The following is a 53509-nucleotide window of genomic DNA, read 5'->3' as shown; positions in this document are numbered from 1 at the left end:
ATTAATGAGAAAGTTCTGAGGAAGCATGGGCCTCAGGGTGGGTTGGATCCAGGAGCTCTGCAAGGTCACCAAGGACCCAGGTCCTAGCCATCTCCGTTTTATCCTAAGCCTAGATCTCTTTGTGGTCACAGGATGGCCGCTTGCTCTCCCCAGTGCACCAAGCTTCCCCATCTAGATTGGGGGAGAGAAAAGGACAGAGCAGGATGTTTCCTTCCAAAAACTTCCAGGCAAAGTCCAGCTCATCCTATGGACTGGAGCGTTCTGAACTGCTCCCTGGGGCCAGACAATGGCCTGCATCGCTGGCCTAGACCCAGTTACCCCTGGGACACGAACCAGTTGCCGTAGCAGAGGGGTGATGTTACAGTGGCCCCTGCCATCAGATTCCCCCCTCTGGAAATGGGGAGGGGTCAGGACACGAGGTTGTCTTGGCTGCTGTACACTGGCCACTGGGGGCTACAGAGCCCACTGCACGTGACCCCAGAGTTGCTAACAGCCATGCAAGGCAGCCCGGGGTTGGGGAACTGCTCTTCCCCCCCACCCCCTCCCCCAGAGCAGGAGGGAGAGGAGCGGGAGGGACATTTGAACAGAGGCAGGGCGGGATCGCAGGGCTGCCGTGTTGATGCAGATGGAAGGGGACCAGCACAGCACAGAAGCAAGGAGGTGGGTTAGAAGGCTGCCGTGTTGCCATGAACCACACGATGCTGGTGGCCTGGACACGTGGGCCAAAGTGGGTGGAGAGAAGCAGTGGTCCAGTGACATATTTCAAAGGAAGAGCCCTGGAGGCTTTGCCCAGGGACCACACATGGGGTGTGAGAGAATGATGGGAACCAAGGATCGCCCCACGGGCTCGGGTGGCCTGGTGGTCTGAGCGATGGGAAGCCTGGGAGAGGAGCCCCCGGAGTTGGTGGTCTGAGCTGCCGGCTAGTTCTCCAAGCAGAGATGTCAGGGGAACAGCCAGGGGCAGGGGTCTGCAGTCAGGAGTTATTAGTTGGGGATTGGAGGGGTATAGGCTGGACTGAAAGGAGGCTGGGAGCCCCTGTCGTGGATCAGCAGCAAAGGAACCCCGCTAGTGTCCATGAGGATGCCGGTTCAATCCCTGGCCTTGCTCAGTGGGTTAAGGATGGGGCATGACCAGTGAGCTGCAGTGTAGGTCACAGACACAGCTTGGATCCCGTGACGCTGTCTGTGGCTGTGGTGTAGGCTGGCAGCTGCAGCTCCGATTGGACCCCTAGTTTCCATATGTGGGTGTGGAAGGTCAAGAAAAAAAAAAACAAAACTGGAGGCTGGGAGGCTGGCGGGGTAGATAAAGGGAGGTGCAGGCCCAGCCCTGGGGTGATGGGGGGGCGGCAGAGATTTGAGAGCTGCAGCCAGCAAGGGGGGCGACAGACAAGGCCTGATAGATCTCCACTCGGAGCTGCTCTGGGGTTGGAATGCGATTCTATCAGGACGGGTCACCCTCTGGCCTGGCGCCAGCGCAGTCCATGGCACCCCCAGGGGTATCCGGGCCCCAGCCCGCGCCTTCCGGTGTTTATGACCCCCGCCCCGGGGCTGGGACAGTGACTTTGCCCATGCGCAGAAGTGCGGCCCGGGCCCTGAACGACCCTGGGTCACTCAGGTCCGGAGGGGGGAGCGCGCGGGGCGGGGCGGGGGCGGGGCCTGCGCGGGAACCACGTCCGGGGCGGGGCCAGGGGATTCGCGGGCCGGGCCGAGCCCAGGTGAGGCGCCGGCGGGGCTGTAGCCAGGTAAGGCCCGGTGGCCGCGGGAGGGAGCCGGTCTGGGCCCACAGGGGGATGCCGCGCGGGTTCTGAGGCTGGGCCCATTGCTCAGGCGGGGACGCCGAGGCCGGAAGCGGAGCCGGGTGCTCGCCGGGGTCCCCGGGGCCCGCTCGCCGCCACCCCCCGATCTCCGGCCCCGAGCCCCCCCCACCCCTCCGACCCCACCCCGGTTTTCCACTGGCGCGCGCTCCTCCTTCCCCCCTCTTGCCCCCCGCCTCTTCTCCCCCCCGCCCCTCGTCTCCTCTCTGCTCCCTCGCTTCTCTCCGGCGTTTCCGTGCTTTGGTTTGGTGGATCTGGCTCGTTTCAGTCCAAACGTTCGTCGGCCCCCCATTTTCCTCCCCCAACTCGGGGTCTCTGATCCTGCCGGGCAGTCATGCTGGGCGGGCACATTAGCTCCCTGAGTGGCGGGAGGCATCGTTCCGTTTCACAGATGAGAACACTGCGGCCGAGCAGGTACTGCGCGGATGCAAACTCTGGCAGGGGCTGCGCGCTCGTTTGTCACGGGGGATGGACCCCCAAGCCTTCAGGTGCCCAAACTTAAATGGGGCGGCTAATCCGCCTCCTCGATCGCCAGCCAGCTAGGGGAGAGGCCCCGGCTGCTTTCACTTTTCCCAAACCCTGGCTCGGGGCTTTCCCCAGGGCCTGGCAGGTGCAGTCCCTGGAGAAGGAAGCAGGGTGGGAGCTGAGAAATTCCTGAGGCCTGGTTGGGCAGGGTGGGGACCCGGCCTCCGGCTGTCTGGAGGGCTTTCCTGTCTGGAAGGCTGTCTGAGGCCACAGACTTTGAGGTTTTGTGACAGAGGCTGTGTTGGACTCCAGAGAGCTTGGTGCTGCTTGTCTGTGACATGCTGCCTTGACATTTGTCAGGGTGAGAAGGCAACATCTAAGCCTCACCGGTAAATAGCTTTGGTCCGTCTCTGTTGGCGGTTTTAGGGTCTTATCTGTGAGTTTCTTTTTCATGCAGAGACGTTTGACCATTTCTCAAAGCAACAGCCAGGCAGGGGCTGAGGGGTGAAGAGGGACATGGGGCAGCAGGAGAGGAGGGAGGGCTCTAGAAGGAGTCAGAGACCTAGTTTTTTTGGGGGGTTTTTTGGTCTTTTTTTTGCTATTTCTTGGGCTGTTCCTGCGGCATATGGAGGTTCCCAGGTTAGGGGTTGAATCGGAGCTGCAGCCATCGGCCTACGCCAGAGCCACAGCAACGCGAGATCCGAGCCGCATCTGCAACCTACACCACAGCTCACGGCAACACCGGATCGTTAACCCACTGAGCAAGGGCAGGGATCGAACCCGCAACCTCATGGTTCCTAGTCGGATTCGTTAACCACTGCGCCGCGATGGGAACTCCAGAGACCAAGTTTTTGAGCAGGTCACTTTCCCTCTTGGGGACTGAGCTTCCTGACTTGTAAAGTGACCCTCCTCCTATGCTTCCCCAAAAAGGTCACCTTTGCCGATGGCTCTCGGGCCCTAACTGCATGCTCCATTGCCTCATTCCTCACCCACACCAGCCTCAGGAGGCAGGGACGGTTACTGTCCCCTTTTAAGGATGAGCAAACTGAGGCAGGGAGGTAGAGGTGGCTTGCCACGGTTCTGCAGCCAGTGAGGGAAGAGCCAGACCTGGATGGGTCCATGCCCTCCCCATCAGGCTGAGGGAGGCGTCCAGGGGCACTGTATCTGCCTTCTGGGTGGGGACATTCCAAGCCTGCCAGGGAGTGATTGCCTTCAGTGAGAACAGCTTGGGCCAGAAAAAGGATGCTTTCAGTTTCTTTTCAGACAAATTACTTAACTTTTCCCTCAATCCTTTGATTAAAATTAATGGGAGTTCCCTGGTGGCTCAACAGGTTAAGGATCACGGGATAAGCAGTGTTGTTACGGCTGTGGCATGGGTTTGATCCCTGGCCCAGAACTTCTACATCCAAAAAATAAATAAATTAATTAAAAAAAATTTTTAAAAATACATTAAAAAAATTAATGTGTGCAGTTCCTGTTGTGGCTCAGTGGTAACGAACCCAACTAGCATCCATGAGGACACGGGTTCGCTCCCTGGCATTGCTTTTTGGTTTAGGTATCCTGCAAGCTGTGAGCTGTAGTGTAGATCGCAGGCGTGGCTCAGATCTGGTGTAGGCCGGCAGCTGCAGCTCCCATTCGACCCCTAGCCCGGGAACTTCCGTATGAGACAGCTTCAACCCCTAAAAAGACCAAAAAAGGAGTTCCCGTCGTGGCTCCGTGGTGAACGAATCCGACTAGGAACCATGAGGTTGCGGGTTCGATCCCTGGCCTGCTCAGTGGGTTAAGGATCCAGCGTTGCTGTGAGCTGTGTACGTTGCAGACACTGCTCAGATCTGGCATTGCTGTGGCTGTGGTGTGGGCCGTCAGCTACAGCTCCGATTCGACCCCTAACCTGGGAACCTCCATATGCTGCGGGAGCGGCCCTGGAAAAGACAAAAGACGAAAAAAAAAAAAAAAAAAAAAGAGTTAATGTGCACGGAAGATGTGCCCTGTGTATCCAGAGGCTTCTGGGCCTCCCGGGGTACAAGGGAGGGTCCCCTTCTTGCCTAGTAAGGTGGGAGTGGGCGTGGCCTCAGATGCCCAAGTGGGGCTCGGCTGCAGGTGAGCAGCAGGTGAGCGTGTCACTCCAGCCGTCCTCCCCTGGAGGCTCCTGGATTTGCTGGCAGCTGGGTCTGGCCACCGTCCAGGTTTCTGGGTCCCTGGAAGGCAGGAGGCCTGGCTGAGCCGCGTCCCCAATGTCTCACGTCTCCCAAGGGCATCAGAAGCAGCAGGGAATCCGAGGCTCAGAGGGGATAATGCGGGCATCAGTGAGGGCAGGGTGGGGCGCTGGTTACCGCTGGCACCTGCCGTCCCTGCCTCCCTGCCGTGGGACTGTGACTTGCTAACCAGAGGGGCTCGCCGCTCCGAGGAGAATTAGGAGGAAAAAAAAAAAGAGTTCATTTGCGTAAAGCGCCTGAAACAGGGCGTGGCCCCTCTGTAGGTGTTTACAGTTGTTAGTGGTAGGTGCTCCCCCCAAGCCTCTCAGGAACTTGTTCTGGCTGGGGCCGCGGCCAAGTGGCTCTTTCTTCAGTGACCCTGGACGGAGCCAGAAGTTTGTTTCAGTGGAGCCAGAGACCGGCCATCGGAGGAACTGGTTTGGCAGGTTGGGAGTCTGGAAACTCCTGGCAGCTCCCTTCCCCCACCTGGTCATAAAGCCAAAGCAAGCACAGGAAGCAGCGGGCAGGAGGCCACCTGCACGGGGACATTGGTCATCTGGGTGGATGAAGCCAGAGGGCAGCGGATTGGAGCACGGGGCATATGTGGGGGCTCCTGGAAAGCACCTCCTCTCTGGGCTCTGATCTCCATCAAGTTCCAGGGGCCTCTGAGACCCCTGCTGTGAGGGTCTCTGCTCCTACCGTGTCCCGAAAGCTCCCAGGACCACATTTGGTTCTGTGCTGTTGTAACACATCGTGTGTTAGGTAGGAGGGCTTATGAATGTACTTTTTCTTTATAGAGAATTTCAGCTACTCAGAAGTAGGCAGGACATCATAGCAGCAACCACGGCCATGCCTGGCCTGGGCTCAGCCCCAGCTGCATCCCCCCCCCCACCATCTGCTCACCCCCGTACCGCCCCCACTCTCGTGGTACTTTATTTTATTTTATTTTTATTTTTGGCTGAACCCATGGTACGTGGAAGTTCCCCAGCCAGGAATCAAACCCACACCACAGCCACAACCTCAGCCACAGCAGTGGCAATTCCAGGTCCTTAACCTGCTGAGCCACCAGGGAACTCCTGCCATGCTACTTTAATACTTGTGCTACATAAATACTGCTGTGTGCCTCCCCTTTTATAAGTTGACCACATGCTATTACTACACTGAAAACAATGAATGAAAATCCCTTACAATCCAGTTCCCAGTTATTCTGATTCCCTGGTGCCTCCAATATGTAAATTTCTTCTTTTATCAGGATCCAAATCAGGTTAATCTGTCTTCTTCTTTTTTTTTGTCTATTTTAGGGCCACACCCGAGGCATATGGAGGTTCCCAGGCTAGGAGTCGAACCTGGGCTGTAGCCGTCAGCCGATACCACAGCCCCAGCAACGTGGGACCTGAGCCCTGTCTGCAGCCTGCATCATAGCTCACGGCAACGCCTGGATCCTTAACCCACTGAGTGAGGCCAGGGATTGAACCCATGGGTACTAGTCAGATTCGTTACCCTCTGAGCCTCAAGGGGAGCCTTGTAGGGTTTTGGATTTTATTCCAAGAACCACGGGACACTGTTGGCACTTGCGGGTGTCGTGGGAGGTGTGGGGTAGGCCCTTGGGGCATTGAGTGCAGAGCTGGGGGAGTTTAGGATGGAGAGTGTGGGCTCTAGTGTCGCTTAGGGAGGAGAGGAGAGGCCCTCCCACCCCACAGGTCTGGGTCTGGCTGGGGGAGGCTATGGCAGAGGCCCCAGCTGTGTCCTCTCCCACGACAGAGCAGCTTGGAGGGCAGACAGTGGAGCCAGCGAGTTGGGAGTGATGGTGAGACGGGGCAGGAAGGTTTTGAATGCTGGGCTCTGTTGTGTGGACTTTGCTTGTTCTCTTAGGGAACAGACCCCCCCACCCCCACCCCACCCCCCGCCCTGGGTTCCTTTCACATCTTGGGCTGGATGAGTGCTGGGACTCCAGCATGAATCAGAAGTGGTCCCGGCTGTCAGTGAACACACAGTAATAAGTCAAGAGAACACGTATGGGATTTCTTGTTGTGGCTCAGTAGGTTAAGAACCTGGCATAGTGTCCATGAGGATGCAGGTTCGATCCCTGGCCTCACTCAGTGGGTTAAGGATCCGGCATTGCCGCAAAGTGCAGTGTAGTTTGCAGACATGGCTTAGATCTGGTGTTGCTGTGGCTGTGGTGCTGGTTGGCAGCTGCAGCTCCAATTCAACCCCAAGCCTGGGAGCATCCGTATGCCATGGGTATGGCCCTAAAAATAATAAATAAATAAAAGAGGACACATGGACACATGGTGTAGGCTGTTGAGGGCTGCCAGAGTCTAGAGGAAACTCTGGGAGCCCTGGATCTGGGGGCTTCTAAGGCTTTTTGACTGTAACAGCAGAAAACCCAACTCTGAACTAGCCCAAAAGTCAAGGGGGACATATTGGCCCATGTAGCTAAAATGGTTTGTGGATGCTTTGGAGATCAGGTACGGCTTGATCAAGGGTTAGCAATTTCCTGCCTTTTTGTAGATTGCTAGGTCTTCAGGGTGGTAGTGAATTGGCTGTAGCCATTCCAGTCCACATCTTTATGCACAGCTGGGTGGAGAGAAACTCCTCCAATAGGCATCTCTTGAGAGCAAATGATCTTTCCCAGAAGCACCTGGAAAGATTTTCCTGGTACCTCATCAGCCTGAATGAGCCCATCCCTGTGGTCAGGAAAAGTGCCATGTGCTGGTTGGCTCAACTTGGCTTCCCCAGCAAACCTTTGAAAAGGGAGCCAGGCGTGCTCAGGTAACCAGGCAGGCCCGGGGAGGTGCTGTGACTCAGCTCCCTCCTTGCGGCCGGAGGGCTGTGCAGGTGAGAGGTGCACACCTGAGGGAGCACCTGGTACAGGGGCCGGGGCCACAGGGAGGCTGGGAGGAGTGTTGAGACTGGTGTCTACAGAACCACGGGAGGGGGCTGGGTGGCCCCAGCAGCTCTTTACAGACCCCTTCGTCCTTTCCCAGCGCCAAGCGGGGCAGGTCACGGCACATTGGGTCTTGCTGCTGACCCCTTTGGGTGTCTCACCCAGGGGAGACACATGATGGGCAGGTGCCTTCTCGCCGGCGTCCGGGTCCCAGTGGTGTTTGGTTTTTTTGTTTGTTTGTTTTGGTTTTTTTCTCCAGTGGTGTTTGTGATGGAGGGTAGGTAGTGGGGTCGGTCTCCATACATTTGTGACAGAGCTGAGATAAAAGGGTAAACAAAAAAGCAAACCAAAATATTTACATTGGTCTTTATGGGCTGCAGCCTAGAGACCCTAGAATCCCAACTCGGAGGGGCCCCCTTCCCAGCCCTCAGACCTGGACTCTGCGCCCCTCACCCCAGCTGGGACCCTGTGCCAGCCCCTTTCTCTCCAGGTCTCAGTGCCCTCCCTGGGTGGCCCCAGGCCTGCCCCTCCTCCCCACAGACCCCTTTACCAGACGCCTCGTCCACAGCTGAGCCCCGGGTCAGGCACATACGGCCGCGACCTCTTGCTCACGCACCTTGCACGTCAGCCGTGCCACTCAAATTAAATTAGGTGCTAACTTGCCCGAGGTGAGTAGGTGATAATTTGTAGCTACAGCATTAAGATAATTGCTGTGAGGGTCTATTTGTGTAACGTGCAAACATTTTAATAGCAACAAACCACTTTGCCATGAATTAGTTTCAATTTGCTATGAATTCTATTTAGAACCGTCGGGGGATTTAAAACCTCTTTTGCGTGACGGCCACGTCTCCAGCTGGCGTGGCCTCATGATGCTGGGGGCTCCTTGGTGCCCATGTCCCCATCCTCGGGCTCAGAGGGAAAGGGCTTGGCAGCGGGAGGTTCAGGAAGGGCTCGAGGTGCGTGAGGGCGAGGGCAGGTCGGGGGGATGGAGCTGGTGGGCTGAAGCCCGCTGCCCAGGAAAAAGGGTCCACTCATAATGTCTGGTTGATTTTCATTTGATCTCGGCATTTGTGGGGGTGCCTGCACACGCCGGGCCGGGTGCTCGGGACCCTGTTTGTTTGAGCAAGTCCAGGCGGAAGCCCAGACCCTGCCTCTGAAGGATCGCAGAACTAGGTAGAGCTCAGACCTGCCCGGGATGGCACAGATGCTAGCAGAGTGTGGGAGGCCCTGCCTCTCTGGTGGGGAAGGAGAATTCGCTCTCTTTCTTTCTCTGTTTTGTTTTGGTTTTTTTTCTGTCTTTTTAGTGCTGCACCTGCGGCACATGGAGGTTCCCAGGCTAGGGGTCCAATCGGAGCTGCAACTGCCAGCCTACACCAGAGCCACAGCAACACGGGATCCGAACCGCATCTGCCACCTACACCGCAGCTCAGGGCAACACCAGATCCTTCACCCACTGAGCGAGGCCAAGAATCTGTCGCCTGAAAAAATGTGCTCCCTGAAAGTTGAGAGTTAAGTTTTATTTGGGGTGAAATTAGGACTTAAGCCGGGCGACAGCATCTCAGACAGTAGCCTTGAGAATCCGCTCCGAGGAGGTGAGGGGGAAGCTAGGATACAGGAGTTTTTGCAAAAGGGAAGGTCTAGGAACCAAAGGTTTGCAGATCCCCAGATGTACAGAAAAAGAGGTACAGTAAAACCAGTTTCTGTGGGAAGATGCCAAGGTCTGGGCTTTCTGGAATCACTTCTTTGAGGTGCCTCTCAGCGGGATGGGGGCGGGGGCGTCGTCTTTGTGTCTTTCCCTCCGGGCTCCCGGGCCCAGCCTTGGGCGTGGCTCTTCTCACGTGGACGGTGACATCTTTCGTCCACTTCACTGAATTCCTGCCCCGCAGAGGAAAGGGGGAATCTCGATCTAAGTCTTAAAGGGCGGGGGCGGTGCCCGCAGCAGGGCACACATTTTACGCAAGGTTCCCCCCACCCCACCCCGCCGCTGGTCTCGGGAAGGTCGCCACTCGTCACAGACTCACCAGTCATCATGGACGGGTTCTGGTGTTTTTCTAGATATGAGGAGATGCAAGAATGGGGTCCATAAAATCTAAAATGTATCTTTCCGTCGGCAGATCTGCTCTTCCAGTTTTCCCAAAGCACAGAGTGCCCCCTCCTGGTCTCCCCCCCGAGCACCCATTGGGGGAGGGTTGGGGGGTGCTGCGGGTCGGCAGCTGCTGGGGCTCCTGGTTTGCCCCAGGGAGAGGCCGATGGCAAGGGCCAAACCTCAGTTCACAGACCAAACCCGAACGCTCATGGATGCTAGTCGGGTTGTTCCCCCTGAGCCACGATGGGAACTCTCTCTCCCTCTCTCTCTCTTTTTTGGGGGGCCTTGGCCATGGCACCCAGATGTTCCTGGGCTAGGGATTGAACCCCGAGCCACAGCAGTGACAATACCAGCTTTCTAACCGCTGGGCCATCAGGGAACTCCAGGAGAATTCTCTTAACAGAGATCAGAAGGATGAACGGGAGCTGCCCTGCAGTGGGGACAGTGCTGTAGCACAGATGTAGGTTTTGGGTCCTCGTGCTCGGAGTTCCTAAAACCCTGGGAATTTCCTGCCGGATGGGAGTGAATTTTGTTATTCTCAGTGAACCCTTTTGACCTTCCCTGAGGCTGTGCTAATGTGGTGACTCAAGGTGAGGCCCTAGAGAGTCAGAAAGGGGCTGGTCCCCCGAGGACCCACCCTCCTGATTAGAGGCTTAGAATTATCAGCCCCACCCCTCAACCTCCTGGAAGGTGAGGGGGGCTGGAGAGGGCGCATAGTCAATGGCAAGGATCTCGTCACTTCTGCCCCTGTAATGAAATTTGGGTACAAACTCTGGAATCCAGAGGCAAAGGGACACATCCCATGCTGGAGGCTGGTACCCGGCGAGGGCCCAGAAGCTACGGGCACAGCCCACCCCCATCCCTGCCCTGTGCATCTCCTCTGCTCCGCACTTCCTGAGTGGTGTCCCTTATTTTATTTTATTTTTTTCTGGGCTGGACCTGCAGCATATGGACGTTCCCAGGCTAGGGGTCCAATCAGAGCTGCAGCTACTGGCCTACACCACAGCTCATGGCAACGCCGGATCCTTAACCCACTGAGCAAGGCCAGGGATCAAACCCACAACCTCATGGATACTAGTTGGGTTCATTACCGCTGGGCCACCAAGGAACCCCCGAATTGTGTCCTTGAAAATAAACCAGTGATCACAAGTAAAGCACTTTCCTGAGCTCTGGGCATCATCCTGACAATTTACTGAATCAGTTAGGGGATCATGGAATCCCCTGAATTTGCAGCCAAGTTGAACAGAAGTGCAGCTTGCGGGGGGACGGGGCCCTTGAACTGGTGTCTTGGAGTTCCCCGATGGCGTAGTGGTTAAGGATCTGGCGTTGGCACTGCCGTGGCTCAGGTCACTGCTATGGCACAGCTTCTACCCCTGGCCCAGAAACTTTCACGTGTAGCGGGCATGCCCCCCCCAAAAAAGATATTGAAATGAAGTTAGGGAACTAGGTCCTTAACCTCTAGGTCGCTGCTAACTCCGCGTAGTTTATGTCAGAGGGGGAGGGTTGCAGGACACTGACCTGGGGTCAGAGAATCCGAGAATTGGTATTAGAAGAAACACCCCTGGGGGGAAAGAACAAAGCCCCAGGAACAGGCTGTGCAAAGGCCCTGGGGGAGTGGGACCAGTGCGGGGGTCCTGGGAGGGGCTCAGGTGGGCAGGTTCGTGGCTGGAGCCACAGGAGCAAAAGGGCAGAACGTCCAGGATGTGGGAGTGTGGGTTGGGGATGAGGCTGGACTGAACACCCGGGCTTCTGAGCCCGCTTTCCTGTCGCTAAGCTGCGGAGGGAGAGACCTTTCCTTCATCAGAGATTGCTCGCTGCAGGGGGCTGGGTCCCCAGAGCCAAGTCGAATTCAAAGATACCTGGGAGGCAGATGCCGCTCTAGGTCAGGGATATTGGAAGTGGCAGTGTGCGTGGGGCCAGATTCAGGTATTTTAGGTCGGGGGGGAGGGGAGGGAATCATTAGAACTTCTACCCCACAGCACAGAATTTGTGTGTCTGCAGACATGAATTATTCTCTGTTGCTGTCGCTTACCTACCACTCGCAGAGTCGTGAACTAGCTCCAGATGACTACCAAGGGCCCACAGGTCCTCTGCTCCCGGCCAGGCAGTTTCCCATCGAGGCTCGGCTGCCCCCAGTTAAGGGGGAGGCCCCCGCGGGACTGGTAGTAAGTGCTGGGAAATTGATGAGTGAGATGAAATAACCCTTCAAGATAGCTGATGTTGGGGGGGCCCCACTGCAAAGACGGGGCTTGGAGTCACAGCCACACCTGGGTGCAGTGTGAGATGCAAAGATGTGACAAAATCAACCTGGTTGGCGCCAGTGGTGGAATGTCCCTGTCGTTACTTTCCTCCTGGCATTAAAAAAAAAAAAAAAAAAAAAAAAAAAATTGACATTTCTATATATTTGGCATTTCCTACCATATCTGGAGCCATTTTGGTTCTAGGCTGGATGTGGGAGTCCTGGTCTCAAGATCCAGCACCACTGACTTGCTGTGTGGCTTTGGACAAGTCCCTTTCCCTCTCTGGGCCTCCATTTTCCTGCTGTACGGTGAGAGTTGAGGGCATAAGATATTCTCCGTGACCCTTTCTGGTGCACCGTTTTATGATTCTGATATTTCTTGGGAAGGCGGAATCAGCATATGAGAGACCTGTATCCGTCAGGTTCTCCAGAGAAACAGAAGCAGCAGGGGGGTCTTTATATATAAAGAGATTTATTTTAAGGCGTCAGGCTGTGCAATTGTGGGCACCAGTGAGTCTAAAACATGCAGGGCAGGTCAGCAGGCTGGCAGGTCAGCAGGCTGGAACCTCAGCAGGAATTCTGTGTTGTCAAGGGAGCCTTCCTTCTCTGAAATACCCTGGGGTTTGCGCTTAAAGCCTTCAACTGATTAGACAAAGCCCACCCACGCCTTGCAGGGAAATCTGCTTTATTCAGAGTCAACCGATTGTAAATGTTACTCGCATCCACAAATACCTTCACGGCAAGATCTAGACTGGTGTTAGAGCAAACAATTGGGCACCATGGCCCAGCCACGTTGACACATAAAATCAGTCATCATGGGGAGTTCCCATTGTGGTTCAGTGGGTTAAGGACCCAACAGTCTCCCGAGGATGTGGGTTTGATCCCTGGCCTCCTTCAGTCGGTTAAGGATCTGGCGTTGCCGTGAGCTGTGGTGTAGGTCGCAGACATGACTCAGATCCCGAGTTGCTGTGGCTGTGGTGTAGGCCAGCAGCTGCAGCTCCTATTGGACCCCTAGCCTGGGAACCTCCATATGCCGTGGGCCCGGCCCTAAAAAAAAGAAAAAAAAAAAATCAATCATCCCAAGGCTGGTGGGACCAGCATACTGGATACAGGAGCTCTCTGTTCCATGGGTACCTCCCAGCGGGTCAGAGCTGCTTGGGGCCCCTGGACCTGGAGTGGACACACAGCCGTGTGGTGCCTGGTGGCAGCAGGACGCGGGCCTCCCCGAGGAAAGCCCAGGCAGCGGGGGTGGGCTTCCTTCCCCTGCGCTGGCCACATGTCCATCCTGCAAGGGGTGGGGTCCCACTGACCACGCACCGCAGGGGCTCTGATCCAAGCCCGTGGAGGAGCCAGGATGGTGGGAGAGCCTTATCTGACCCTCCACTGTGAGCCTGCGGGGCGGGGGCTCCCAGGACTCCTCCCGACAGTTACCCTCACCCCCCTGCCAACCGTTCGCTGCCACAACAAAGCACGGATTTTGTGTGACATGCTCAGGCGTGGGTGTGCAAACTTTAAAACCGATCACGCTGCTTGTGCTCTTTGAGATGGGCGGTCGGGGTCAGGGTTTTGAGCTTGCAGAGCAAGAGGAGGAGGAGCAAAAAATCACTGTTTGGTTACAGCAGAGTCTGGAGGAAAAACAAAGCCTTCTTGGCTTCAGCGGCTCTGTGACCTCAGGCTGTGCCACCTGGCCCAGTGTGGCCGCAGTCCAGCCCCTGGGGGCCGTCCAGCCCGCCTGGGTTGTTCACCCTGGTGGTTGGTGCCTCCTGCCAGCTTTGAAGCAAGAACATTCCAGATGTGTTTCCTCCACTGGGCGGGCGAGTCCCCCAGGAGGTGCCCCGTGTGGCAGGTCAGGGGCCCTGGCACCTCAGAAGCCTTATTCCGGGCTAGCCCAGAGGGGGCATGCGGGTCTGGAAGCTGGGTGTGTGGGGGTGACGCTGGCGTGGGGACAGTGGCCTCCTTCCTTCCTTCAGACTTAGGGAGCCCCTCCCACCTGTCATGAGAGTGTTGACAGCCCTTGCACCCCTTGCCTGGCCGTCAGGCTGGTTGGTGACCAGGAACAGACAACCAACGCGCCCTGGGCTCCCAGCTCCCCGGGCTCCCGGCCAATGCTCCTGGCAGACCTGCTGCCTGGGCGGGGCCAGGGCTGGGGGTGTGGCCAGTGGAGTTTCTTTCCTCGCTGTCACTGTGAACAGAGGGTGGCTCTCTGCCTGGCCTAGGTGTCACCCCACTGCCCTCCTGAGTCCCCAGTGAGTGGCTCCCAGCTTGGGGAAGGCTGGATTTGGAAGCGTGGAGAAGGTGGGAGGTGGGGCCAGGTGGGCCCTGCAGCCCAGCCCCTCCGCCACCACATCTGCCTCTCCTGCAGGAACACAGGGAAGGGGAGGTGGGCCCCGGCTGGGGGCAGGGCGCTGTGGGCTGGGGTGGTGGAAGCTGGTGGTTGAGGGGTGGTCTAGAACCTTCGTCTGTTGGAGTAGGAAGGGGTGTCATGGGTGTTGTGGAGGGCTTGCTGGAAGTGATGGCCCAGAACTGCGGGCACAGGAGAGCCAGGGCTCGTGTGTGTATGTGTGTGCGTGCGTGCGTTTGTGTGTGTGTGTGTGTCTCCTTTCTGAATTCCTTCTGCCATGAGACAAGAACCTTTCCGCTGGCACACAAGCGACTCCTGAGACCTTGCCTGTGGCTCCTGGGGTCTCCCTCTCCAGGGGTCTCTGCCCCTCCTTCCCTTCCCTCCCCCTGTGCTGGGCTCCCCCTCCTGCCTGGCCTGGGTCTTCCACCAGCAACCAGCTGGGCTCTTCCTCCGTCTCGGCCCAGAGAGGGCACAGCCCTTGGCAAGGCCACACAGCCATCCGCGGTAGCAGAGTCCACCTGATGAGAGGTGGCCTGGGCTGCAAGGAGCACTGAGGGGCTGGGGTACAGTAGGGGGTAGAGGGAGGAGGCTGGTTGGCACAAGCCAGAACATGGTCCCTGGGGACAGCAGAGAGCTGTCAGAAGAGTCACTCGAAAAACCCAGGTTTAGGAGTTCCCTGGTGGCCCAGTGGTTAAAGATCTGGTGTTGTCACTGCTGGGCTCCAGTTCCATTCCTGTCCTGGGAACTTCTGCATGTCACGGGCACGGCCAACCCCCCGCCCCCAACAAACCAGGTTTGCTGTGCCAAGGGAAGGGAATCTGTAAAAAGATAGGAGTCCCAGGAGGGGCCTGGGCCTGACGCACGTGCTGTGTGACTGTGGGCCGGTGTCTGCACCTCACTGGCCTCAGTTTTGTTCTCTGATCAATGGGAGGCGGGCTGCCTCGGATGATGGAGCTGGGCTGGGCTGGTCCCTCCTTCCTTCCTCCAGCCATTTTTATGGAAATTGTTCAGAGTACAGAAATGTGGGAGAAAACACACGTTTTGCCTTGATTTGGAAATTGGTCCTATTCCCCATGGGCTTTCTTGGTCTCTGCCTCCCTCTTAGCTGAGCTCTTGGCAGGTAAGTGGCAGACTCCCCGCTCTTCCCTGCTGGCTGTTTTAGCATCTGAGGGGAAAGACATTCTCCTGGATAACCTGGTACCTTTCTCAGATCTAAGGCAATTAGCCATAATTCCTTTAATATCATCAACCGTTCAGGGCACGTTCAGATTTCCTCAGTCGTCCCAGAGGTGTTTTCACTGCTCGGAGTTCCCACTGTGGCACAGTGGCTTGGGAGTCTGACTGCAGTGGCTCAGGGCGCGGGCTCGATCCCCGCCTGGCTCAGTGGGTTAAGGATCTGGTGTTGCGGCTCAGCCCGGGAACCGCCATAGGCAGTGGGTACAGCCCAAACAAACAACAGATGCTTTCATTGCTGCTCTAGAAGCCAGATTTCCATCACTGCAGTCGACTTTAGGGCAGTTGCTTCACCTCAAAAAGAGCCCATGCTGGGAATGCCCTGGTGGCTCAGTGGGCTGAGGACCGGGCGTTGTCACTGTCGTGGCTGCAGATTGATCCCTGGCTGGGGACTTCTGGCTTCTTTCACTTGGCGTAGTATTTTCCAGTTCTTCCAGGTGGCAGTGCTTCATTCTCTCTCTCTCTCTCTCTTTTTTTTTTTTCTTTTTTAGGGCCACACCCGTGGCACATGGAGGTTCCCAGGCCAGGGGTTGAATCGGAGCGACAGCTGCTGGTCTATACCACAGCTGCAGCAATGCAGGATCCAAGCTGCGTCTGGAACCTACACCACAGCTCACAGCAACGCCAGATCCTTAACCTACTGAACGAGGCCAGTTCAGTAGGTTAACCTGCAACATCATGTTTCCTAGTTGGATTCGTTTCTGCTGCACCACGACGGGAACTCCTTCATTCGATTTTTTTTTTTTTTTTTTTTTTTTGTCTTTTTGCCATTTCTTGGGCTGTTCCCGCGGCATATGGAGGTTCCCAGGCTAGGAGTCGAATCGGAGCTGTAGCCACCGGCCTACGCCAGAGCCACAGCAACACGGGATCTGAGCCGCATTTGTGACCGACACCACAGCTCATGGCAACGCCGGATCCTTAACCCACTGAGCGAGGCCAGGGATCGAACCCGCAACCTCATGGTCCCTAGTTGGATTCGTTAACCACTGCGCCACGACAGGAACTCCCTTCATTCGATGTGATGACGAATAATACTCCGTTGTTGGGATACCAACAGGGAGTTGTGTGTAACGATTTCTGCAGGTTTTGAAGCAGCCTCCTGAGTACCGAACAACCAGGTGGTAACTCTCGCTGTGCGGCCGTGACCAGCTCTGATTCATCCTCGCTGGCCTCAGCTACCCCTCCGCAAAGTGGGACCAGTGAGTGCAGACTGCTGAGGGGGGCGGCGAGGCAGGAATGAACGAACAAGGCTGTCCTTGAAGTGCGAGGGCCCTGGAAGCGTGTCCCCTTTCCACGTGCCCCCTGACCACCTCCTTCCACCCGGCTCTCCCGGGACCTGGGGCTGGTGGGTGAGGGGGAGCCCAGTCCAGGTGCCCCTGTGGGTGGGCAGGGCCTGCAGAGGAGGAGGTGACACACAGGGGCCCACGCATGCCGTGGATGCTGCATCCAGGGCTCCGGCTCCAGGGACCGCGAGTCGTACCTGGAGGGTGATTCTCCCACGAGCGGGGGGCGGGGCTGGGCAGGTCGAACACACAGGGGGTCCGAGGTGCTTTTCTTCTGATCAAGGGGGGCCGCGTGACAGGCCGTCCTTTGTTCCTCAAGCCCGGTGCACGTGTGTTAAATGTCCCCGGCTTCCGTGTGCTTCTCCCAGGGCATCAGAGAGACCCCATGCCCGGATCCTCGGGAGCTGACATCCGGACCCTGCGCCCGGGCAGTCCTGCCCCCCAGCAGAGCGTGTCCGGGCTGGCCTTGGAGGAGCTGGCCGAAATAGGTAAACTGTGTCCCTTTCCAGTCTCATCCCGGGAGAAGGACAGCACCGATGCACATTTATTTGTTTTTTTAACAGGGAAAATACTTAGATGGCTTAAAAAAACCTAACCCTCTAACAAGTGCTCCGTCCTTCGTCCTTCCGCCCATCCTGGGTCCCCCCCCCCTCACCCCAGCGAAGCATCAGGGACTATAGTCTTTCCAGAGTTGTTTTACGCAGATTCAGATGAGCCCCCGTGGATGGTGAGACCCCCCTTCCTGGGTCGTGAGGCCCACATGGAGGGGTATCATTCACTGCTTACTGCTGCCCTCCAGAGTGCCAGGCTCTGTACCCCCATTTCACAGTCGAGCAAACTGAGAGTGGCTGGAAAACACGCCTGAGGGCGCCTGGTGACAGGGGCCAGGGTAGGAGGTCAGAGAGACCCCCTTCACGGCGTCCCCTCTTAGACTCGGTTAAGGTCACGCCTGTACACGGGTGAGTGAGGCTGGGACTATGGCTGCGTGGGGCCAGGCTGGTTTGCTCATTTCCCTAGAGGGCAGATTTCTCCTCGCAGTTTGCAGTAGCCAGGGCAGATCTTAGGAACCTGCCGAAGACCTGGAGCCAGAAATAACGCTTTTCCGCCTGCATCGGCGCCAGCGTTTCCTACCCGCGTGCAGGAAGCCCTGGGTGTTGCTTCGGCTGCCTGACCTGCTCCCGGGAACCTGTGGTTTTGCCCACCGGTGTCCGCTCCTCACTGCTCCAGGCACGCGGCAGGTTGAAGTTCCTTCTCGGTCCAGCGGATTTGGTAGTGTGGCGGTGATGCCAAGTTTAGGGGCTTGAAGTAGCTCTGAGACGCAGACCGACCTGTGCCAGGAAGGGCGCCCTGTCTCCTTCCTCCTCCGCCTCCTTAAGACGGTCCAGGGGTCATCCCTTACGGTGGTGGCCCGAGTGCTGTAGCAGTTTATTCTTTTCTTTTAATTGAAGTATGGTTGATTGATAGTATTATATCAGTGAGTCAATATTTTAGTAGATTATACTCTATGTAAAGTTATTCTAAAATAGTGGCTCTATTCCCTGCGCTGCACAATATATCCTGGTAGCTTATTTATTTGTTTATTTATTTTTTTCTTTTTAGGGCTGCACCCGCGGCATATGGAGTTTCCTAGGCTAGGAGTCAAATCGGAGCTACAGTTGCCAGCCTACACCACAGCCACAGCCATGCAGGATCTGAGCTGCCTTTGAGAACTATACCACAGCTTGCAGCAACGCTGGAGCCCAAACCCATTGAGGGAGGCCAGGGATTGAACCCACATCCTCACAGACACTATGTCAGGTTCTTTTTGTGTGTGTGTTTGTAGGCATATGGAGGTTTCCAGGCTAGGGGTCCATTTGGAGCTATAACTGCTGGCTTATGCCACAGCCACAGCAACATGGGATCCGAGCCATGTCTGTGACCTACACCACAGCTCAGAGCAACACTGGATCCTTAACCTGCTGAGCGAGGCCAGGGATCAAACCTGAGATGCCTTTGCGCACAGGTCCTTCCACCTGCATTTCCCTTCCAGCAGAGCCCAGCGCCCTGCCCTCCACCCCCTCCTCCACACTTTGCTCCGATGTCACCTGCTTACTCAGACTTGACACGCTCCCCCAACTCTGCGTCCCCCTCGCAAGGCCCCATCCTCCACTGGCATTGGCCCTAATGCCTGGCACTTCTCCGTTGTCTGTTTCCTGATGCCGCCAAAGGCCAGCCCTGGAGGACAGACTGCATGTGTTCCCTGGGTTTGCTGTATAAAGTCCCACCGAGTTAGTGGCTTCAAAAAGCATTGTCTAGAATCCCCGTGGTGGCTCAGCAGGTTAAGAACCCGACATAGTGTCCGTGGTCCATGAGGATGCGGGTTCGATCCCTGGCCTCATGAAACAGATGAAGGATCTGGCATTGCCAAGAGCCTCGGTGTAGGTCACAGAGGCGCCTTGGATCAGGCGTTGCTGTGGCTGTGTCATAAGTCAGCAGCTGCAGCTCCAATTCCACCCCTAGCCCAGGGACTTCCATATTGCCATGGGTGTGGCCCTAAAAAGGAAAAACAAAACCCCAAAAAGAACACAGCACTGTCCAAAATGCACTTCACCGGCTGGGTCCGTACTCCCTCTTGGGCTCCAGGGGAGAATCTGTTCCCTGGCCTTTCCCCCAGCCCGTGGCCCGTCCCACACCCAATGGCCCAACCTCCCAGCATCCTCCCTTTGGCCTTTCAGCTTCTGTCCTCACATCTCCTCTGCCTCTGACCCTCCTGCCTCCGACGTATAAAGACACTTGTGATGACATTGGTCCCGCCTGGATAATCAGCTCTCACCTCAGCTGTTACCTTCGTCCCACGTGGGGGCACAGCTAAGGCAAGGTGCCTGTCCTACAAAGACTTCAGCAGCCTCCCTCCCTCCCTCTCCTCCGGGAATACAGCTGATTCTGCTAATCCTTTGCCGTAGAGCTGCAGAGAGATGAGGAGGCGGCTGCTGCCCTGGGCACAGTGAGAAGGCCCTTGGTGGCGCCCTCGGCTGGCCTGGACCCTGCTCTGAGCATGAATCACCCCTTCTACGACGTGGCCAGACACGGCATCTTGCAGGTGGCAGGTGAGTTCCAGCTGGGTGGTCCCCAGGTACATCACGGTGCCAGCCTTCCTGTGGGCCCAATGACATGCGACGGCGTATTAGGGCTGCCTCGATCTGGCTTAGCTGTGCCTATGGCGTGCAAACCACACAAGAACAAAAGTACCTGCCAGAGTTTTGAAAACACAAAAGACACAGCTGTCTGAGCATCGCCCAGGGGCTCTGGGAAGCCACTGGGCAGCATCTTGCCACTGTGTAAAGAGTGGAGGCCAGAATTAAATGGGTTGCTTTATTAAGCAAGGATGCCGTTACGCTACATTTCATCAAAAGCAACAAACAAGTTCCCTGGTGGCCTCATGATTAAGGATCCGAGGTTGTGACTCCTGTGGCTGGGTCACTGCTGTAGTGCAGGGTTTGATCCCTGGCCTGGGAATGTCTGCCTGCCGCAGGGCCTAGTCAAAAAAAAAAAAAAAAAAAGAAGAAGAAGCAACAAACTCACACCAAACTCAGATGGTGAGCTGCCCCGCACCCAGCAGTTGGCCAGAAGGGAGGGAGTCCGTTGCATCGTTTAAATGACCGGAGGAATCAGGGCCACTCAGTGTGTGTTTCTCATGTGGGCACCATATCTGTTGGGGTCCCCAAAACACAACCAGTAAGATACACAGAGATATTGCATCAGGAGATTTCTCATAAGAATTGGCTCTCACACAATTATGGAGGCTGAGAAGCCCCATGGGCTGCCCTCTGCAAGCTGGATGCCCAGGAAGGCCGATGGTATAGGTCCTGGTCCAAGTCCTGGAGAACAGGGGCCCGATGCCCACCTGTGCCCAAGGGCAGAGAAGGTGATGGCCCAGCTGGAGCAGAGAGCAGACCGCCCTCCCATCCCTGTGGTCCATCTGGGCCCTTGTTGGATTGGGCGATGCCCGCCATGTGGTGAGGCGTCTTCTCTACCCTGGGCTCCCACTCAGGCTCATCTCTCGCGGACACACCCTCGCAGACCCAGCCAGGAACAGTTACCAGCCGTCTGGGCTCCCCTCCGCCCAGGCACGTTGGCCTGTGGCAACAGCCATCACGGGTGGCACACCCACTTCTCAGCCCCCTGCACGTGAGGGGTCTCCTGTCCCTAAGAAGCCAGGGTCATGTTGAGGCGATGAGCAAATGGGGAACCGTTCTCAGTAGCCGGAGGTCCCAGAGCCACGCCGAGTGCAGGAGGAACAGGGAGAGGCCTGGGGTTCAACACGCTCATGGCCATTCCGCGCCCCCAGTGACCTTATCAGAAAACCTTTACAGTTTCGGTAGAGAGGGATGCAGGACTGGATGTGGGGGACATGCACCCACAGGTTAGATACCCACAAAGGAAGGCGGGAGGAGGTCCTGCTGTGGCACACTGGGTTAAGAGTCTGCTGCAGTGGCTCAGGTCACTGCGGAGATGCAGGTTCGATCCCTGGCTTGGCACAGCGGGTTAAAGGACCTGGCGTTGTCGCAGCTGTGGTGCAGGTCGAAGTTGTGGCTTGGATTCAGTCCCTGGCGCTGGAACCTCCACATACCGTGGGTGCAGCCATTAAAAAAAAAAAGGACAACAGGAAATACAGTTCTTTTTCGTAAGACATAAAAAATACATTACATTGGAGTTCCCGTCGTGGCACAGCAGAAACATATCTAACTAGGAACCATGAGGTTGCAGGTTCCATCCCTGGCTTCACTCAGTGGATTGAGAGCCCAGCGTTGCCATGAGCTGTGGTGTAGGTCACAGACAGGGCTCGGATCTGGCGTTGCTCTGGCTGTGGTGTAGGCTGGCCGCTGTAGCTCTGATTCGACCCCTAACCTGGGAACCCCCCATGTGCCGCGGGTGCTGCCCTAAAAAAAAAAAAGGCAAAAAAAAAAAAAAACCATTATATTAATATGCAATAGATTTTTATTTAATGACTGAATAAGTATTTTCAAATTTCATTTTAGGTTTCTAAATGTCTGTTTTTGTGTTTTTGGCTCTTTAGGGCCACACCCGAGGCATGATGAAAGTTCCCAGGCTAGGGATCGAAGTGGAGCCACTGTTTGTTTTAATTGAAGAGCGCTTCCTCGGGGCCCCAGTCGTTTTTAAGAGCGTTAATGGGCTCTGAGACCAGAAAGCTGGGGAGCCAGTGGGGAGACCCTCCAGGCACATGCACCTGTGCCCTTGAAGAGAATGGACGGGGGCTCCGAAGTTCAGTTGGGTCGGCTGGTTGGTAGTGTCCCGATCGTCCACCGCCTTAGCCACTTTTGCGCCTGTTTCCATCAGCTGTGGAAGGAATAGTCAGAGCGCCCATGACTGGGATTTGTTTATTTTTCCCTTTGGTTCTGTCCACTTTTATTAGTATATATTAACATTGTATATAATAAATATGATATTCATTATCTTAACAAATATCAATAAACACAATATGTATTATAGTAATAAATATTTAATAATTAATAGTATTGATAGTATTAATACATATGCTACAATACAATATATTTTATATAATGTAATATATTTAATAATAGCATGTATTATTATATTTTGTTAATATATATTTTGTTTGCTTGTTTATATATATATATATATATATAGGCTGCACCTGTAGCATACAGAAATTCCCAGGCCAGGGACTGAACCTGTGCCACATCAGTGACCTGAGCTGCTGCTTGACAATGTCAGATTCCTAACCACTAGGCCACCAGGGAACTCCTTATTCTGATTTGATGCTTTGTTTTAGGGGCATATACAGTTTGTATCGTCATGTCTTCTCTCTCTCTCTTTTTTTTTTTTTTTTTTGCCTTTTGGCTTTTTGCCATTTCTTGAGCCACTCCCTCTGCAGATGGAGGTTCCCAGGCTGGGGTTGAATCAGAGCTGTAGCCACTGGCCTACACCAGAGCCACAGCAACGTGGGATCTGAGCCACGTCTGCAACTTATACCACAGCTCACGGCAATGCCGGATCCTTAACCCGCTGAGCAAGGCCAGGGATCGAACCTGCAACCTCATGGTTCCTAGTTGGATTTGCTAACCACTGCGCCACGACGGGAACGCCTTGTCATGTCTTCTTGATGTGCTGACCTTTTTGTCCCTGTGGAGTGGCCTTCCTTACATGGGAGAGACTCCCTTCTTGCATGATTTGTCTGGTGTTAAAATAGGCGCCACCGCCACCCCTGGCTTCTGCATCCATTCCTTTCAGCCTGTCTTGGTCTCCGCCCAGGAAGTGCATCTCTTAGAAACAGCTTTTCATTGGGTCTTTTTGACTTTGATTGCGAGGGGGCTGCAGAGCAGGTGCCACGTTTTCCACACCTCGCAGGCCACACTGGAGAGTTTGTGTTTGGTCACGACGGCATCAGAGAACCTCGAATGGGATCCGTGTCATTGGGTCTGATTTAGACCCATCCTTCTTGCCAAGTGGAGGATGCTGATGGCGGGCAGCCGGGCACCTGTAGGGGCTGGGCGGGTGCTCTGAGCTCAGGCACAGAGAGGAAGGGATGGATCTGGGAGGTTGCAATGTTCTAGGACCACCAGCTGAGACCTCCCTGCAGATGGGGGGCTTCCGGGGTGCAGAAGGAAAAGTGGAATTGAGAGCTCGGGGTCTCCGGGCTGTGACTCGGGCTGGCTCTTCTTCTCTGTGCCTGGTCTTTTGCTGCGCTGGGGGCCTGGGGTCTTGGGCTGGGCTCCTTCCCCCATCCAGGGGGCCAGGTGTTGTCGGGTCCCTGAGGGGTTTTGTTTTCCTTTTTTTGGCTTTTAAGGGCCACGCCCGAGGCATAGGAAAGTTCCCAGGCTAGGGATCAAATTGGAGCTGCCGCTGCCAGCCTACGTCACAGCCACAGCAACGTGGGATCCGAGTCACATCTGCAACCTACACCACCGATGGAGGCCAGGGATTGAACTTGTGTCCTCGTGGATAACTAGTTGGGTGCATTACCGCTGAGGCACGACAGGAACTCCCCCAGGTCCCTGCGGTTCACTGGGGGTCCTTCAGTGCTCTTAGGGGACCGGGGCTGTCTCAGGCCTGTGCTCAGACTCCACCTGCAGGCTGTGCATGAAGCGATCACAGTTGAACCCCTGAGCCTGTGTCCCTCCTGCCACAGTCTCTGTGGGGGATCGTGGCTCGGCAGCAGTCTTTGGATTCATGGCCAGAAACCAAAGAATCTTTTCAAAAATAATGCTGAGCAATCTCTTATCTTGAGGGAATATAGATATTTGGTCGAATGGGAGCTTTGTCGAATTTTAACTCTGAAGATAGCGTTCTGTGCAAAACAACCGATTCGAAGCTGATTTAAATATCTTAAGGCGTGGTGGTCTCCTGAAGCTCCGGCCTGGGTCTGGGGCTGCGCGCTCAGAGGCAAGACCAGATGTTGGAAAGCAGGGTGGGTGGGCGGGCAGAGGGCAGGTCCTGCCCGAGGATCAGAGGAGGCGGATCTGAGGTGTCCTCTCATAGGCGGGCGGCAGAGAAAAGCCGGACCTGGTCCTGCTGGGTGACAAATCGCCCCCCCACATCCAGAACCTTCCTCACCACCCACTCAGACCCCAGCAGGGCTTTCCTGCAGGATGCAGACGACATGAGTCTTCAGATCATTCACTTCTGCAAAAAAAAAAAAAAAAAAAAGGTTAGCAACCTAAAACCCAAAACCCAAACAGTCAGCCTCTGGCCTCGGTCCCGAGGACACTGGCTTCCTGGCGCATCTTAATCGCCCTTCACTCTCCGGGCCATGGTGGATCGTGGCAGGTGTATCATGGGGTCTCGGCTCGGGGAACCATGTATTTATTCATAAACGGGGCTTCTCCCGTCTCGGAGACAGTGAGCGATGTGCTGTAAACACAGCGAGGGGCGAGCAAGGGGTCATGAATTAAACCGAAGCCTTGTAGAATTTGCATTTTATTGACAGTTCTCATTTCTTCTCATATTATATCATTTTGAAGCCCGTTTTCCATACGCTGGCCTGTGTGCCGGAGAGCAGCCAGAGGCAGTCACTCATAATGACGGATGGCGTCAACGCAGACGCCCAGTGACGGCTTCATAAGCCGGCCAGCTGCCTGGGGTCCCGGGGATTCCTCACGGCTGCAGAGGAGGCCTGGACCCCGGTGGCTGCAAGGACACAGAAGGCCTCCCTGCTGGGGACGTGGGGGACACGGCCGGGCTGGGGGTGCCACCGCCCTTGGAGTCAGCGGCTGGGGGTGTGGGCCAGCTGTGACACTCACTTGACCTCTCTGGCCTCACTTTCCTCCCTTGCAAATGAAGCAGCCCACCAGGAAGCACCCCCATCCTGCCGGGCACGTGGTGACAGGTCACATTTATTGAGCACCTGCTGTGTGCCAGCTCGGCAAGACTTTATTCCAGCTGTTGGTTTAGACTCTCCTGTACCCCCTAAAGTCAGCTCTGTTACCTGCATGTCGCAGATGGGCAAAGAGGCCGGCCCAGCCCTGCCCTGCCCTGCTGCTGCTCAGGGAAGGGGTTCTGACCCTGTGGGCTGAGCCCCCAGCCCCAGCCCTTCTTCTTCTTTTTCACTTGCTATGGAGATTTTCAAACGCATCAGATGTAGAGAGAATAGGTGTGAAAAACTCAGTTTACCTGTCACACCTGTTTTTAGTTCATAGAAGTTCGTCAAATCCGAATAAGCCTGTGGTTAGTTCGGCAGGATATTTAGAAATCTGTGGATACAGGAGTTCCCGTCGTGGCTCAGTGGTTAATGAATCCGACTAGGAACCATGAGGTTGCAGGTTCGATCCCTGGCTTTGCTCCGTGGGTTGGGGATCCAGCGTTGCCATGAGCTGTGGTGTAGGTTGCAGATGTGGCTTGGATCTGGCGTTGCGGTGGCTGTGGTGTAGACTGGAAGCTGTAGCTCCGATTAGACCCCTAGCCTGAGAACCTCTGTATGCCGCGGGTGCAGCCCTTAAAGGACAAAAGGCCAAAAAAAAAAAAAAAAAAAAAGCCCTTTTTTATGCTTTCACCGTTGTGGGAGTAAAAAGCCCTCACAGGTGGCTGACCTTCCCAGCTCAGCCTCGTGCAAGTGGACGGGCCCTGCAGACTGTGCGTCTCCTAAGTGTTTATCCAATGGTGTCAGTGCTTTTTGTGGACAAGAGGCTCGTGGCCGCAGAGCCGGGGCTCCATCCCATCTCCGAGTCTCTGCCTTGGAGCCTGCCGTCTGTCCTGCACTCTGCCCGGGGGGCCGCCTTCCGTTGTTGGCAGAAGCAGGGCGGGAGGGGCTCCCGGACGGCTCAGTGCCCGTCCTCCCCCACGTGGCTGAGTCCAGTCGCCTCAGGGGGGACTTCAGCATCCTGACCCTTGTTCTGGCGATTTGCCTCCACACCCCCTCGACCCTCTGGGCAGGAGCACAGGGCCCCTGGGCAGCGTGGGGTCAGAGGTGCAGGGACAGGCCGTGTGACCCCCACCATTGGCAAACCCGAAGCTGTGCTGGGAGACGAGCGGGGCCGAGCGTGTAGGGAGGGCGCTGGCCTCTTCAGAAGCCCGGCTGTGTCCTCAGCTTGCGTCTCATGCTGGGACTCAGGTTCCCCAGGTTTTCTGGGAACCTGACATGAGCCTGCTGGTCAGCAATTGCCCCCTGACCACTCTGGACCCCAGGGTGGCCGTGCTGCCCTCTCTGGTGACAGCATCCTGGCCTCCTCCCGTCCATGAAGCATTCCACGCCTCCCAAGTCCCCGGTGTCCCTTGGGCACTGAGCTGCTCTGTCCCTGCCCATCTCACACCGTCGGGTGTGGAGCCCCTGCGTCCTGCTTCTCAGCCACGATGGTGCCTGGCCCCTGGCCCAGCAGGATGCTGGGCGGGTGCAGGCTGCATGTGCTGAGCACACGGTGAGCCTTCAGCAAGCGGGGCGAGCGTGTGGGGACTGGATCTTCCGTCCACCAAGTTGCTTCAGTGGGTCTCATTCCGATGCTAATGCGCCTTGAGTCCTGACCTTTCACCGGGGATGTTGACCTTCTCTTTCAGCCCCAGAGGCATTTAATTCCTTGGTAGCCACACAAACAATTCACTTCTCCAGGAGCAAAGCTGGCCTTTTCCCTCCCACTCGCAGGTGAGCACAGGCTCAGGTGAGCCGCCGAGCCCTGGCTTCCGAGACGGTGCAAACAGCATTTGGAAAATTCTTTGTACGTCCCGGCATAGTCAGAGAAGGTTTTGTGTCCGAAACGTGCCCACCTGGCAAGACAAGCAGAGAAACGGGTTCCAGGGCAGGCCTTAGACCAGAAGCTTTCTTGCCAAACAGAAACCATGAGCAGAATTCTCAAGGAACCTGTGAAAAGGCCGCTGTGTTTGGAAACAAATGTCCTGCAAATTCTGAATGCCAGACTGGCTTGCCGGCTCCTGGGAGACGCGGACGTGACCGAAATAACACATTGTCCTGGCCTGGGGGGCGGGTGGGGACGTGATGTGTGCGTGTCTGCGTGTGTGAGTGTGTGCACAAGTATGCGGTCTCGACTCATTGCCTTTTAGAGCTGGGCCAGGGGCCAGGGGCCAGGGTTGGGGGGGACGCTTTCTGTCGTCCTCTCTCTCTCTCTCTCTCTCTCCCTCTCTCTCTTTTTTTGGCCCCTCCCACAGCATGTGGAAGTTCTCAGGCCACGGATCAAACCTCAGCCACAACAGTGACAATGCTGGATTCTTAACCCACTGAGCCACCAGGGAGCTCCCTCATTCTTGTTTTAAGTAAATGTCTGAAAACAGTGGTTAAGTACTTGTTGACAGTGAGTTAAAGTGAGTTCAGACTCACATACACCTGGGCAGGGGCACCCTCTAGCTCTTCAGGATCCCGAAAAGCCTCCTATAATCCGTCCTCTGTCAATCGGTAAACGATTGTTGGACGTGGTTTGAGCCGCAGGCACGGGCAGCAAGCGTGAGCCCCCGGGCTGCCGGTGGTGGTGAAGGTGACCTTGGCTCGGGTACACAGAGTGCCAGGTAGTGGGTGCCCCCCCGGCAGGTGCTGCCTCCGCCTCACCCCGGCCGCCTGTGCCTCTCGGCCCGGGCGGGAGAAGGCGGCCGAGGGTGTTGGCATCGTGACCAGGGTTCACGCCCATCTGTCCCCAGGGGAGGACCGCCTTGGAAGACGAGTCGTCACGTTCAGCTGCTGCCGGATGCCTCCGTCCCACGAGCTCAACCACAGGCGGCTGCTGGAGTAAGTCCCATCCAGCACCCCCACCACGCACCCCCGCCTCCCCGTGCGCATCCCTCCCTCTGTGGGCCACCCTCCCCGTGTGTGTGTGTGTGTGTGTGTGTGTGTGTGTGTGACTCCCCGTGCATGTGCCTCTCCATCCCTCTCTGCACAGAATGGCGTTCAAGGTGCTAAGGTAATGGGTTGACTAGCGGGTCCCCAGGTGAATGTCACATCAGCTGCCAGGTCACCAGCTCTACCCGCAGGGCTGATGGCGTCTCCAGCCCAGCGTGGCTTTGGGTCCACAGCCTTTCAGCAGCCTTTGCTGTTGGTCATGCCTGCATCATGTGGAATGTCCCAGGCCAGGGTTTGAACCGGTGCCACTGCAGTGAGAACATTGGATCCTTATCCTGCTGAGCCACCAGGGAACTCCTGGTCCACAGTCTTGAGCTCTGGACTTAGAGCCCTTTTAGGCCTCCCACCTCCCTCCCTTCTGGCCTCCCTGCCTCCCTCTCAAAGCCACACAGGCCACCTCTGCGTGTGCTTAGTTTCCTGCCTGTGGCCTTGGCTGCCATCGCCCCTCCTCCTGCTGCCTCTCGGGGCTCAGTCTGGCTGCTCCGTGTGTGGCCGCGCTGCTTCCAGCGCCCCTGCCTGGCCGGATCCCAAGAGCATCATGAAGGCTGGTGCCAGGAGAGCCCACAGAGGCCTCACTGCAGGTCCTGACTGGCCTGGGTGAGCAGGTGACCATGGGTCTGGTGAGAAGCTCGGTCTGGGCAGGGTGACTTCCGCTCCGCTCCCCACCGAGGCCTCTGTTCCAAGCTGAGTGTCCTCCTGCCCAGGAGGTCGTGCTGGGGGGTCACGTCCCCACCCAGGTGACCTGCCGTGGGCCAGAAGATCTCTGTGCCTTGACCTTGAGCCCCACGATGAAGGCATTTCTTGCCCCGTGGGGCTCGTGTGGGTGCCCCAGGCCTTGGGCTCTGCTCTCGGATGACTTCTGATTGCGTTTCACCCCCACGGCCAAAGCCTGGCCCGTCTGGCCAACCCTGGCCATGTTGGTGTCCCCTCGTGAGGGACAGAGAGGAACAAAGACTGGTCTGGGAGGGACCCGCTCACTGCTGGGATGGCTCACACACCACGGTGGGGTCCAGATCCGCTTCCCTCTTGGTGGTGCCAGAGCGGCTGTGGCCTGGAGCCGGCAACTTGAAATGAACAAAGGCGCAATTGGCTCATAGAAGCACCTGGAAGCCCTGGGGCTGGTTGTCTCATGAAAATCCCCTGACTCAGGCATCCAACCTCGTTTGTTCGAGAATCTTTCAGCAGCTGCTGGAGATACAAGGGCAATGGCCAGAACCTTGCAGGTGCCGGCGCCCAGAGTCTTCAGCCAGTTCTATGGCCAAGGGGTGGGGTCGGCTGTGGAATTCACAGGCAGGCAGCATCCCCGGCAGCGGCAGGTTACCCCGGACAGCGAGTTGGTCCCCAGGAGGTGCTGGCCTCCCTGAGGAGCTGATGCCGCTCTCTGTTCCTTGGTTACGGGGACCCCGGGGAGAGAGGGTGTAGGATCCCTGAGAGCTCGCATCCTGTGGTCCTCTGAGATGAGGTGCAGTCTCTCACCGGCTTCTTCATTCTGTGGCATGGAATGATCTGTGACCTGGGGCTCCGCGTACTCCGAGGGAACCACTGACAGGCAGGAGTGAGTTCTGGATTTGTTTTCTTAGAAAGATAAAGTTACCCCCTATAGGTCGGTGGTGGCTAGGGGTAGGGGGCAGAAGAAGGACGAATGACTACTCAGTGGGTGTGGGCTTTCTTTGGGGGTGCTGGGAAGGTTTTGGAATGGAATGGAGGGCGTGATGGCACAACGTGATGATGCACTAAACGTCACTCAATTGTTCACTTTAAGACAGTTCGTGTTACGAATTTCACCTCAATCCCCGCCTGCAAAACACCTCTGATAACAGTGGGTACATTGTGTTCCTGTCGCAAAACTGCCTCAGAACACTTAGCTACCCGGGGGAAGTGGTCGGCATGGCTTCTGTAGACAGTTGTGCAGGTTGTTCACTGCACCAGAGCCTTGCTATGAAGAGTTGCCATTTGGCCGCCGCTTTTCTCACCCAGTGGTGGCAGGTGTCTGCCTGGAGGAAGAAGCACCTTTTTCTAATTGACTCGAACGTGCTCTACAAGCTTCTGGGCTTTGATGGGATGAGCCCTAACGCCTGGTCTTTTCCATGGCTTTTCGGGAAAAACTGATACCATGTGCATCCTCCTCCGTCTCTATCCAAGTGGGCAGCTTTCCTGTGTCCAGACGTGTGCTCCTGTTTTGAAATGCATGAAGAAATAAACCCATGTCTTTGAAGCTCAGCCAGTGGTTTCGTTAACGACATCGGGTGCCGAGCACACGTGCAGATGTGTGGAGGCACCGAGAGGAACTCGACGTGTTATGGAGAGAACCGGGGGGCACATGGGGCCGGGGGAGGCTCCTGCTTTCCCTGCAGGTGTCCGCTGAGGATAAGGGGGCCGAGCAAGGACAGCCTCCTGATTCCTCCTTTCCTGAGAACATTGAGAAATGCAAGAGCGACCGTCCTTACAGGAAAAAGTCGGTGTTCTCATGGCTCAGGGAAAGTCAGAGAGGTCCGCCTGGCTGCTGTCCCAGGCAGGATGGGCTACATGAATTATGCCCTGAGGGGAGACGATGCCCTAGAGAGTGAGCGCTGAGGTTGCTTCCACAACCGCTGAGCCCAAACCACGCATGAGATCGGCTTTGCTTCATTTTTCCGTCAAAGTGGATGTCGGCCGGGGCACATGGCTTCCTGGCGGCAGAACAGGGTGGGTCAGAGAGTGGACTCCGGAGCTGGGCCACTCCGTTCGTTGCTTTGTTCTTTTTTTTTTTCCCTGTCTTTTTAAGGCCACACCTGCAGCAGGGGGTTGAATTAGAACTCCAGCCTCGGGTTCCTCCGCGGTTTCCCAGCAGTGCAGGGGGCTGAATGCTTGTGGACGGCAGAGACCAGTGGGGTCTCCTCCAGCGGTTCTGGGGGCACTTGTCCACCCGAGTGTCCAGCTCACGCTGTGGACCCCAGAGCCCTGGTGGTCTGTGTTTGCATGGCTCACAGGGAAGGCAGCTGTGGTCCCACCACAACCTCAGAGAAGCTGGGCCTGGATTCCTGGAGCGCTGAGCCGACTTAACTCCAGGTTGTGCTTCTAGGAACTGAATGACTCAGGCAATCTGATGTGTGAGCACTTGGCCCCAACAGCTGGGTGTCAGGAGCCAGAGTGCCAGCGGGGTCAGGATGGTCCTTGGACAGCTCGTCTACAGGTGGCCGGGCAAGGCCTTTTTAAGTGGGTCACATAGGTGTGGCGGGGAAGGAGCCCCACAGCTCTGAGAAGCTGTCTTGGGGGGTTCGTAGAGCTTAGCCTGTGGGGTGTGGTCAGGTGACAAGCCAGGGTCTGCTTCATTGTGAAAAGAAACGATGTTAGGAGCGAGTCTGGAGAGGAGCTGCTTGCTTCTAGAAATGCAGCAGAACAGCCGGGAGGTGGAGACCAGGGGCCCCGTTAGTTAGTCCCGGGGTTGAATCCCAGTTCACTCTGTGTTACTTGCACGGCTGTTAGAACCAAGCACCGAACAGCGGCTGGCGTGAGACAACGAATTTGTTTCTTAACGTTCCTGGGGGCCAGGAGGCTGAGAGCAGGGTGTCTGCCGAGCTGCATCCCCCTCCCCTCCTGAAGGCCCCCACCCCCACCCCTGCCAGGATAGGCTCCTTCCTGGCTTCTTCTCACTTCTGGTGGCAGTTTGCAACCCTTCACCCTCCTGGGCTGGTGACGGCATCACTGCGCTCTGCCTCCAGCTTCACGTGGTCGCATGGCTGTCCCTGTCTGTGACCTGCCCTCTTCATAGCCATCTTTTCAGGATACCAGCGACTGCCTTTAGCTCTGTCCTGGATAATCCAGGATAAACGCCTCCTCGCAGCGTCTTTTTTTTTTTTTTTTTTTTTTGTCTTTTTTTTTTTTTGTTGTTGTTGTTGTTGTTGCTATTTCTTGGGCCTCTCCCGCGGCATATGGAGGTTCCCAGGCAAGGGGTCGAATCGGAGCTGTAGCCACCAGCCTACGCCAGAGCCACAGCAACGCGGGATCCGAGCCGCGTCTGCAACCTACACCACAGCTCACGGCAACGCCGGATCGTTAACCCACTGAGCAAGGGCAGGGATCGAACCCGCAACCTCATGGTTCCTAGTTGGATTCGTTAACCACTGCGCCACGACGGGAACTCCTCGCAGCATCTTTATCTGAATCACATGTGCTAAGACCCTCTCTCAAAGAGGCCACATTCCTGGGTCCTGGGGATTTGACATGGATGCCTTTGGGGGGCCATTTTCAGGCTACCACATCACCTGCTGCTGTGCGACCTGAGGTAAGTTACTTGATGTCTCTGAGCCGCAGGTGTCATTTAGGAAAGGAGGACCAGGCCCCCTGCGTGTGGATCCTCAGAGTTGCCCTGGATGGGCCCCCGCCTGGCACGCTGCTGGCAGCCACTGGGGGACCATATGCATGGCAAGAGCATGCTTGGTTCCAGGGTGGTGGGAGGCAGCTGTTTCTAACCGGGCCCGTGCTTTGTGCTCAGGTATTTGAAGTACACGCTGGACCAGTACGTGGAGAGCGACTACATCATCGTCTATTTCCACCACGGGCTGAACAGCCGGAACAAGCCGTCGCTGGGCTGGCTCCAAAGCGCCTACAAGGAGTTTGACAGGAGGTGGGTGCCCTCCAGCCTTCGGGTGGATCCCAGGCTGCGGGCTGGGTGAGGGGGAGGCTCGGGCGACACCAGGGATCACGGCTGTGCACGGGGGAGGGTGGGGGAGGGCGGGACACCGGGGCCCAGGCGGGGTCTTAGGGCGACCAGGCCCTCTGTCCAGCATCACCATCTCAGGCTGGGTGGGCCCACGTGTTCTGGAGGGACCAGACCGTCCACATTTTGGCTTTGGGGACCATCACGTCTCTGTCACCAACTCTCCACTCTGCTGAGGGCAGAAGACAATACATATGTAGGTGGGACTATTTACTTATGGGCCCTGAAATGTGGGTTTCATGTCATTTTTCATGTATCATGGACTCTTCTTCTTCTTCTTTTTTTTTTTTTTTTGTCTGTCCCTGGGGCATACAGAAATTCCCAGGCCAGGGATTGAACCCATGCCACAGCAGTGACCTGAGTTGCAGCAGTGCTGGATCCTTAACCGCTAGGCCACCAGGGAGCTCCTTATTTTTAAAAAATGTTCAAGCATTAGAAATGTCAAGCTGGCAGTTCCCATTGTGGCTCCAGCAGGTTAAGAACCTGACAGAGTGTCCGTGAGGTTGCGGGTCCGACCCCAGGCCTCGCTCAATGGGTTCCCATGGGGAGCCATGGAGGAGGTGGCAAAGGGTAGGGGGTGCCGGGCCTTGTCCAGGAGGCAGTGGGGAGCCATGCATGGTTCTTGAGGAAACACAGATGACATGTTCAGAGCTGGCCCTTTCCAGAAGCTCAGGCTGACAGCAGAAGATGTTTGTCTATCTTGCCCTGTCTTGAGCTGAAACAGATCAATTGTCAGACGGAAGGAGGCAAACTTGTCCTTTGTCCCTCCAGTCCTCTCCAAGGTGGGTGGGGGGCAGGGATGGGGTTACAGACCCTGGCTGGATGGAAGCCAAAAGATGGGCCGTCCTAGGCTTCAAAACAGTTCAATGGTGGAGTGTCTGCTGGGGATAGTGAGTTCCCCGTCAATGGAGGTAAGCAAGTGAAGCTCCAGATGTGAGATTTATACAGCAAGGATTTACATCTCCAATCATTGCACCCAAGCGAGTTTCTCGCTTTCTTTTTTGTCTTTTTTTTTTTTTTTTTAAGGGCTGCACTCACAGCATATGGAGGTTCCCAGGCTAGAGGTTGAATTAGAGCTGTAGCCGCCGGCCTACGCCACAGTCACAGCAACGTGGGATCCAAGCCACATGGGTGACCTACACCACAGCTCACGGCAATGCTGGATCCTTAACCCACTGAGCGAGGGCAGGGATTGAACCTGCATCCTCATAGTTACTAGTTGGGTTCATTACCACTGAGCCATGACGGGAACTCCAGTTTCCTGCAGTCTCTTCTGTTCTTTCTGCTCTTGGCTTGTCATCTTCTAGACTCTTCTTCCCGGTTGCTCCTTTAAGGGAGAACCATCGACACAGGACCGTATGTGATTCCTTTCCAGGGGTGCCCGCCTCTGCCAAGGAGCTCTTGCTAATGGGTGGCACCCAATGGAAGTCACTTTCATGTAGGGGTGGACTTTGTGGCAGCTGGACCACCCGAAAGTCACGGCAACCTCCCCCTCGGAATCACGAGCCTTTCTTTCTGTCATTAATTAGGATTCCTTTGGGAGGTACTTTGGGGCTATATAAATATCCTGCTCCTCATCAAAGTTCGTTTGCTTGTCTTTTAGGGCCACACTCTTGGCATACGAGGTTCCCAGGCTAGGGGTCCAATTGCCGCTGTAGCTGCTGGCTGCCACCACAGCCACAGCAACGCCGGATCCTTAACCCACTGAGCAAGGCAGGGATCGAACCCGCAACCTCATGGTTCCTAGTCGGATTCATTAACCACTGCGCCACGACGGGAACTCCTCAGCGTTCCATTTGAAATCCTCTCCATCTCCCCCCTCAGGTACAAAAAGAACTTGAAGGCGCTCTATGTCGTGCACCCCACCAACTTCATCAAGGTCCTGTGGAACATCCTCAGACCCCTCATCAGGTGCGGGGTGCGGGGTGGTCTCCGCGGGCATCTCGCTGGGGTGGGCACCGGTGTGTGTGTGGGGGGGTCCTATCTCGGTGGCGTCCGTGTCTTGGGTCCCCGCCCACCCCGTGGCTCTGATGGGTCATGGAGCTGGCGGTCATAAACAGGAGCCTGGCCCGTGCCCCTGGTGAGATTGGCAGCTGGTATTTTAAATCCCTCGTCGGCCCGAGCACCCGCGTCATGCACCCATGTCGGGGTCCTGAGACTCCGGTTCAGTGACTCCCCACAAGGACTCGCAGAGCTCAGGCGAGCTGTCACGGTCACAGAGGAAGGACCCAGGTCGAGTCTGGGAAAGGCACGCAGTGGCCTGGGGGCAGCTGAGCCAGCCTCCCGCTGCCCTCTCCAGGGGAGGCATGTGACCGTGCTTGGTCTTCTGGCCACGCCAGGCGGCGGGAGCGGTGGTGCTCGCCCTGGAAGCTCCGCCAAGCCTGGTGTCGGTCACTTGGGCGGCCCTGCCTTAGGTCACGTCGTTGGCACATGGGGTGACCCCAGACCCAGACACAGAGACCTGTCATCAGCAGGACGTCCCAAGAGCACCAGGGCCACCTCCCGGGAGCCGGGCAGGGGTCGTCCTCTCTTTGGGATGAGCAAGGCTGGGCAGCCCCCAGGTGCCCAGCAGAAGGCCTGACAGTGCAGCCAAAGAGCCACAGCTCGCGTCTGCCTCCCCCATCCTGCCTCTTCCCGAGGGACAATTTCTGCCTCGGCCTCACCGGGACGCAGCGCCGGGGGTGGCAGGCCACACAGCACCTGCTCTTTCCCTCCGTTATGACCGTGTGTGCGCGGCACAAACTGTGCACAGTGCCACGCGACGGGGTGGACAGCAAAGAGACCCACAGACGTGGGTTTGCACAGCGGCTCCAGCCCCAGTGGCCTGTGACGGGGAGAGGCTCCCTGTGCAGGAGCCCCGGCGGGGGGCGGGGGACGCTCGCGTGAGACCGGTGTAGGACTTCTGACCCGGGCCCTGGAGGACCAGTGCGTGTCATTTTAAGCCCTTTGTGATCATCTGTTACGGCGGCCACACGGCCCTCAAGCGCCTTGGCCCCCGAAGGCCACTTGCACTGCATTCGTACCGTGACCCCTCTTAGGACAGAGCCCCGCCGGATCCCAGATGGATCCACCTTCTGAGCCACCCTTCCCCCCCACCGCTCTCAGGGCCAAGTCTGGGACTTGAGAAGGACCCTCCTCCCGTGTCTGGAGGTGACAGCCCCTCTGGGAGGGACCCTGGGCCCCCCTGGCCCCCCTTCAACACGCCAAGTCCTGAGCCCTGCAGATGCAAAAGCAGGTGTGTGTTTTCCAAGCTACACAGAATCAGCACCCTGAGGTGGCTTCTCTGCGATGCCCTTCCTGGGAATTAATCGTGCTGCGACCCTCGGGCCAGCTGGAGAAGCCGTGGAAGGCTTAGGTGTGAACTGCTGCTGGAACTGAGGCTCCCGAGGAGGTGGTGCAGTCGAGGTCTGAGGGCTGCCCTGCCAGGACCTGAGCCCTTCCTTCCTGCCAGCTGCCCGCCTCAGCCCAGAGGGCCTGGCCGTGTGGCCCTGAGGGCTGCTCCCGAGATTCTCAGACCTGCAGGATCCGCTTGGAGAATTCCTGCAACAGCGGACCTGAGTCAGCTCCTGTTTATCACGGCGACTGATGGCTGTGGCCAGGGGGCTCATTTCCTTTCGTTTGCAGTCCCTGCCAGCTTTCCCACCTGGGTGCCAGCGCCGGGGACAGGCACCCCCGGGGAGGTGCAGTTCCGTTCTTCTGCTGTGTGGCTGAACCAGGACCAACACGCTGGTGCCGCAGCAGACAAAGCCAGAAAGCCAGCCCTGGCCACCCTCCTGCGAAAGGGCATAATTCAGATGTTCGTCAGGTTTCCTGGTGCTGGCGTTCCCCTGACAAGCTCTTAAGCTCTAAGAGTTCTAGAAACTCTCAAGTTCTTTCTGGAAAAACCCCACCTGCTCTTGCTGTGTTGCAGTGTGGCCGTCCCAGTGCTGCGGTGGATCTGGAGCCACACCTCCCGGGCTTGCCTGTGGGCTGCCCTTAACCATCCATCATCACCCTGGGCAATAGATGCCACCTCGGTCTGCCTCGGTTTCCCCTTGTGACTAACGAGGCCACTTCAGTCGTTCTGTCGCTCTAACAACCACTGACTTAATACCTGTGGGGTGTTTAGAGCAGGGTCTGCCTGGCACTAGCAAATGCTAGTGTTGTTTAAAATTTTTATTATTTCGTGATTGATGAATTGCAGTATCTTATATACCAGGCACCCCTAAAACAATCCTATGAAGGCAGCTGTATTTTCCCTCTTCCAAAAGAGAGGAGGTTCATGCTCAGAGAGGTTAAGGAGCTTGTCTGAGGTCGCACAGCACGTCGAGGTTTGCCTGGGATTCCTGGCAAACTCAAGCCTGTATGGTTCTGCCCCTTGTCCTGCCTCCGGCATAAATTTAAGCAGGTGCCACGAGAGGACTGCGGGGATCAGAGTTGGGGGTCTTGGGGCTTCCTCGCCTCTCAGCTGGCATGTGGCTGCCCACCTGAGCCCTGGAGTCCTCAGCTGACAGTGGGGGAAATGGACAAGCCCAGTGGCTCTCCACTGGCCACGCACTGCCCGAGTCCAGCCCTCTGGAGGTGGAGCCTGGCAATTCCACCCCACAGCCTCACTGGGGTCCCCTGAATGGGCTACCTAGAGGCCCATTCCTGCATCTGCAGAGTCTGGCGTCTGCCAAATGCCTGGCCGGCTGGAGGGGGACAGAGAGGCGCACAGAGAGGAAATTGAAGGGGGCTCTGTGTGGGCAGGAGTTGGCTCCACGGGTCTCCCTTTAGCTCTGGAAATGACCCCACTGTCCCCGCAGTGCAGGTGGCTGGGGACTCGGTCTGACCCCCCCCCTCAACCACTAGGGGGAGCCGGTGCCCGCGGCTCGACCTCCTGTGGGCTCTGGGCTCAAGCCTGGGCTCTGACGAAACAGCTGTTCTGGGATTACAGGGTGAGGAAGTTCTAGAACCTGCAGGCAGCTGACAATACTGTGTCGTGCTGGAGCAGTCTTGGTGCATCTCGCGTTAGGTGTTCTTAACACACACACACACAAAGGGACACAGGGAAGCCTTCGAGGCGATGGCTCTGCCTGTTACCTGACTGCAGTGTACACGCTTAGGTCCAAGCGCATCCAGTTGTGCACGTGAAATGCGTCCAGCTGCGTGTGCATCACAGAGACCTCAATGAAGCTATAAACAACGGAGCACTCGGGGTGGGCATGTATGGGGAGCAGGCCAGGCCCTGGCATTGAACTTCTGCCCCCGCCGGGTCTCCCGTTCTTCTCCCCACGGTGGGGAAACTGAGGCTGTGAAGGCTACCAGGTGTCAGGCCGTGGCCCAGCGTCTGTAAATAGCCTCGCTCTGCGTAGAGGAGCCCAGCGACCAAGGGACCTGCACCCTGCTCGCTCCATCGTGACCGTCCGGAGGGAGACCGGAGGCTGTCTTGCGCGGTCCCTGCAGTAACAAGGCGTTAGACGTGTCCCCATCCCACAGAGAGAGGGACAGGCACGTTCAGAAGGGAAGCCACCACCGACCCCTGAACCCAGGCCCCTCCGCGTGCCCCTCCCTGCCCCCTGGGCGCCAGGCTCCCAGCCCTGCCCTGCTCCATCTGTGCGAATTCACGGCAGATATTTATTTTTATGCAAATGAGACGCTCTGGAGGGTTTGGTGCCTCCGAGATTGTATGAAAGCAGAACATCTGCAGACGTGCGTGGCTTCAATTATGTTCTGGGGTTTAGGTTGTGTCAGCATTTACATTTTCTTAATACGAGAAACGCCAGCATTGTTCCTGCCGCCGGCCCCTCCCCCACCCCCGGCCCCGCAGCCTCTCTCTTGCCACCTAATCGTGGTTTGTATTTTTTTTTTAATTCTCTTGCATCTGCTTTGTCAGTCACAAGTTTGGGAAAAAGGTCACCTATTTCAACTATCTGAGCGAGCTCCACGAACACCTCAAATTCGACCAGCTGATCGTCCCCCCAGAAGTTCAGCGGTGAGTGAGCCTGTCCCAGGGTTGGGGTGGGGGCGGACTCCGCCCTCCTGCTTCTGCTAGCCTCGTCCCATCCCCTTAAGGCCGAAGGCTTCATCTCCAGATGTGTGCCTGGCCAGATCCAGTTCCAAAATCTGCAGCCCCGACAGAGATTCTCAGGGAATAGGGCTGACCGCTCACTCTGAGCATCAAGCTGCGTTTCTCCCCCACCCTTGCAGAACTGGTTAGAAGAAATAAGCCACGGTGGCCACTGCGTTTGCTGCCTGGCTGTTTACTGGTTTTGCTTTTGAGCAGAGAATTAGGGGGATTCTCGGGTGTGTGGATGACGCCGTGTCTGGCATGAAGTGTTTCCAACCCATTGCAGGTGTTCTGGGGAGCGGCCCACCTGGTGCTTTAGGCTGAAAACTCAGATGTCTGCTGCCCTGTGGTCTTTTCTTTCTTTTCTTTTCTTTCTTTCCTTCCTTCCTTCCTTCCTTCCTTCTTTCTTTCTTTCTTTCTTTCTTTCTTTCTTTCTTTGCTTATTTTTGGGCCGCACCCCCGACATATGGAAGTTCCCAGGCTAGGGGTTGAATCAGAGCTGTCGCTGCCGGCTGACACCACAGCCACAGCCACACCAGATCCAAACTACAGGTGCAACCTACACCACAGCTCACGGCAACGCCAGATCCTTAACCCACTGAGGGAGGCCAGGGATTGAACCTGCATCCTCATGGATCTAGTCGGCATCATTACCACTGGGCCACAATGGGAACTCTCAGCTGCCCTGTTTTCTATGGCAGTAGCGCCCTCCTTGGATGGGCTCTCAGGTCAGGCCAGCTGGGCAGAGGGGGCCCTGGATGGTATGGGGTCGGTCCTGGCGCCACAGCTCCGGGGGGGCCCTGGCTGAGTGCTCTCTGCCCTTTGCATTTCCCTCTCTGGGGGGCTCCTCTGAGGGAGGAGTGGACGCCTTGAGCTCCCTCTGGGCACCAAGTCACATGCCAGGTGCTCGGGGTCGAGAGCTGTGTAGGGAGTGTCGGTAGTGGAGACATGAGTCAGTGACAACAGGAGCCCAAAGAGATGCTGAGCCCAGTGGGGGAAGGGGTATCAGAGAAGGCTTCCTGGAAGAGGTGATTCCTGAAGTGAGCTTCAGAGGGCCGGTTGGCTAGATGGAGAAGCTGTTTCTAGCAGCGGGAAGCTCCCCATTGGCATGTGGGTAAAAGATTGGCCAGGGGTTGGCAGGAGAGCCTGGACGTTTGACAGAGGTTGGCTTACTCTTGCTGAGCCCCCCACGGCTACAGGGGATCGTGAGGCGGGGTGTGTCTGTGCGTGCATGTGGAGACTGCGGTGTGGCCCAGGGGCCCGGAAGGATGCCCTCGGGGGTCCCGCAGATCTTTGCAGAACTTGGACCCTGGCAGTGCCTGGAGGCAGCCGCTTGGGGCCCAAGGCTACCCCCCTGCGAGGTGACATCTGTGCTTCCACTGTGTCCACAGGCATGACGAGAAGCTTCGGGACCTGCATGCGGGCAGGCTGCCCCCTCCTGCCAAGACGCCACCGCCGCGGCCCCCTCTGCCCACCCAGCAGTTTGGCGTCAGCCTGCAGTAGTAAGTGAGCTGGCGTGCAGTCTGCCCTTGTTCCCGGGGACCGCGGGCCGCCTCCGTGTGCCAGGGTGTTTAACCCCACGGGAGGACCAGTGTGAGCTTGTCACCAAGGCCGCCATGCGTGTGTGTGTCTGTGCGCCTGTGTGCACAAGACCCACCAGCGGGCAGAGAGGGGCTCAGGGGCCTGGGGCCCTCCCCCAGCTTTCGTCACCACCGCTCACTGGACGCTTCTGGCCCCCGACCCTCCAGGCACAGCCGGGACCCCTCCCAACACCTTCCAGGTGAGGGGTGGCCCCTGCTCTGCACTGCAGGTCACACCCTTCAGGGGCCAGTGACAGAGGTGAGGTGGAGATGGCACTTCGCCAGTCTGCGTCCCTGAGTGACCACAGAGTGTCCCCTGCTGACACCCACACCAGTGCAGCCAGCCAACTTCCGTGGGCTCAGCTGCCAGGATTGGGGACTGTTGTTACCGCAATATAACCCCCTTCCCGACTGACCCCACCTGTCTCAGCCACTTGACCTTGAACTCGCTCCCCCTCCCAGCTTGTTTCCTCCTTCCTAAAATCCATGCGTTGGATGACGTGATATTTAGTTTGGAACTACTCCTTGTCAAAATTCCTGGGCCACCCGTCCAGGCCAACTTGGTCTCTTAAGACTCATCTTAGCGTTGCCTCTTCCAGGAAGCCTTCCGTGATGCTCTAGACTGCATACAGGGCCACCTGCCCTGCAGCCCCCATCTGAGTGGGCTGCTGTGGAGTGTCCCTCAGCTGTTTCCCCTGCTCAGTGGCGAGCCCCTCGTCCATCCTATTCTCGGCTTCAGGCACCGGGCGCGGCACTATGGCACCTGGAATGAGGGAAGATGAAGGGGTTGTTTTAGCTGCACCCGCTGTTAGGCAGTTGTGTCTGAGCTGCAGAGGGAAACTGATCTAGAGGGAAACCAGGGCCTGGGTGGCGGGAGATCCGGGGGGTGGGGCAGTTTGCTGTTCATTTGTTGGTTCTTTCTTTCTTTCTTCCTTCCTTCCTTCCTTCCTTCCTTTCTTTCTTTCTTTCTTTCTTTCTTTCTTTCTTCCTTGTCCTTTTACGGCAGCACCTGCAGCATTTGGAAGTTCCCAGGCTGGGGGTCAAATCAGAGCTGTAGCCGCCAGCCTGTGCCACAGCCACAGCAACGCCAGATCAGAGCCGTGTCTGCCACCTACCCCACAACGCACAGCAACGCTGGGTCCTTAACCGAGCGGGGCCAGGGATCGCACCTGCTTCCTCCTGAATCCTAGTCGGATTCGTTCCCCCTGAGCCCTGACGGGAACTCTCGTTATTAGTCATTTCTCGTTAGGGACCTGCATGTGACCTGTTTTTACATCAAAATCTGATGATCTTTAAGAACTTGTTGGATCTTGAAGCGCTGAAAGGTCAGGAACTGAGTAGGCTCTGGGTCGCCCAGGGCAGGTGGGAGTGGCACCTTGGGTGTGTCCGAGCTGCGAAAGAGGGGCCATGTTTTCCAGAATGTTCTGTGATGGTGGATAGGATTGGTACTGTTCTCATGCGACTCTTGAGCCTTGCAGGTGAGGCATGGAATTCCTAATTTTATTTAGCGTTAACTGATTTGAATTTAGATGGCCCCTGGCTGCCTGGTGGACAGCCCCACCCTAGACTGTGGGGTTTCTGCTCCCCTCCCTGACCAGACACGCACCCGGCGGTGTCCCCTCAAAGGGGCTTTTGTGAGCCCTTAGTGAACATAGCGTGTGTTCAGACGGGATCTTCCAAAATACATCTGGTACAAAAGTTTACCAAACGGCACTTCCTCTTCCTTTTGTAAATATCGTGACGACGTGCTGGTGTGACCCCCTCGTGTGTGTGTGTGTGTGTGTGTGTGTGTGTGTGTGTGTGTGTGTGTGTGACCCCGGGTCCCTCTGGGGGGCGCTGGTGAGAACCCGGTTCTCAGAGGAGAGTTCTAGGGAGGCCCAGCCCGCAGGCCCAAGATTTTCACGCCACCTGTGACTCTTTTACCAAAGTTGCTGAGGCTTCTGCCCTCGGCTCTGTGCTTTCAGCCCATCGCTGAGGTTCACCGCGCTGCTCTGGGTGTGGTCTGAGACCGGGGATCCGGGGTGGTCGCGTGCGGCCGCTGGCCTGTCCATCCTCAGTCCCTTAATTCCGGGACTAGCACTGCTTTCCTTGTGGCCTGTTCTCCTGTTCAGAACTACTTCTGTCTCATCATTTAACAGCACCTTAAAAGTAAAAAAAAAAAAAACAAAAAACAAAAACGGAGTTCCCGCTGTGGCTCAGCAGGTTAAGAACATGACGTAGTGTCCATGAGGATGTGGGTTCGATCCCTGGCCTTGCTCAGAGGGTTAAGAGTCTAGCTTTGCCGTACACTGTGGCGTAGGTCGCAGTTGCATCTCGATCCGGTGTTACTGTGGCTGTGGGGTAGACCCCAGCGGTAGCTCTGATTCGACCCCTAGCCGGGGGAACGTCCATGTGCCACAGGTGCGGCTCTAAAAAGCAAAAAAAAAAAAAGAGTGCAAATCCCCAAACTGAAAACTCACCCTGCTCACGGACTCCGGACACCAGCCACCCAAGGACAGCGAGGGGTGGTGGGCGGTGGGCATGATTCTGGGGCCTGAGCCGTTCTCCAGGGCACCTTTGGCCTTGTGTTTTGAGCAAGTGCCTGTGGTAAGGGGCCAAGGCAGCATTTGAACTCCAGAGCTGCCTACGCATCATCCAAGGCAGTTAGGCAAGCCCCTTATAAAGGCTGTGGCCCAACCCTCGTCCAGGACCAGCTCTGACTGTACACACCAGCTTCTCTGCCTTTAGGGCAGGCCCAGTGGCAGCGGGCACCCTTGGAAAAACATTCTCCACGTGCTACTGTAAGAGAGAATCCGTGCGGTTGCCTCTTTAAATTAATATTGCGTGCTGTCTCATTGCAAATGGCTATAATAAAATGGCAATAAACATATTAAATAAAGCACCCAATATGTAATTTGTTTGGACTATGAATGAATGAAAGTCATTAAAATTCATAAGCGAATCCTATTCACAAGAGCTAATTCGCTGAGTTAAGTTCAAAAGCACACCATGGAAAGCTGTCACCTTGGAACAAGCTAATTAAGATGTTAAGGGGAAGTCAGAGCATCCAGGGGTCTTTGCCTGCTTGCCATCCCTAAAAAGGGACAGTACAGCCACGTCTGGGCAGCTGTGGGGAAGCGGAAAAAGGAAGGGCCTCCTTAGTGTGGGGGAGGGAAGGCGGGCCACTTTGCAGCTTTGGGAAGTCCTGCTTGTGACTTATCCCCGTCCCTGTAACTGGAAGTGAAACGCTGCCTTCAGCACCCTCCAGGGCCTCGGGGTCTTCACAGGGTGTGCAGACAATGTGCTTTGACGGCTCTTATCCCACCTTCGAGGTCTCCTCCTCCAGGAAGCCTGCCCAGATGGCTCCACACAGTTGAAAAGACGATTCTTCACCCTGTTGAACTGCCCTGACCCCTTTGTAAAGAATTCACTGGCCATAAATGTTAGGGGATCTTGTTTTGTTTTGTTTCTATGGCTGTACCTGCAGCATGTGGAAGTTCCCAGGCCAGGGATCAAATCTGAGCCACAGCAGCCAGGTTCTAAACCTGCTGCACCACAGTGGGAACTCTGTAAGGGTTTATTTCTGGACTCTCAATCTTATTCATTGATTTGTGTGCTAGTGCCACACGGTCTTTATTGCTGTAGCTTTTTTTTTTTTTTTTTTTTTTAATGGCCACACCCACAGCATAGGGAAATTCCAGAGCCAGGGATTAAATCTAAATCCCTTTTTTTGCTTTTTAGGGCCACACCCGCAGCACATGGAGGTTCCCAGGCTAGGGATCGAATTGGAGCTACAGGTGCCGCCCTACACCACAGCCACAGACGCGGGATCTGAGCCGCATCTGCCACCTACACCACAGCTCACGGTAACACTGGATCCTTAACCCGCTGAGCGAGACCAGGGATTGAACCTGCGTCCTCATGGATCCTAGTCGAGTTCGCCAACCACTGAGCCACGACGGGAACTCCTAGCATCTTTTTTAATTGACCAGCCCTCAGCCTAGGTCTCCTGGTTCTGCTCTTATGGCCATATCTTCTTATACCTCTGGACCTTCTTCCATATGTTTCCTTCCTTCTTTTGTCCTCTGCAAGCTCCTACGCATCCCTCAAAACCCAGCTCAGACGTTATCCCATGTGGAGCCCTCCCCAAGCCCAGGTCTGCCCTGTAGCACACGGCTCCCTCTGGTAGAGCGTTGAGATGATGCACTATTGTTTTTCCTGTTTCTGCCTCTCGTGAAAACCGGACCACCTCTCAGGCTGCGTCTCCCTCTGTCCCTGCACAGCACCTGGGTCCTTTGTTTTCATGGGGTGTGGAGAGGAGCGGGGCTCTGAGTTTGCATCCTCTCACGCTCAGGTAGAAACTGCTTTCTTTCCTCCCTCAGCCTCAAAGACAAGAATCGAGGAGAACTCATTCCCCCTGTGATGCGGTTCACAGTGACGTACCTGAGAGAGAAAGGTGAGAGCTGCCTCCAGCCGGGGCAGGAGAGGGCTGCCAGCTACACTGAGCACCCCACAGGCCAGGGAGTTGAGGGAGCTGGAACTTGGGCAGGAGGGTAACCAGGATGGGTGCGGCTCAGGCACAGTGGCTCCAGCCATGGGCTATGACCCAGCCTGTCTGAGTTTACGTCCTGGCTCCACTGTGTACTCGCTGTGTGTCTTCGGGCTAGTTGCTTACCTTCTCTGGGCCTCTGTTTCCTCGTCTGTCCAGTGGGGTTAACAGCAGTACCTGGATCACAGGGTGGTTGTGGGGCCCAAGTGAGTGGTGTGTGCACAGCACTGTGCACTGGACGCTCCCTCTAAAAGGGACCCCTTGGCACAAGAGAGAAGCTTGGTTTGTAGATGCCAATCCCTGGCTGGAGCGGAGGTGTGCTTAGTGACTTGGGGGGGCAGGGGATGTGCGTGAAACCTGTGGCTCCTCTGAGACTCCCGAGGCCAGAGGTCAGATCCACAGGGAAGGTGCGTGGAGGCTGCTTTTACCCTGAGGGCAGGAGGCTGGTTCTCTCAGAGCAGGGGCTGCCTGGGCACAGTGGCTCTGCAGGCGCAGGGGCTGCTGGGGTGGGTGCGTCAGACAGGAAGTGGGAACCAGCAGCCCTGGGTCCCTGGCGGTTGTCCCTGGTGTGCCCCAGGACCCACCCGTTCCTCTGTTTTCGTGTGTGTCTTTTTTTTTTAAGGGGGCACCCACGGCATGTGAAAGTCCCCAGGTTGCGTCTGGGACCCACACCAGGGATCGAACCTGCGTCCTCATGGATACTAGTCAGGTTCTTAACCTGATGAGCCTCAACGGGTATTCCAGGACCCTCACGTTCTATGAGACAACGGCTCTCAGGCTGGAGGATCTCCGCTTGTCACTTGGAGCCGTCTCTTCTTTGACATTTGTTTCTACTTTGTCGCTGGTACTTCCCATCCCGTTACATTCAGGGATGAACAAAAACTAGTGTGTAGATAGTTTCACAGAAACATAAAAGAGGGTCTTCCTTTTTTTAATGGATTAATTCCCTTTATGTATTTTTTAAAAATTAAACAAAACAGGATTTCCCATTGTGGCTCAGTAGAAATGAATCTGACAAGCATCCATGAGGACACAGGTTCGATCCCTGGCCTCACTCCGTGGGTTAAGGATCCAGCATTGCCGTGAGCTCTGGTGTAGATCGCAGATGCGGCTCGGATCTCACGTTGCTGTGGCTGTGGTGTAAGCCGGTGGCTACAGCTTCAGTTCAACCCTGAGCCTGGGAACCTCCATATGCCGCAGGTGGGGCCCTAAGAAGACAAAAAACAAAAATTAAACAAAACAAAAACCAGCCCACATAGGGACTCGGTATATATTTGGAATGAGTCACTTACTCACTGGGCACTCAGCTGTACCCAGCCCTGGTCCCGGCACTGGGGTTACCATGGAGACTGCAACACCCAGCCTCTGCCTTCCGGGATCCATGACTGTGACAACCACGGACGCACAGGGACCAGAGGAGCCAGTCACAGAGATCAGGGGACCCTGAGCTCTGACCCCTGGGCAGGAGTTTCCCATCCTGCATAAGAAATAGCCACCAACTGAGGGGCTTAAAACAGCGTGACTTTATTATTTCCAGTGTCTGGAGGTCAGAGGTCCCAGCACATGGGGGTTGGGTTTTCATTGAGCATCTCACAGGCCTAAACTCAAGGTGCTGGCCGGGCTGTGTTCCTTTCTGGAGGTTCTGGGAGAGAATCCACTTCCACGCTCACTCAGATCCTTGGTTCAGTTCCAGTTCTTTCCAGCCGTCCTTCTCAGATGCCTCCTTCCTCGCTAGCTGTCAGCCAGGGGCCTCTTTTGGTTCCTAGAGGCCACCTGCCCTCCTTGCCATGTGGCCCCTCCCTGGACAAATTCCCGCACTTTGCATCCCTGCCCCCAAGCTCTGAGTCCGTGTTGCCAGGAAGAACCCAGTCCCTTTTAAGGGGCTCCCCTGATTAGGTCAGGCCCACCCCGGACAGTCTTACCTTGAGGTCAGCTGCCTTGGACCTGAATTCCAACTGCAAAGTGTCTTCACGGTAGCAGCTAGATTTGTATTTGATTGACTATCTGGGGCCATCTCACAATTCTGCCTGCTATAGTCTCTCGGCGAAAAAAGGGAGGGACCCGCTTCTCAGGCAGAGGGAACAGCACATGCAAAGCTGGCGGTAGGAAGGAGCCTGGGGCTGACTGGAGCCTGGATGGAGGCGATAGAGGGGCTTTGGGGTGGGAGAGTAGGCTAGTAGGAGCTGGACCCATCGGTCTGTGGGGGGGTCTGTGGGCGGCTCTCCCACAGCTGATGAAGGCGGGAAGGGCTGCAGGCAGGAGCTGCTGAGATCTGCGTGTGCATGCTGAGCAGCTCACTCAGCGTCAGAGTGGAAAAGAGGAGGGGAGGGGCTGAGCGAGAGCGTGGGGGGTCTGGGGTCCAGAGCTGTCACGCAGAACTTGGAAATATTCTGTGTCGGCTCCCCAGGATGGGAGCCACTGGCCACCTGTGGCCGTCGCCTGATAAAGCACTTCATATGTGGCCTGGGGGTGGAGTGTAGGTAACTGGATTTTTCATTTTAATTTAAACGCAGTAATTTTTAATCATTTTTAATCATTTTTTTCTATAAACTTTTAATTAATATATTTTTTCTTTTAAGCCCACACCTGCATCATGTGGCAGTTCCCAGGCTAAGGGTCGAATCTGAGCAGCCACCACCTACACCACAGCCACTGCCATGTGGGATCTGAGCCACGTCTGCGACCTACACCACAGCTCACAGCAACGCTGGATCCTTAACCCACTGGGCGAGGCCAGGGTTCTCATAGGTACAAGTCGGGTTTGGGACCCTCTGAGTCACAAGGAGAACTCCTAATTAAACAAATTGAAATCATCACATCGGCTAGTGGCTACTGTGCTGCACAGGTCAGCCCTAGACGCTCAGAGAAGAAAGGGTAGCCGCATGTCTGGGGCCGTCCTGGGGGCTGAGAATGTGCCTTGGGTCATCCCGTCCTTCCCTCCTGCAGCCCTGGAGGCAGGGGCTCGTGGCCTTCCTCTGCAGACCAGGCAGCTGAGGCTCAGAGAGGCTGAGTGCTTTCTCTGAGGTCACACAGCTGGCCCGAGGCAGCGATGGACCCACGCAGCTCTGTCCGCCTTACATGTCCGTCTCTTCCATGCTCCCTTTCTGGGGCCCACAGAGGTGGGGTATCAGGTGGGGTGGGGGACTCTGGAAGGGTTTGATTTCAGAGGACTAAATACAGGTCGAGACAGAGGATAGTGTGTGGAAGACAAGCTAGGCTGGAGAGCATTTCCTGTCGGCCACAGGGGCGTGGTGCACAGGCAGGGGAGCCACGGAATGTTCTAGAAACCTGGTGTGCTGGAGGCTCTCTTCCTGCAGGAGTCCGCACTGAGGGTCTGTTCCGGAGATCGGCCAGCATCCAGACTGTCCGAGAGATCCAGCGGCTCTACAACCAAGGTGAATGGGTCCCTTGGACCTTGACTCAGCCTCCCGCCCAGCCTTCTAGGGCCTCACAGTGCCCCCCGGCCCCACCCCAGAGTAGCCCAGGGCTGGGGCAGCTGCGCCCCTGCTGAGTCCCACGCCCAGACCCCCAGCCTCCCGTGGCAGCCCTCATCCCCGGCGGGACCAGGCCGTATAGCAGGGCATCAATAGATTCCCCCAGCCTCTGCCGGGCTCCCTGGAGAGGCAGGGGAGGCCGGGTGACACCCCTTTCCAGGAGAGGACAGAACCGCGCCCCGGCCACGTGGCTCCAGCGTGAGGCTCTTTCCCCGGGACGTTTAAGCTGTTCTGGGCCAGAGCCCGTCTTAGAGCAGGAATCCCCAGCCCAGGGTCGGAGCTCAAACGGCCGGTGCTCCGTGTCCAGGGAAGCCCGTGAACTTTGACGACTACGGGGACATCCACGTCCCTGCCGTCATCCTGAAGACCTTCCTGCGGGAGCTGCCCCAGCCGCTGCTCACCTTCGAGGCCTACGAGCAGATTCTCGGGATCACCAGTACGTGGCCACGGCGGGGGTGCCGGTGGGGGTGGGGACTGCCCGGCCTCGTCCTGTTTCCGTCGGGCACTGCGGGCCGGGGAGGGGGGCTGCCCCCCCCCCCAGACCCCTGTCGGCCTCAGCCAGGCCACCCCTGTCCGCGGTGGTGGGGACGCGGGGTCGGGGGTGTGTGTCAGGTGCTGCTGGGCCGGGGGCGGCGGAGGGCGTCTCCAGATTTGGGGCACGTCGCCCTGGGCAGAGCGGTGCCCTAGAGGGACCACCTCCAGCACCTCAGCGTCCTCATCTCAAAGGGGGGACCCCCACCTGCTGCTAAAGAAAAAGCTACCCGTGACCTTGAAAGCCAAGTGAGGTGGCCTTTATTCGGGGGCGGGGGGTACCATAGATTGGGCTCAACTTCAGATCCAGGAACAAGAGGAGGGGATTCCAGCCAAGGAGCAAGTTGCGGGGAGGGGGGTGTCAGTGGATTACTGAGAGGAAGCATCAGGGGTGGGGCGTATTCTGGTTAAACTGACCCAACGGGTTCTTGCCACAGGCTGGCCAGGGGGTCCGACAGCCACTGGGGGTGAGGGGATGAGGAGCCCGATCAGATATCAGGGGTCGTCAGGGTTCTCGGCAACCTGACGCAGCAGGGTTCTTGGCACGGCTGGACGATGCCAAGACAACCACAGAAGCCTGGACGCCCAGGAGATACGGTGCTAGTGGCAGCTCTAGGACGTGGTTGTGCGGACGCTCTGGGGTGGGTCATGTGTCCAGCTGGCTGTGGTACCCATCACTCAGAACAGCCCAGTCCCAGCAAATCAAAGATGCTGGGCATGCGAGGAAGGTGACGTCATCAAACACTGTCACTTTCAAACAGGGCTGCCTCCGGCCCCGCTGTCACCCGAGGGCTGGGTTCATTCATCCCTTGGTGGGAGTCAAGCCAACAGAGCAGGAGGAGAAAGGACTTTGCAACAAGGAAGGGGAACTCGGGGGATCTTTCCCGAAGCAGTGTCTCCCCAAACAGCAAAACCGGGGAAGTTTTTTTTTTGTCTTTTGTCGTTTTAGAGCCTTACCTGTGCCATATGGAGGTTCCCGGGCCAGGGGTCAGATCAGATCAGAGCTGCAGCTGCCGGCCTGCACCACAGCCACAGCAATGCCAGATCCGAGCTGCGTCTGCAGCCTACACCACAGCTCATGGCAATGCAGGATCCTTAACCCACTGAAACGGGCCATAGATTGAACCCAAATCCTCATGGATTCTAGTCGAGTTCGTTACTACTGAGCCACATTGGGAACGCCGGCTTTCATGTATTTATTTATTGTCTCTCTTTTTTTTTGATGGCTGTACCTGCAGCAAATGGAAGTTTCCAGGCCAGGGGTCAAATTGGAGCTGCAGCTGGGGCCTCTGCCACAACCAACACCAGATCCGAGCCACGTCTGTGATCTACACCGCAGTTTGAGGCAATGCCAGATCTTTTACCCCCTGAGTGAGGCCAGGGATCAAACCCACATCCCGGCAGAGACAACATCAGGTCCTTAATCTGCCAAACCACAATGGAAACTCCCGAGAATGGCTCTTATTAAAAAGCCAACAAGAGGAGTTCCTGCTGTGGCACGTGGGGTTAAAAATCTGACTGTAAGCAGCTCAGGTCACTGTGGAGGTGCAGGTTCGATCCCCGCCCGGGCACAAGGATCTGGTGTTGACACAGTTACAGCTCAGATGCAAACCCTGGCCTGGGAACTTCCATAGATGCAGCCATAAAAAAAGAAAAGAAGGGAGTTCCCGACGTGGCTCAGTGGTGAACGAACCCAACTAGTACCCATGAGGACCAGGGTTCAGCCTAACTCCTTAGATCTGGCTTAGTTGCCGTGAGCTGTGGTGTAGGTCGCAGACGCAGCTCAGATCCCGTGTTGCTGTGGCTGTGGCTGTGGTGTAAGCCGGCATCTATAGCTCTGATTTGACCCCTAGTCTGGGAACCTCCATATGCCACAGGTGTGACCCCAATAAGACAGAAAAAAAAAAAAAAAAAAGGAAAGAAAGAAAGAAAAGGGAAAGAAAAGGAAAAAGTAGCCGACAAGGCCATTCACAGTAGGGAATCTGTCTTTCAGCAGCGTTCACGGTCACCTGCCCAAGGCTTAGGGGGCGGGGTTGGGGTTCTGGAAGACTTTGGGTGTGTGTGTGTGTGTGTGTCTGCAGCAGGACCGGGCAGTGCTTGTTGGTAGGCACGTTTTGACTTGCCGTTTATGGAGGTAGTTCCAGGGGGGCTGGGGGCGCTCAGAGGCCGAGCGCTGGGAGTGGGACCCGAGTTGGTCTCGAGCGCGGACAGCACGCTTTTCCTGTAAAGGCCGGAGAGCCAATATTTTAGGCCGTGTGGACTCGACTGTGATGCAGAAGCAGCTGCGGATGAATGAACAGTCTGGGTCTGTGCCCACAAAGCTTATTTGGCAAGAGCGGGCCCTCGGCCTGAAGTTTGCTGGCCTGTTCCATCCCCTCCCTAACATGACTCGGTTCCCTGGGCTCGGAAGGAGCAGCCCCGGTGCCCGTGGTGACGACGGGCAGAGGGGGATCGAGGGCCGGCTTGGGACAGTCTCTCTTCCCACGGCCGCCCTCGAGAGGGACACAGGACCGGCCGGCTCAGAAAGGACCGTGGTGCCGTTGCAGGCGTGGAGAGCAGCCTGCGGGTGACCTGCTGCCGCCAGATCCTGCAGAGCCTCCCGGGGCACAACTACGCCGTCCTCAGCTACCTCATGGGCTTCCTGCACGAGGTGAGTGGCCAGGCTGGGCTTCAGGGGAGGAGCCCAGGGTCTGAGGTCACATCCTCCCTTGGCCTTGGAACCCCACTCTGGCCTCAAAGGGTGTCATGCAAGGGCTGGCCAGGCGACACCTCCACTGAGAAGCCCTCCCACCTGCTGGGCAGGGTCAGCCAGGCCAGCTACCCTTGGCTGCTGGCAGGACCTTCTCCACAGTTGCCTCGGCTCCTCTGTCGGCTCCTGCATGAGCTGTGTCTGGAGGGGGCTGTGTGCCCCGGCCACGGATGCTCAGGAGAGCTCCCCTGCCAGTGTGGACGAGCAGGACAGGTCTGTGAAGGTTCATGGGTTTCCCGGGGCTGCCCTAGCGAAGTGCCACGCAGTGGGGGCTCAAAGCAACAGACTTGTTTGCTCTCACAGCCCGAGATGCCAGGGTCCCAGCATCCAGGTGTCGGCCGGGCCGAGCTCCCTCCGCAGGCTCCAGGGCAGGGTCCTCCCGCCTCCTCCAGCACCTGGAGGCTCCTGGCTTTCCTCAGCTTGTGGCTGCCCCCCTCCTGCCCCGGGGTCTCGGGGCCTCGAGGCTGCTCTTTTCCTTTCGCAGATGGGAAACTGAGCCCTGGAGGAGGGAGGTGGCTGCACAAGGTCCCAGCGCGCTCGGTGTTCATCCCAGCGCACGGAACCCACGGTCACACCTGTCTCACCTGTGTTCTCGCCCAGGTGTCCCAGGAGAGCATTTTTAACAAAATGAACAGCTCCAACCTGGCCTGCGTCTTTGGGCTGAACTTGATCTGGCCGTCCCAGGGAGCGTCTTCCCTGAGCGCCCTCGTGCCCTTGAACCTGTTCACCGAGCTGCTCATCGAGTACTATGGCAAGGTCTTTAGCAGCCGGCAGGCGCAGCGGGAGCTCAGCGCCGGTGGGGCCCCGGCAGACGGGCAGGGCGGCCCCTGCCCCCCAGATGGACCCGCCGCGGGCCTCACCAGGCCTCCCATGCCTCCGCGTCCCCTGACCGTGGCCGGGAGACCCCTCTAGGGCTGGAACTGTCACGCCGAAGCCTATCCATCGATGTTTTATAAACGTGCCATTAAATGAACGTCTAGTGAAGTTTTTAGAGAAAATTCCATGCTGCTGATTCTTCAGTTCCTAACTCGACGTGGCTTTACTGAGAATGGGAGTTTGTTGTCTAGCCCTGGTACCGGGTACTTTGTGGCCACAACATCGTGGGACAAGTCATACAGAGCCGGTGACTCTAAACAGCAGCCGTTTATTATTGCTCCAGAGTCGGTGAGTGGGCCAGATGGGTCCGGTTTCGGTGGGAGTTGTCGGGGCCAGATGTGTGGCACTGGCGGTCAGTGGGAGACCCAGCCCCTCTGCCCGTGTCGCACGTCCCTTTAGTCAGCTGAACGGGACACACTCCGTGACATGGGCTGAGGTCCAAGCACTAGAGCAGAAACTTTAGAGCTTGGGTGACATCACGGTGCTCACAGCCCTTTGGCCAAAGCGGTCTCATGGCCAAGGCCAGGGTCGCCGCAGAAGGGCTCTGTGAAATTGCCAAGGGTGTGGATACAGAGAGGTAGAGAACTGGGGCCGCGAAGTCGTCAGCTGCCGGAGGGCTCAGGATGCGTCCTTGCCCCGCGGCCTCAGGCAGGCCATCCCCTGGGCGCTGCAGGACACCCCGTTTCCAGCTCCAGATGCAGTGAGGAAGCGAGAGAAATCGTGTTCCACTTTCCCAGCCGGAAGCCCCCGGTTTCCCTGATTGGCCAAGCTCAGGTCACAGACCCTTCCTGGCCGGATGCTGTGGCCGGGGCGTGCACTGGCCGGCCAGTCCCGTGTGCCCCACGTGGACCTGGCAGTGAAGGAGGGGTGGTCCCCCGACATGTCAATGTGCCCAGGCCGACTCAGCAGGTGCGCAGATGGGCTTAAACAACAGGCCCTTTTTCGCCCTTGAAAAATGAAATTGAGCAACGGGGAGGGAGTGGGATTGAGGGGGAATGGAGCGGTCGTGGAGTTGGAAGTCCAAGGTCAGGGTACCAGCCGACGCCAGTTCTGGTGAGGGCTCTCTTCCTGGCTTGCAGACAGCCCCCTTCTCCCTGTGTCCTCCCCTGGCCAGGCGGGGCGTGTCTCTGGTGTCTCTTAAGGACACTAATCCCATCGGATCAGGGCCCCACCCTCATGACTGCA

At 56.8% G+C, this 53509-nt stretch overlaps 1 protein-coding gene across 4 annotated transcripts; it reads left to right on the top strand.

Annotated features, from left to right (window-relative positions):
* The first annotated feature begins 1670 nt into the window (after positions 1-1670).
* Positions 1671-52446, top strand: ARHGAP8 (Rho GTPase activating protein 8). 4 transcript variants are annotated; one of them, NM_001204383.1, is given in 14 exon segments: positions 1671-1742; positions 16344-16459; positions 16912-17031; positions 19486-19629; positions 27641-27728; positions 32314-32445; positions 34363-34449; positions 38393-38491; positions 39958-40068; positions 44508-44581; positions 47992-48069; positions 48476-48604; positions 51246-51349; positions 52049-52446. In NM_001204383.1, coding segments are annotated over 12 exon segments (1461 nt in total). In that variant the 5' UTR covers positions 1671-1742; positions 16344-16459; positions 16912-16928; the 3' UTR covers positions 52361-52446.
* Positions 52447-53509: the final 1063 nt, after the last annotated feature.

The sequence above is a fragment of the Sus scrofa genome, chromosome 5 (genome assembly GCF_054392235.1).
Source record: "Sus scrofa isolate SSC_HxYL_T2T_F1_AM1 chromosome 5, Sscrofa_HxYL_maternal_Yorkshire_Landrace_v2.0, whole genome shotgun sequence".
NCBI lineage: Eukaryota > Metazoa > Chordata > Mammalia > Artiodactyla > Suidae > Sus > Sus scrofa.
The sequence above is the reverse complement of the archived record's forward strand: the minus strand, read 5'-3'. Positions and strand labels throughout refer to the sequence as shown.

Excerpts from the sequence above, each read along its gene's own strand:
- ARHGAP8 (XM_021091086.2), top strand. The coding sequence starts at position 16,929 with ATGCCCGGATCCTCGGGAGCTGACATCCGGACCCTGCGCCCGGGCAGT. Across the intron at positions 34,450-38,392 it reads ATCCTCAGACCCCTCATCAG|TCACAAGTTTGGGAAAAAGG; the intron begins GTGCGGGGTGCG and ends CTGCTTTGTCAG. Across the intron at positions 44,582-47,991 it reads GACGTACCTGAGAGAGAAAG|GAGTCCGCACTGAGGGTCTG; the intron begins GTGAGAGCTGCC and ends CTCTTCCTGCAG.